This window comes from Bos javanicus, chromosome 5 (genome assembly GCF_032452875.1).
Source record: "Bos javanicus breed banteng chromosome 5, ARS-OSU_banteng_1.0, whole genome shotgun sequence".
In the NCBI taxonomy this organism is placed as follows: domain Eukaryota; kingdom Metazoa; phylum Chordata; class Mammalia; order Artiodactyla; family Bovidae; genus Bos; species Bos javanicus.
Window position 1 is genome coordinate 78,882,394 of NC_083872.1, and position 57,325 is coordinate 78,939,718.

Sequence of the window (57,325 nt, forward strand, 5' to 3'; positions counted from 1 at the left end):
GCCTCTTGATGAAAGTGAAAGTGGAGAGTGAAAAAGTTGGCTTAAACCTCAACATTCAGAAAATGATCATGGCGTCTGGTCCCATCACTTCATGGGAAATAGATGGGGAAACAATGGAAACAGTGTCAGACTTTATCTTTTTGGGGCTCCCAAATCACTGCAGATGGTGACTGCAGCCATGAAATGAAAAGACGCTTACTCCTTGGAAGAAAAGTTATGACCAACCTAGATAGCATATTCAAAAGCAGAGACATTACTTTGCCAACAAAGGTTCGTCTAGTCAAGGCTATGGTTTTTCCAGTGGTCATGTATGGATGTGAGAGTTGGACTGTGAAGAAAGCTGAGCACCAAAGAATTGATGCTTTTGAACTATGGTGTTGGAGAAGATTCTTGAGAGTTCCTTGGACTGCAAGGAGATCCAACCAGTCCATTCTAAAGGAGATCAGTCCTGGGTGTTCTCTGGAAGGAATGATGCTGAAGCTGAAACTGCAGTACTTTGGCCACCTCATGCGAAGAGTTGACTCATTGGAAAAGACTCTGATGCTGGGAGGGATTGGGGGCAGGAGGAAAAGGGGATGACAGAGGATGAAATGGCTGGATGGCATCACTGACTCGATGGACGTGAGTTTGAGTGAACTCCAGGAGCTGGTGATAGACAGGGAGGCCTGGCGTGCTGTGATTCATGGGGTCACAAACAGTCAGACACAACTGAGCGACTGAACTGAACTGAACTGATGCATATTTTGGTTTCCTTTTTTATTTCTTCTGTGATCTGTCGGTTATTTAGAAACGTGTGGCTTAGCCTCCATATGTTTGAGTTTTTAATAGTTTTTTTTTTCCTGTAGTTGACATCTAATCTTACTTCATTGTGATCAGAAAAGATGCTTGAAATGATTCAGTTTATTTAAATTTGCCAAGGCTAGATTTATGGCCCAGATTGTAATCTATCCTGGAGAATGTTTCACGTGCACTTGAGAAAAAGGTGAAATCCATTGTTTTGGAGTGAAATACCTATCAATAATGTGCTGATATCTATCAATTAGATATCAACTAGATCTAACTGGTCCATTGCATCATTTAAAGCTTGTGTCCTTGCTAACTTTCTGTTTGGTTGCTCTAACCATAGGTGTGAGGGGGGTATTAAAGTCCCCCACTATTATTGTGTTACTGTTAATTTCCCCTTTCATACTTGTTAGCATTTGCCTTATGTGTTGAAGTGCTCCTGTGTTGGGTGCATATATATTTACAATTGTTATATCTTCTTGGATTGGTCCTTTGATCATTATGTAATGTCCTTCTTTGTCTCTTAGCATGGTCTTTATTTCAAAGTCTATTTTATCTGATATGAGTATTGCTATTCCTGCTTTCTTTTGGTCTCCATTTGCATGAAATATCTTTTTCCAGCCCTTCACTTTCAGTCTGTATGTATTCCTAGGTTTGAGGTGGGTTTCTTGTAGACAGCATAAATAGGGCTCTTGTTTTTGTATCCATTTGGCCAGTCTTTGTCTTTTGGTTGGAGTACTTAGTCTATTTACATTTAAGGTAATCATTAATAAGTATGATCCCATTACCATTTATTTTGTTGTTTTGGGTTCATTTTTATAAACCTTGTCTGTGTTTCCTTTCTAGAGAAGATCCTTTAGCATTTGTTGAAGAGCTGATTTGGTGGTGATGAATTCTCTCAGCTTTTGCTTGTCTGTAGAGCTTTTGATTTCTCCTTCATATCTGAATGAGATCCTTGCTGGTTAGAGTAATCTTGGTTATAGGTTTTTCTCTTTCATCACTTTAAATATATCTTGCCATTCCCTTCTGGCCTGAAGAGTTGCTATTGAAAGACCAGCTGTTATCCTTATGGGGATCTTCTTGTGTGTTATTTGTTGCTTTTCCCTTCCTGCTTTTAATATTTGTTCTTTGTGTTTGATTTTTGTTAGTTTGATTAATATGTGTCTTGGGGTGTTTTGCCTTGGGTTTACCCTGTTTGGGACTCTCTGGGTGTCTTGGACTTGGGTGGCTATTTTCTTCCCATTTTAGGGAAGTTTTTGACTATTATCTCCTTAAGTATTTTCTCATACCCCTTCTTTTTGTCTTCTTCTTGTGGAACACCTATGATTCGAATGTTGGGGCATGTAACATTGTCCCAGAGGTCTCTAAGGCTGTCCTCATTTCTTTAATTCTTTTTCTTTTTTCTTGTCTGCTTCATTTATTTCCACCATTCTATCTTCCATCTCATTTATCGTTTCTTCTGCCTCAGTTATTCTATTGTTGATTCCTTCCAGAGTGCTTTTGATCTCAGTTATTGCATTGTTCAATATTGATTGACTCTTCTTTATTTCTTCTAGGTCCTTGTTAAACATTTCTTGAATCATCTTAATCCTTGTCTCTAGTCTGTAACTCCATTTTGTTTTCAAGATTTTGGGATGATCTATACTATCATTATTCTGAATTCATTTTCAGGTAGAATCCTTAACTCCTCCTTTTTTGTTGGGTTTGGTGGGTTTTTATCATGTTCCTTTACCAGCTGACTATTTCTCTGCCTTTTCATTTTGTTTATACTTCTGTGTTTGGGATGCCCTTTCTGTAGGCTGGAGTTCGTGGTTCCTCTTTATTGTGGAGTCCCTGTGGGTGGAGTTGGACTAGTGGCTTGTCAAGATTTCCTGGCTGGGGGAGCTTGCATCTGTGTTCTGCTGAGTTTAGCTGGATCTATTCTCTCTGGAGTGCAATGAAGTGTCCAGTAGTGAGTTTTGAAGTGTCTATGGGTTTGGCATGACTTTGGGCAGCCCATCTTTTAATGTTCAGGATTGTGTTCCTGTTTTACTGGAGAATTAGCATGGCACGTCTTTCACTAGAACTTGTTGGCTCTTGGGTGGAGCTTGATTTCAGTGTAGGTATGGAGACTTTGGGGTGAGACCACAATAAACTGTGGAAAATTCTGTAAGAGATGGGAATACCAGACCACCTGACCTACCTCTTAAGAAACCTGTATGCAGGTCAGGAAGCAACAATTAGAACTGGACATGGAACAACAGACTGGTTCCAAATAGGAAAAGGAGTGTGTCAAGGCTGTATATTGTCACCCTGCTTATTTAACTTATATGCAGAGTACATCATGAGAAACGCTGGGCTGGAGGAAGCACAGGCTGAAATCAAGATTGCCAGAAGAAATATCAATAACCTCAGATGTGCAGATGACACTACCCTTATGGCAGAAAGTGAAGAAGAACTAAACAGCCTCTGGATGAAAGTGAAAGAGGAGAGTGAAAAAGTTGGCTTAAAGCTCAACATTCAGAAAACGATCATAGCATCCGGTCCCATCCTTTCATGGCAAATAGATGGGTAAACTGTGGAAACGGTGGCTGACTTTATTTTTCTGGGTTCCAAAATCACTGCAGATGGTGATTGCAGCCATGAAATTAAAATACACTTACTCCTTGGATGGAAAGTTATGACCAACCTAGATAGCATATTCAAAAGCAGAGACATTACTTTGCCAACAAAGGTCCGTCTAGTCAAGGCTATGGTTTTTCCAGTGGTCATGTATGGATGTGAGAGTTGGACTGTGAAGAAGGCTGAATGCCAAAGAATTGATGCTTTTGAACTGTGGTGTTGGAGAAGACTCTTGAGAGTCCCTTGGACTGCACAGAGATCCAACCAGTCCATCCTAAAGAAAATCAGGCCTGAATATTCATTGGAAGGACTGATGCTGAAGCTGAAACTCCAATACTTTGGCCACTTGATGCAAAGAGCTGACTCATTTGAAAGGACCCTGATGCTGGGAAAGATTGAGGGCAGGAGGAGAAGGGGACGACAGAGGATGAGATGGTTGGATGGCATCACCAACTCAATGGACATGGGTTTGGGTGAACTCTGGGAGTTGATGATGGACAGGGAGACCTGGCATGCCGCGGTTCATGGGGTCATGGGGAGTCAGACACTACTGAGTGACTGAAATGAACTGAACTGAACTTGTCTATTAAAGTTCCCTGGAGTCAGGAGTTCTCTGACGTTCTAAAGTTTTGGAGTTAAGCCTCCTGACTCTGGCTTTTGGTCCTTCTCTTACAGTAGCCTCTAGATTTCTCCATCCATACAGCATAGAAGATAAAACCCCTAGGTCAATGGTGAAACAATTCTCCACAGCCAGGAACAAAGGTTTATATAGAGAAGAGCAAGGAGGGAGAGAGAGGTGACCAGGAGGAGAAAAGGGTGAGTAAAAAGGGGAGAGAGAAATCTAGCCAGTAATCAAACCCCTAAGTGCTCTCCACAGCCCAGAGGCAGAGAGATTCTCAAAGTTATGCAGAGAAGAGAAGAGGGAGGAAGGAGATAGAGGTGACCTGGTAGAGAAAAGGGAGAGTTAAAAGGGGATAGAGCAATCAAGCCAGTAATTAAATGCTTAAGTGAAAATGGATACTGATTAGTTTCTTAAAGGTAAAAAATTGATAACAAATATCAAAAAGCAAAGATTAAAAAGCTAGAGGAGAGGTTCAGTTCAGTTCAGTCGCTCAGTCGTGTCCGACTCTTTGTGACCCCATGAAGTGCAGAACGCCAGGCCTCCCTGTCCATCACCAACTCCCGGAGTCCACCCAAACCCATGTCCATTGAGTCTGTGATGCCATCCAACCATCTCATCCTCTGTCATCCCCTTCTCCTGCCCTCAATCTTTCCCAGCAGAGAATAGAGGTTAGACTCTCAAAAATACATTATAAAAAATACAAAACAAAATCAATCACCAAAATTAAATATATATATATATATAAGGAATTTGTTTTTTAGAAAATAAGGGGGTTTTTTGGAAAGATAATGGTAGGCTATAAAAAAATGAAAGTTAAAGGGGTAATAAAGAATTAATTTTTTTAGTTAAGAAGTGATAATAGTAAAAATGTATCTAGGAATTTCTCTGGCGCTGTTGTGGGCAATGTGGGGTCAGTTCAGTGTCAGATAGTCCCTTGTTCTGGCTTGTACTTGTTCTTAAGTTCTATAGGTGTCCCTCAAATGCACAGTCTCAGTATTAATTGCTGGATTTTAATCTGTTGCACCTGTCACTTCCAGAGTGGTTCCCCTTTCTTTATTTATTTTGGCTTCCTCTGTTTGCAAGTCTCTTCAGTATGTAATCTCTGCCCTGACACAAGGATGAAGGTGGCCACTTATTTAGGCTCACTTGTTAGTTGTATTGTGGGGAGAGAGACACTGCAAACAAATACTGTGTGCTGTCATGTGTGGGGAGTGCTCTCAGTGGATGGACCACACTGGGTTTGCCACAACCCAAGCCAGCGTGTACTTCCCAGGTCTCCACTGCTCAGGCTCCAGGGCACTGTCCCAAATGGGCCCTGCATTTTGTGCACTTCCCAGGTCTAAGCTGCTTAGGTTCTTGGGTGCTCAGCAGGGGCACAGACACAGATGGGCTGTGTGTTTTGTGCGCATCCCAGATCCAAGCAGCTCAGTCCACTGGGTGCTTGATGAGTGCACTGTCCCAGGTGGGCTGTGCATCTTATTCACCTCCCTGGTCCCGGCTGCTTGGTTTCCCAGGGGTGCCACGAGAGCACAGTCCCAGGTGTGCCATGTGTCTCTTCTGGGGGCTGATCTTAGGCTGTGACACTCCTGGCAGATGTCAACCATCCAGGATCCCAGGAAGACATGGTTAGCAACTGGGAACCTGCTCACAGTTTGATGGAAGATGCGGTCTCTGGGGCCGAAATTGAAACATCCCCTGGCCTTCCAGCTCTGACTGTCACATGTCTGCCTCTGCCTCTGAGGAAGGAGGGCCCTATATGGCAGCCAGTTTGCTCTCCCTCGGAGAAGGCAATGGCACCCCACTCCAGTACTCTTGCCTGGAAAATCCCATGGACAGAGGAGCCTGGTGGGCTGCAGTCCATGGGGTTGCTAAGAGTCACACACGACTGAGCGACTTCACTTTCACTTTTCACTTTCATGCATTGGAGAAGGAAATGGCAACCCACTCCAGTGTTCTTGCCTGGAGAATCCCAGGGACGGGGGAGCCTGGTGGGCTTCCGTCTATGGGGTCACACAGAGTCGGACACGACTGAAGCGACTTAGCAGCAGCAGCAGCAGCAGTTGCTCTCCCTTGGTATTCGCTCAATTCTTTTTTCTGTGAATGTGCCAGGCGTCACTGTGCAGCATTAGAGCCTATGTGGGAAAGGTCTTTTTTTTCCTTCTCTCTCTGGTAATTCCACAGTTTGGGTTGCAATCTCCTATAAGCTCCCTCAGATTGTCCTCAGGGCATTTAGACCCAGTCTTTATCCTAAGGACTTATCCTACGATGCAGCCCGCACCTCCCTGCCCAGCCCACACTCGCTGGTGGCAGATGCGAACATCTGTGCCACTTCTTGGTCTTTGCTTGTAGTTGCAGTTAGGCACATATTCTGTGGTGAGTTTTTTTTTTTTTTTTCTTCTTCCCTCCTGGTTATGTTGCCCTCTGAGATTCCAAAATTCCCCACGGACACGCCTTGAGAGGGTTTCCTACTGTGTGGAAACTTCTCCTCTTTCATGACTCCCTCCCCCAGATGGGTCTCTGTCCCTAAATCTTTTGTCTGTTTTTGTCTTTTATATTTTGTCCTACCTCCTTTTGAAGAGATTGGGCTGCCTTTCAGGGATTTCCTGATGTCCTCCACCTGTGTTTAGAAGTTGTTTTGTGGAAATTGCTCAACATTGAAATGATCCTTTGATGAATTTGTCAGGGAGAAAGTGATCTCCCTGTCCTATTCCTCTGCCATCTTGGGACCACCCCCCCAAAGAGCAACCATCTTAATTTCATGGCTGCAGTGGCTGTCCTCCCTGATTTTGGAGCCCAAGAAAATAAAATCTGTTACTGTTTCAATTTTTTCCCATTTGCCATAAAGTGATGGGACAGGATCCCATGATCTTCGTTTTTTGAATGTTGAGTTTTAAGCCAGCTTTTTCATTCTTCTCTTTCACCTTTTATCAAGAGGCTCTTTAGTTCCTCTCCACTTTCTGCCATTTAAGTGGTATCATCTGCATATCTGAGGTAGTTGATATTTCTCCTAGCAATCTTGATTCCCACTTGTGATTCATCTAGCCTGGCATTTTGCATGATGTACTCTGCATATAAGTTAAATAAGTACGGTGACAATATACAGCCTTGATGTACTCCTTTCCCAGGTTCCAACAGGAACCAGGCTGTTGTTCCATGTCTGATTCTAACTGTTGCTTCTTGTCCTGCATACAGATTTCTCAGGAGATAGGTAAGGTAGTCTGGTATTCCTATCTCTTTAAGAATTTTCCATATTTTGTTGTGATGCACACAGTCAAAGGCTCTAGCTTAGTCAATGAAGCAGAAGTAGATGTTTTTCTCAAATTCCTTTACTTTTTCTATGATCCAATGGATGTTGACAATTTGATCTCTGGTTCCTCTGCCTTTAGTAAATCTAACTTGTACATTTGGAAGTTCTTGGTTCAGATACTCCTGAAATCTAGCTTGAAGGATTTTGAGCATGTGAAATGAGTGAAATTGTACAGTAATTTGAACATCCTTTGGCATTGCCTTTCTTTGGGATTGGAATGAAAACTGACCTTTTCCAGTCCTGTGGCCACTGCTGAGTTTTCCAAATTTGCTGACTCGTTAAGTGCAGCACTTTATAACAACATCATCTTTTAGGATTTGAAATAGCTCAGTTGGAATTCCATCACCTCTACTAGTTTTGTTCATAGTAATGCTTCCTAAGGCCCACTTGACTTCACACTCTAGATGTCTGGCTCTAGGTGATGGACCACTCCATTGTGGTTATCCAGGTCATTAAGATATTTTTTGTATAGTTCTTCTGTGTATTCTTGCCACCTCTTCTTAATCTCTTCTGCTTCTGTTAGATCCAAACCATTTCTATTCTTTATTTTGCCCATCTTAGATGAAATATTCCCTTGGCATCTCTAATTTTCTTGAAGAGATCTCTAGTATTTCCCACTCTATTGTTTTCCTCTGTTTATTTGTATTGTCCACTAATGACTTTCTTAGCTCTCCTTGCTATTCTCTGGAACTCTGCATTCAGTTGGGTATATCTTCCCATTTCTCCTTTGCCTTTCATTTCTCTTCTTTTCTCAGCTATTTGTAAGGCCTCCTCAAACAACCGCTTTGCCTTCTTGCATTCTTTTTCTTGGGGATGGTTTTGGTAACCACCTCCTATACAGTGTTACAGACTTCCATCTACCAGATCCAATCCCTTGAACACATTCATCACCTCCACTGTATAATAAAGGATATGATGCAGGTCATGTCTGAATGGCCTAGTGGTTTTCCCTCCTTTCTTCAATTTGAGCCTGAATTTATAGATGCCTATTAGGTCTAGTTGGTTTGTAATGTAGTTTGTCTTCTATTTCTTTGTTGATCTTCTGTCTATTTGGTCTGGTTATTGTTGAAAGAGAGTTATCCACACTTATTACTAAATTTTCTATTTCTTTCAATTCTGTCAGTTTTTGCTTCATCTATTTTAGGGCTCAATTATTAGATGTGTATATGTTTGTAATATTAACATATTTTTGATGGGTTGGCTATTTATCATCATATCCTGTCCTTCTTTGTTTTTTGTAACTATTTTGTCTTAATTGTCTAATACTGTTACAGCCACTCTTTGCTTACTCTTTTCATGGAATATCTTTTTCCATTCTTTTACTTTCTTTTATGTCTAAATGTAAAGCAAATCTCTTCTGGACAGCATATAGTTAAATCATGATCTTTAAAAAATTCCTTATGTCAATTTCTGCCTTTTAATTGGCATTTTAATCCATTTAAGTGTATACTGCTAAAGCCAGACTTCTGCCATTTTGCTACTTGTTTTCCCTGTCTCATGTCTTTTTTTTTTTTTTCCTGTCTTTGTTCTTCCATTACTGCCTTCCTTTCTGTTAAGCAGATCTTTTCTGGTGTACTATTTTAATTCCCTTGTTGTTTGTTCTGGTATTCATTTTTGAGTTATTTTCTTAGTGGTTGCTCTGGGATTATAATTAATATATTAACTTATAAAACCAGTTCAGATTATGACCAACTTAATTCCAATAGTATCCAAAATTTTTGCTCTTACATAGCTTCATTTCTTCCCCTCTCTTTTGTGCCATTAATGCCATACATATTACATATTCATACATGGTCTGTGCTCATTCTGTCCATGAAGTTCTCCAGGCAAGAATACTGGAGTGGGTTGCCATTTCCTTCTCCAGGGAATCTTCCCAACCCAGGAATCAAACCCAGGTCTCCTACATTGCAGGTGGATTCTTTAATTCTTTACTGTCTGAGCCACCAAGAAGCCTTTCTATGCCCATTAGCATAAATTTATATTTATTGCTTTCTGTAGTTGCCTTTTAAATCATATAGGATGCTGGGAGCGAGCTCCGCCTGTGGCAAAGGTCATGAGGAAGGAGGCTTGGCATACGCAAAGGCGGGATCGAGCCTCAGGAGTTCCCCTGGAAATTCTCGAGCATCTATCCCCCAAACCAGAGTCTGCCTACTTTCTGCTTTATGCTTTCACCTACACCTCTGACTTTACGGGGGGCTGTCCCCCACTACCTCTCTCTGAAAAAAGAGTTAGCTTACAGCTCCAGTTAATAATTCCTGGGTGTGACACTGTTTCAACCTACAAACTCCTTTGGAAGTCCTCTAGCCTGCCTGAATAGGTTTTTCCAGCCACATGTGATTGCTCAGAGCCTCCCAACTGTGAGAGGCATGAGATGTTCTAAACTGTCTCAATACAGATTCCTTTGAGCAGTTAAAAGATTGATTAGAAATTGTATTGGTGAAGGGATTTTCACTTGTTGGGCCAATGTTTGCTGCTAAGTTTCCATATCCCTTACCTGCTGTGTCCCTGGCAGTGTATTGATTAATATAATTGGTGTAAGTAGTAGCTTTAATGTTTGTAACCTGGGACCTTGAGTTAATTCTTTTTCTTGTTATAGCCCACCACACCTTTGCTCTGTAGGAATGCAACTTTATCTAATGCTTTTGGAGGGTGGCTCCTGACCTTTAGAGAAAAATAAGTTTTCTGAAGAAAGGGTCTTAAAATGTTAACAGGCCTCCGGGCCAGAAGATGATGCAAATCACCTAAGCTTTTGCATATGATAAGTTTGCAGGAAGAAAGCCTGGCTTGCTGCATGACTCTACCCCTTCCCCCATTATCCTCTATGCATAACTTAAGGTATAAAAACTACTTTGGAAAATAAAGTAGTTCACCGGGCCTTGTTCACCAAAACTTGGTCTCCCCAAGTCGTTCTTTCTCTCACCTTCTGGCTGAATTATTCAGCCTCTTTTCTCCACTGAATTTCCTCACTGAGCTATCCTTATTTCAGCCTCTTTTCTTCACTGAATTTTCCTACTGAGCTATCCTTATTCTATTATTCTTTATATCCTTAATTAACATTTAATTAAGCAGTTGTTTCCCGATCCTCGCCGATGCCGTCCCCGCTTCGAATTCCCTGGATCCACCGGGGCTGGGCCCCGGCAATAGGACAAGAAAAAAAGTCTTACAACAAAAAACACATTTCTAGTGTCCTTTTATTTCAACCTTGAAAGATTTATTTTACTATTCATTTGCTGTAAACAAATTCTCTTGGTTTTTGTTTATCTGGAAATAGCTTAATTTCTCTGACATTGACAAATTTGAACTTCCCTCTGTGATCCAGTGGTTAACAGTCCACCTGACGATGTGGAGTACATGGGTTCCATCCCTGGTTCAGGAAGATTCCACATGCTCCAGGGCAACTAAGTCCGTGTGCCACAAGTACTGAGCCTCAGTTCTAGACTCCACGAGCCACAGCTACTGAACCCACATGTTGCAACTACTGAAGCCCATGGGCCCTAGAGCCCATGCTCCCCAACAAGAGAAGACACCCGACAATGAGACGCTCTGCAACTAGAGAAGAGCCCCCACTCCCTGCAACTAGAGAAAGCCGTGAGCAGCAACAAAGACCTAGCACAGTCATTAATAAATAAATACATAAATAAAATCTTTTCTGAAATAAATACAATAAAATAGATAAGTTCCCTCAGCTCACAACCCACCTTCTTGGTAACCACCTTTCCTTCAGGCCATAGAAGGGCCCATGCTCTGTTCTAGAGGGTTGTCTCCTCCAGCTTGTCTGCACTGTGACCCTGCCTCCTTCAGATGGCATGGCCTAAGAGAGGAAATGACTGAATTTGGACTTGGAACCAAGAAGACTCCTTGGAACCACCCTCCTCCTAGGAGCTGTCAGAATATATTTCCCACCAAGCGAAATGAACAGTAGATGTATTGAGTAGATAAAGTCATGCATGGAGAGATACAGTGTAACCAGGGCCTATGGAAGATACAAAGAACTATTAAACACTGTTCTTATCCTCAAGGAAGGGACAGGAAAGATAAATTGAACAAAAGGGAGTTCATATTGTGCCCAGGTCATAAGGTAGTCCCTAAGTCAATGATAAATTAGTCAAAGTCCTCAGGGAACTTATCATCTTATGGAGAAAATTATCAGAAAGACAATCACAGTTTGATCAATTCTAGCACTAAGTATAGGGTGTTGAAAGCACTCAGAAGCTATCTTCCTAATTCAAATTCAGGGCCAGGGAAGAAGCTTCTTTAAGAGAAGCCTAAGCTAATTCTTGGTATAATGGTAGTTAGCATTATTAACAGATCATTGTCTCATTTAATCTTCTCTATAACACTATGCGGCTTCCCAGGTGACCAAGGGGTAAAGAGTCTTCCTGCCAATGCAGGAGATGCAGGAGACACAGATTCATTCCCTGGGATGGGAAGATCTCCAGGAGGAGGAAATGGCAACCCCCTCCCTTATTCATGCCTGGGAAATCCCATGGACAGAGGAGCCTGACAGGCTACTGTCGATGGGGTGGAAAAGAATTGGACATGACTTAGCGACTGAGCACATGCACAACACTATGTGGTAAGTACAAATATTATGTCCAATTTACAGATGAGGAAACTGAGCTTTGGTGAAGTTCAGGGACTTGTTAAAGTTCACACAGCTCTGAAGTGGTAATGCTGAGCAGCTCTAACCAGGCATATTGAGTTTAACCACCCACACTCATAACCACTGTGCTGCTGCAGCTCTCTAGCAGTTCATGAGGCTGGATTGGGAAAGGGGAACGTCAAGTCAAGGGGGTCAGGAGGAGAAAGGCGGATGGGTGAGAGTGCAGAATGTGTTCTGGAACTGAAGTAGTTCAGAGTGGCTAGATTGAGAAAGTGAAGGGGGAAAGAGCAGGAACAGTAGGTTGGACGAGGGACTCATAAAAGAGAACCACTGATGATTTTAAACATCAAGAACTAAGATTTTGAAAGTATGTAGAATGGATCATGGAAAGTGTACGACTACAGTCAAGGAAATCAGACAAGAAATGGTTGCTTAATTCCAGCAAAAATGATGACCTTAATGAAGATTGCAGCAGGAATGGAGAGAAAGAACAGATTCAAGAGACACAGAAACATACTCAGAAATGTGGCAGTCAGCTGTTTTTCTACCTGAGCAACACACTGTAAGAGGCTTTTTCAGGTTCTTGGTAGAATATAGAAATTTTGTGGAGAACTAAGGCAAATGCACTGTAGACTTTTTTCCTTTGATGATAACACCCATCATTCTGACTTGAAGAATTGTATGTGTGCTTAGCTGTGCTTATTCGGTCAGTCATGTCCAACTCTTTGTGACCCCATGGACTGTTGCCCGCCAGGCTCCTCTGTCCATGGGGATTCTCCAGACAAGAATATTGGAGTGAGTTGCCATGCCCTCCTCCAGGGGATCTTCCCAACCCAGGAATTGAACTGAGGTCTCCTGCACAAACCCAGGTCTCCTGCATTACAGGCAGATTCTTTACCATCAACAATGGGAAGTGGCAATACCTCCCTAAGTAGAGAAGTCCAAGAAAAAATTTTGTATGGAATATATAAATTCAGTTTGAGTTCATCTTGAGTTTGAGGTAACTGAGGGAATCTGGGATTAAGGGATATTCTAGAGGCAACTGGATATATTTCTGGAGTTCAAGAGAGTTCTGGTTTGGATGTGGTGTAGACAGTCTGCAAGATGACCAGATGCCCAGACCCAAGAGGTTTCCTGGAACATGAGATTTTCAGTGCTAAAACCAGGACAGTTGTAGGCAGAGCAGGACAGCTAGTCACCCCAGGACAAGTCTGGAACCCCAGAGAGAAAGCTGAGTTAGAAACATATATGTAGGCAGCACCAGTCTATAAGTGACAGCCAGGAAGGGATGGAATCACCCAAGAAACATATTTGTGGTATAAAGAAAAAACTGCCAAGGAACGAACCTTGAGGATTGCTAACACTAAATGAAAAGGTAGAGAAATAAAAAACTGGTTCTCTGTTGGTTGTTTACCCAATAGCCATTCTCCTTTCTTTAATTTTGGGCCACAATGTACTCAGCTGAGGGTGAGCGGTGGACAGTCCAAGCCAGTTAACAGCAATCGTCTCCCCCTTTCCAGAGCTGGGTTTAAAGATGGGCATGTGACCCAGTTCTGATAAATGAGAGTCATTGGTCCCTTCAGCAAGCAAGGACTGATTGCCTACCAGGCACCAAAGCTGTGGGGATACAGGTGAGATGAAAATCCTTAACTTCACGGAGTCTACTTTTTCATGGATAAGAAAGAAAGAAAGGTGTATGTCAGCTATTGACAATCCCTAAGAAGAAAAAGCAGAATAAGGGGAATAGGTTAAAGTGGGTTGAAGTAAACCAAAATTTTATTTGGAGGAATGGAAAGGCCTCAGTGGTAAAATGATATGAAATACATGGGACACTGTCCTGGTAGCAGATACCTACCAGAGATTTCAGCGCCACCTGGTGACCACAGAGGGAGATACCACTGAATCAAGTCCAAGGGAAAGAGCCTGGATTCTTGATGACATCACTCACTGAGCAGCCAAACAGGGGTGGGAAACGAAAGAAGGAAAGGAGGGAAGAAAGTCATAAAGCTTTGTGTCCTAGAAACTAAGGAGAAGGAAAGTTAACAGTTTCAAATGCTACAGGGAGGCTAAAGAAGATAAATGTTTGAAAAGTATCTAATGGTGACCTTGATCAGGGCCATGTTCAGCAGAGCTATGATCACATGATCACACATGTTTTGGGATCCTGGTGTGGAAATGGAAGGTGAGGAGAGGACACAACCGCCAGATGAGGGATATAAACCAGAGGATGAAACTCATAAATCCATAACTACATCTAAGCTTGTTTTACATTGAGGAAAAGTAAAAAACAATAGACCAGGAAAGCTAAAGACATGGGAGTTAATTGATAAAGAGTATTCATGGGCAGGGAAACCACAAATGTACAAACTGCTTTTCTTCTCATAGAAAGCCAAGTCTTTTGGGCTTTCAAGGCCCCCATACAGCTCTGCTCCCGTCCCCAGCCCCCTCCCCGCACCACTCTGAGGCTTCAGTCCCGGCCTTCTTGCTGCTCCTCCCTCCAGCTGCTCATCGTTCTTCCCCCAGATATCTAAGTTCTCCCTTCCTTCCTTCTATGCTCTGCTCACAGATCACCTTTTCAAGGAGTCTCCTTGACCAACTGATATAAAATAACACCGCATGGGCACTGCACACTCCCAATCCCTTGCCTAATTTATTTTCGTTGCACTTTTTACCACCTGATCTACCATTTGTCTCACTCTCTCAATCATCCACTGCCTGTGTCCCCACAACTAGACTACAAGCTCCACGAAAACAAGGCCTTTGCTGTTTTCAGCACTGAGTACACTGTGTGCACATAACAGGCACCCAACCAATATTTGTGGAATGAATGAATATGTGGCAAACAAGCAGCGGAGACAACATATGAACTTAGAACATATGAACTGCTGTGACACGGTGGTCAGAAAAGGCTCAGGTCCAAGAAGGCAGCATGAACAATAGGAGCTCACATCCTGCCCGCTAGATTTTGTTCTAAGTACTTTACATAAATTTTCTTTAAGTTTCAAAATGGATCTAGAATGTAGGTATTCTTGTGACCTCTGGAGGCACAGAGAGGGTAAGTCATGTACTTGAAATCTCATACACAATTCACAGCAGAGCTGAGGCGACAGACATAGGCAGCCTGGTTCCAGAACTACGCACATAAAGACCAGGTTCTAGTCCCTTATCCTTTAAGGATTTAGAGGATCTCCTCTCTCACTTGGGGGTTAGAGAGGAGAAAGATACTTCGGGCACAGAGTGAAAGGCCAGAATTTACAAGTATATTATGGAAAGAATAAAGAGCCCAGTCTAACTGTAGAGGAGCATTCATGGGCTCCAGGAAATGGGAGACAAAATTAGAAAGACAGGGTGGGGCCAGCTGGTGGACAGCTCAATTGTCAGACTTAGAAGCTTACATTCCATTAGGAATTTCAACTGGTAGACATGTGATCAGAGGAGTAACAATATGTCAACAGCAGTGCAGTGGGCATGTCAACGGCCTCTGAAAATAAAGCAGACACAGCTAGGAGTATTGGGAGGGTGAAAGAAAAGCTTTCTTGTCACCAAACTCAAACTACTCTGTGTTTTAATTATGTGTTTTAAACAGATAAAAGGGTAGACTGACAATCCTCACCAACTTTCCTGTCTCCAGCAGAGTCGGGCACGACTGAGCGGCTTCACTTTCACTTTTCACTTTCATGCATTGGAGAAGGAAATGGCAACCCACTCCAGTGTTCTTGCCTGGAGAATCCCAGGGACGGGGGAGCCTGGTGGACTGCCGTCTATGGGGTCGCACAGAGTCAGACACGACTGAAGTGACTTAGCAGCAGCAGCAGCAGCAGTCCATAACTGGGATTCCCAGGTGGTGCTGTGGTAAAGAATCTGCCTTCTCATGCAGGACACAGGTGATGCAGGTTCAGTCCCTGGGTGGGAAAGATCCCCTGGAGGAGGGCATGGCAACCCACTCCAGTATTCTCGCCTGAGAAATCCCATGGACAGAGGGTCTGGCAGGCTGCAGTCCATGGGGTTGCCATGTGAATAGTGATGACGCAGTCATAACTGGTAGCACCCGAGTACTGCATTTAACATCATTTACATAAAGTACTTCATTTAATCTGCACAGCAACCTGTTCATGAGAGGAAACGGATGCTCAGTTCTAGAATCACAGACTGTTAAAATGTAAAGGAACTTTACTATCATCCATGCTATTATTTCGTTTTCTCTACAACATCTGAAACTCACCAGAGTCTGGCCTGTCCAGTTCTGGCTGCTACTGAGAAGAGGGACGGGCAGTATTTCATAAAGTCAGTCTCTCACTCTCAGCCCAAAGTAGTCCTTAGAAGCTTAAAGAACACTGAAGAAGAGACATCCCTGGCAGCTCAGTGGCCAAGACATAGAGTTCCCAATATGAGCAAGGGGCCCTGGTCCGATCCCTGGTTAGTGAACTAGATCCCGCAAGCGGTAACTAAAGATCCCGAGTGTCACAACTAAGAGCCAGCACAGCCAAATAAATAAGTACATTTTTAAAAAATCAAATAAAAATATCACAAATAGCTCAAGCATAGTAAGTGTTGTTACTTCAGAAATTAAAATATATATATCTTTACACAGAAACATTGTAATAGATAATATTTAGTTCCTAGGCCCTCAAACAAAAGACTGTTTAAGCCATGCAGTCACTTAAGACTTTCATGTTTGCAGTTTAAAAACAAATTTAAAACCATTCTTTGGGGAGGGAAAGGGGAGAGAGGTTCAGAAGGGAGGGGATATATGTATACCTATGGCTGATTCATGTTTAGGTTTGACAGAAAACAACAAAATTCTGTAAAGCAATTATCCTTCAACAAAAGAAATAAACCATTCTGTTGTAATAGTAGAAAATAACAAAAAATTATTCTAAATATAATCAGTAGCTTTTTATTTATCTTGAAAGTTGACACTTTAAGAAAAAGAAAGTAGACTTTTACATGAATGAAAAGGACTATGGAAATTCCTGACAAGGTGAAAAGAAACATCTGGGTACTTGAAAGGCTTTAGAAGTTGACACTGTATGTTTTTAGAAAGTCTTATTTCATTCAGGACTTATATGGCTTTTGTCCCCAGTCACTATTAGCAATGGTTTTGCACCTGTGCATGGAATTACAAGAAACAGAAGAAGACATTTTCCTTAAAACAATATGTATACATGTGGAAGAAAAACCTGGAAGGCAAGTAAATCCATTTTAAGGAAAAAAAAAAAAAGATAGACTCTCCAAAAAGAAAAAGGAAATATTATAACAGTTATTGATTTTCAAGCATTGTACATTCAAACCTACACTTTTACATGGTAAACAATAGTACTCAGCAAATAATGGAGTTGGGCTCTTGTCCAAAGGTTCCTGCCAGCCAGAAGTACAGGGTGCCATCTGTGGCACTGTTTGCCCATGTGATTTAATACTTTACTGTTTCCTCTTATTTTATTTTTTATTTGTTGCCTTTTTAAATTTATTTTTAACTGGAAGATAATTGCTTTACAATATTGTGTTGGTTTCTCACAATATTGTGTTGATTCCTCAACATGAATCAGTCATAGGTATACATATGTCCCCTCCTTCTTGAAACTCTCTGCCACCTCCCACCCATCCCACCCCTCTAGGTTGTCACAGAGCACTGGTTTTGAGCACTCTGAGCCATGGTTTTCCTTTATTTCAATGAAAAAAATCAAAGAAAATTTTAAAATGAAAACAACATGTAGACCACATTCAGTTCAGTTCAGTTCAGTCGCTCAGTTGTGTCCAACTCTTTGTGACCCCATGAATTGCAGCACGCCAGGCCTCCCTGTCCATCACCAACTCCCGGAGTTCACTCAGACTCACATCCATTGAGTCAGTGATGCCATCCAGCCATCTCATCCTCTGTCATCCCCTTCTCCTCCTGCCCCCAATCCCTCCCAGCATCAGAGTCTTTTCCAATGAGTCAACTCTTCGCATGAGATGGCCAAAGTACTGGAGTTTCAGCTTTAGCATCAGTCCTTCCAAAGAACAGCCAGGACTAATTTCCTTTAGAATGGACTGGTTGGATCTCCTTGCCGTCCAAGAGACTCTCAAGAGTCTTCCCCACCACAGTTCAAAAGCATCAATTCTTCGACCTTCAGCTTTCTTCACAGTCCAACTTTCACATCCATACATGACTACTGGAAAAACCATAGCCTTGACTAGATGGACCTTTGTTGGCAAAGTAATATCTCTGCTTTTGAGTATGCTGTCTAGGTTGGTCATAACTTTCCTTCCAAGGAGTAAGCGTCTTAATTTCATGGCTGCAATCACCATCTGCAGTGATTTTGGAGCCCCCCCCAAATAAAGTCAGCCACTGTTCCCACTGTTTCCCCATCTATTTCCCATGAATTGATGGGACCAGATGCCATGATCTTCGTTTTCTGAATGTTGAGCTTTAAGCCAACTTTTTCACTCTCCTCTTTCACTTTCATCAAGAGGCTTTTTAGTTCCTCTTCACTTTCTGCCATAAGGGTGGTAGACCACATTAATAGAATACAATTGAGACAGAGAGGGTTCTCAAAAGAGCACCTCCTGAGTTTCAGTTGAATCCTCACTAGTCGAACTATGAAGGAAAAGAAAAAAAATTAAAGAATATGAGCCAAGTATTAGAAGTAAATATTTGAAGAGTGTGAAATAAAATTAAAGATTTGTTAGTTCTCTTTAGTTTTAACAACTAAAACTCCCATAACACATAAGTTCATATAGAATACCTAAATCCCACTTTCAAACTTTTGATCCTCAGAAATGCTGCACTGTAAGTACAAGAGTAAAGAGATGGCCAGTACAAAGCAAGGAAGCACCTGTGCCAGGTGATTCCGCAGGGTGGCCACCAAGGGGCACCATCAGCTCATTCATAAATAACTTGCTCAGGGAGCTGCAAGTGAGGAACGGCTGTTTCCAGTGTGGTTTAATAAGGAGCTGTTTCACGCTTTCATTCAGTTGGGATTTGTACAACTTAGTATTTGTAGCTGAGAGACTGCCAGAGATTCAGAATGTAACTTGATTTTTGCTATGTCACTGAATACATCTCCTGTGTAAATGTAGTCTTGATTCTCACTTCTCCATTCTCTGAAGGGCTTATAGAATTATTCCATTTCTGACAAGGCCCCAGTGGCTTCATCTGCTAGAGTGGATTCTCTTATCTTTTTGAACTCTGAAACACTGAATCTAAGTAAGAATCTGACCTTAGATTTTTTATTTAAATTAGATAAACTGTTGCACTTACATTTATCTGCGTAAGTGCTATTTGTGTCAAGACAGGAGGCAGATTCTAGACCAAACTAAACTCTCAGTCAAGAAAATGGCAGCCACGCAGCCCTCTTGATTCCCATGGCTCTGGTCCCAGGAAGACTCCCAGTGTTGCTGAGTGATCTTGCAGTAATTGCTGTCCAGCATGCTTTCCCTTTTCAGGTATTTCCTGTTGCTGACAATCTGCTATTTTAAGGCCTAAGTTACTATAAACCGTTTAAGACAACTTGGTGTGAGAAGCTTTGGCTGGTAAGACTTGCTGCCTGCTAAAGAGGGTCTTCCTGGGAAGCAGAGAGCTGGTGGGAACCTCACATTCAGGATCTAGCCCCAAAGTCAGCTTTGACAAGACACAAAGATAGAGACTTACACCGCCACATTCCCAAGAGTCTACTGTACAAAGAACAATACACTGTGATTTATTACAGCATAATGAACAAACAGGGCAGAGGAACACTGATGGAGGCTCCTCCATGGTTTGATGAAAAGAGCTCTTCTTGAGTTGTTTCAACTGATGGTAGCCTGATACATTAGAAGCAAGTTTTGTTTGTTCATTTCTCAAGGGGCATGTCATTTCCACATATGGGGAATGCATTTTCCTGTAATGTCCCTCACATACTAGAGTGTGTGTGTGTGTGTGCATACACACACTTAGTCGCTCAGTTGAGTCCACTCTGTGATGCCATGGACTGTAGCCCACCAGGCTCCTCTGTCCATGGAATTCTCGAGGAAAGAATACTGGAGGGGGTAGCCATTCCCTTCTCCAGGGTATTTTCTCAACCCAGGGATAGAACCCAGCTCTCTTGCACTGCAGGAAGATTCTTTACCACCTGAGCCACCAGAGAAGCCCTTTAAGGTTAAAAGTAAAAGTGTTAGTCACTCAGTCATGTCCAACTCTTTTGTGATCCCATGAACTGTAGCCCTACCAGGCTCCTCTGTCCATGGTATTTCCCAGGCAAGAATACTGGAGTGGATTGCCATTTCTTCAGTGGATCTCCCCAACCCAGGAATCAAATCCACGTCTCCTGCAGGAGATCCTGCATTAGCAGGCAGGTTCTTTACCACTGAGCCACTTAGGAAGCCCAGGGAAGCCCTTAAAACAGTATGAATATGCCTTATTGTGCAGTCACTCCCCACACTGTACACCCCACATGCTGTTCCTCCTCATGTTGAGGTGGCCCCTCTTTCCAATGAAGAGTAAGGATGATCGTAGCATGGTGTTAAGATAGTTAGGCTCTGCCAGGTAACAAATAAACCCTGAACTCTCAAGGGCTGAATAGTATAGAAATTTGTTTCTCAATTGTGCTGATGTTCCTGGTCAGAGGGTTTTCTGGGACAACTGTTCTCTAAGCAGCAACTTCCAGGATTGGCGCTGCTCCTATCACACACCTCTGCCATCTCAGAGTCTTCACTTTCAGCCTCACAGATGGAGAGACAGCCCAACTAAAACAGCATGAGGAAGTTTATATATGGGGTCCTGGGAAATGTAGCGGAGAAGGCAATGGCACCCCACTCCAGTACTCTTGCCTGGAAAATCCCATGGATGGAGGAGCCTGGTAGGCTGCAGTCCATGGGGTAGCTAAGAGTTGGGCACGACTGAGCGACTTCACTTTCACTTTTCACTTTCTTGCATTGGAGAAGGAAATGGCAACCCACTCCAGTATTCTTGCCTGGAGAATCCTAGGGACGGAGGAGCCTAGTGGGCTGCCCTCTATGGGGTCGCCCAGAGTCGGACATGACTGAGGTGACTTAGCAGCAGCAGCAGCAGCAGCAGCAGGGAAATGTAGACTTGCTGTGAGCTCAAAAGGAAATGAAATGATTTGGTCAACACACAGAATCAGCTCTGCCATGATCATGAATCATTATTTTAAAAAGGAACTTTCTGTAAACATCAAGTTCATCTTCCATTTTAATCTCACCTTTTTGGATTCTATAACGTTTCTAATAACAGGGAGAAATTAAGTCAAAATTTTTCATCCTTGTGATTTTATTGCTTGTATAACCTACATAAGTATCTTAATCTACATAATATTTCACTTAACCTGGAAGAATATTTTAATTACAAGCCACCCTTCATAGATGAAGAACACTGACCACACTGTCGCTCACCCTGACATTCCACCTTGAGACTTCACACCATGTTACAGTTGGAACCCACAACCATTTGCAAGGCCTTGCTTCTCCACATTTGCAAAGCCTTAACCCTCCCAAACACAACAGAGAACATTAAACTAAAGTTTTCAAATTCCTGACGCATATTAATCTTCGGGATTTAGGAATGAGATACCAGGATTCCCAAGAAGCCCAAAAACCATTCTCCTTAAAATACTGCCAATATTCTTTTTTATTCTCTTTTATTCATGATTATAAATATTGGAAATAAATATAATAATTAATAAATATTAAGTGTAGTGGTATTGCAGAGAACTACAGCCTATGGCAAATATTAAAACACTGAATAAAAGTGGGTGAATGTTAGTAGATAGTATTTTTAACATTCACATCTCCCAGCAAGGTTAACAGCACTATCAGAATCACGTGTGAAAATTGCCAACTTAAGCATTTGTTGTGCTTCCCAAACGTGTTATTTTTGTAATAGCATTCATAGGATTTGTGTGAAGTATATGATGCACATAACTGAACTGATACTTTCTTTGCAAGAATGACTCAGTTAGCAGCAGATGGGACCATGAATACACACGTATAACATGGCAACAGCTGCAAGCAACATGGCCTGATTAGACGGTGACCACTTCTAAGTGTTGACTCCAGCCTCAGCTCCATGTGTCAGCAAAACCTTACCGAGCAAAGCTCAACAGAATTCTGGCACAGACACAGTGAATCAGGACAAGTTCAGCTAACTCCTGCACTAGACCTGTCTGCTCCCACTGATTGCCAGTCTCTTGCCTTGTGTCTGACTTTTGGTGAGTCCTTTGCCTTCTACCCTCTTCCCAATGCTGACTAATTCCCACCCACTTGGTGAGACTGCCCTGAGCTCTAAATGCTTCTTTCCCCTAGGTGTCCCTTCTCAGGCTCCCCGCCCTCCCCAAGTCCCTGCTTTATCTACTGCTTAACCAGCCATGGTCCCCCTGCTTAATCCCAGACCTGAGCACTGCCAGCTTCCATTACCACTGATGCCGCCCATTGAGCCTGACAACTAACCTTCCTATGTGGGCCTTAATGGAAGATACAAGTATAAACAATATCTTAGAAAAGGGAACCCTCCTACACTGTTATGGGAATGTAACTGGTACAACCACTATGGAAAATAATATGAAGGTTGCTCAGAAAACTAAAAATAGAGTTGCTATATGATCCAGAAATCCCACTCCTGGGCATATCCAGAGAAAACTCTAATTTGAAGATATGTGCACCCCAATGTTCATATCATTATTTACAATAGCCAAAACATGGAAGCAAACTAAATGTCCAAATACATTCAGTGAAATACTGAAATGAAGTGAAGTCGCTCAGTTGTGTCCAACTCTTTGCAACCCCATTGACTGTAGCCCACCAGGCTCCTCCATCCATGGGATTTTCCAGGCATGAATACTGGAATGGGTTGCCATTTCCTTCTCCAGGGGATCTTCCCGGCCCCAGGATCGAACCCGGGTCTCCCGCATTGTAGGCAGACGCTTTTACCATCTGAGCCACCAGGGAAGTCCCACTCAACCATAAAAAAGAATGAATGCCATTTGGAGCAATATGGATGGACCTAAAGATTATTATACTAAGTGAAGGAATTCAGACAGAGGAGACAAATATCATACGATATCACTTATATGTAGAGTGTAAAATATGATACAAATGAAATTATTCACAAAGCAGAAACAGACTCACACAAAACAAACTTACAGTTACCACAGGGAAAGGGGGAAAGGGATAATCGGAAGTTTGGGATTAGCAGATACAAACCACTATATATAAAACAGACAAACAACAAGATCCCACTGTACATAGCACAGGAAACTATGTTCAGTATCTTGTAATAAACTTGTAATAATGGAAAAGAAAAAGCCAATATATTAAATCTACAGACTGAAATAAAATGCTCCATATATGATCTCAATCTCATAACACATCTGAGAGATGAAAACAATGACAGCATTATTTCCTTAATCTTCAGATGAGAAAACATGATGACTATGAAAGTTGTGATAAATTTAAACAGGTCAACTTTTAATACAGCTGAACCAGAATCAGTGTTTCTTTTTTATTCTTTGAATAGATAAGTGAATGCCTAATAGTGCCAGGCACTTAATGCAGTTTTCATTTTATTTCTTTATATTCTCTAGAAGGGAGTGTGCTTATATCAATGGTGAAGAATAGTGCTCTATCACTATGATATTTTAACCAGATATTTGTAGCAAGAGGTTACAGAGGTAGAGTCTCTGTTGGTTGAATGTTATTTAGAAGCATTAATCATATCTGAGCACTTTCATTAACTGTTTCTTAATGATTGATGCTAAGAGCTAATTCATCCATCTTTGCAGCCAAGAGAGGAAGGCTTGAGGAACTGTCAGAGAAAGGAACTTTCAGCATGTTCCAACTTATAAAGTGTCACTAACATATCCTTTAATATAATCCTCAATTTTCTGAAGGAATATGGCTAGGATTATCTTTATTACATAAATGAAACAAAGACAGGGGCATAAAATGAAATCCAAGGACAAACCTACTTTTTCACTCTTGATAAATTTTGGAACAGTCTTTGTGGAAATCCCCCTGCAGGTCAAGAATGTGGCAAGGAAGTGATGGTGATGAAATATTCCCAAATTTAGTTTTACCCAACTGACAAAGACAGGTAAGTAAATCTTTCAGTTTGGAGAAACCCATCCCAGTTTTTGACAATACATAAAGGCTTAGACCGACTGTACTGACCGCATTTGTTTGTTTTTGGCTGTGCTGGGTTTTGGCTGCATTCAACATGCCAGCAAATTTAGAAAACTCAGCAGTGGTCACAGGACTGAAAAAGGTCAGTTTTCATTCCAATCCCAAAGAAAGGCAATGCCAAAGAATGTTCAAACTACCGCACAGTTGCACTCATCTCACAAGCTAGCAAAGTAATGCTCAAAATTCTCCAAGTCAGGCTTCAACAGTACGTGAACCATGAACTTCCAGATGTTCAAGCTGGATTTAGAAAAGGCAGAGGAACCAGAGATCAAACTGCCAACATCCATTGGACCATCAAAAAAGCAAGAGAATTCCAGAAAAACATCTACTTCTTCTTTATTGACTACACCAAAGCCTTTACTGTGTGGATCAAAACAAACTGTGGAAAATTCTGAAAGAGATGGGAATACCAGACCACCTGACCTGCCTCCTGAGAAATCTGTATGCAGGTCAAGAAGCAACCGTTAGAACTGGATGTGGAACAACAGACTGGTTCCAAATTGGGTAAGGAGTATGTCAAGGCTATATATTGTCACCCTGCTTATTTAACTTAAATGCAGAGTACATCATGCAAAATGCCAGGCTGGATGAAGCACAAGCTGGAATCAAGATTTCCAGGGGAAACATTAATAACCTCAGATACGCAGACGACACCACCCTTATGGCAGAAAGCAAAGAACTAAAGAGCCTCTTGATGAAAATAAAAGAAGAGAGTGAAAAAGCTGGCTTAAAACTCAACATTCAGAAAACTAAGATCATGGCATCTGGTCCCATCACTTCATGGCAAATAGATGGGGAAACAGTGGAAACAGACTATTATTCTGGGCTCCAAAATCACTGCAGATGGTGACTACAGCCATGAAATTAAAGGACACTTGCTCCTTGGAAGAAAAGCCATGACCAACCTAGACAGCATATTAAAAAGCAGAGATATTACTTTGCCAACAAAGGTTCGTCTAGTTCCAGTGGTCATGTATGAATGTGAGAGTTGGACTATAAAGAAAGCTGAGCACTGAAGAAATGATGCTTTTGAACTGTGGTGTTGGAGAAGACTCTTGAGATTCCTTTGGACTGCAAGGAGATCAAACCAGTCCATCCTAAAGGAAATCAATCTGGAATATTCATTGGAAGGACTGATGTTGAAGCTGACGTTTCAGTATTTTGGTCACCTGATGTGAAGCACTGACTCATTGGGAAAGACCCTGATGCTGGGAAAGATTGAAGGCAGGAGGAGAAGGGGGCGACAGAGGATGAGATGGTTGGATGGCATCACTAATTTGATGGACATGAGTTTGAGGAAGCTCTGGGAGTTGGTGATGGACAGGGAAGCCTGGTGTGCTGCAGTCGATGGGGCTGCAGAGTTGGACACAACTGAGCAACTGAACTGAACTGACTGGTTTTTGTCACCGCCCTCTGGCTTCTCCTGTTTTGGCATGGCTCAGTAGTTTCACCCACTGCATTTGTTGCTTCAAGTTAGCAGCACTTTGTACTGTGTTCCTACTGTGTTTATACCACAGTGAAGCTTTGCAACAGCCTGGATTCTGCTGCACAAAGTTCCCGGGTGACCACCATTGCAGTCTCATCAGTAACCACTGAAAATCCACATAGCAGCAAGCATGTAGCCCACTCAACTCCTGTGGTTAAAACCAAAAAGCAGCTGCGGTAATATTGAACTTGCCACTGGAAGATGATACAGAGTTGAGATTGAGAGTTTGGGACACTGAGCCCAGACAGCTCAAAATCTGGCTTCACTATTCACCAGTGGTGCAACTTGAACTGCGACCTCCTCTGTGATTCTGGTCCTTATCTGTACATGGGTAACTAATAGCACAGCCTCAGAGGTGGTGGTGAAGATGAAGGGCGGCAGAGTATGCCTGCTCAAAACAGGCCACTTTGGCCTGAGGATTATTTTGAGCTGGTGGCTTCCCTGATAGCTCAGTTGGTAAAGAATCCGCCTGTTATACAGGAGATGTGGGTTCGATCCCTGGGTTGGGAAGATCCCCCGGAGAAGGGAAAGCTTACCCCCTCCAGTATTCTGGCCTGGAGAATTCCATGGACTGTGTATTCTCTGTACTTGGGTAACTAATGGCACAGCCTCAAAGGCGGTTGTGAGGATGAAGGGTGCCAGAGAATGCCAACTCAAAACAGGCCACTTTGGCCTGAGGATTATTTTGAGCTAAAGGTACACAGCAAGTGAGCTGACCAGCTCTCTTTTCTTCCTAAAAGCGGGAGATAAACTGCCCTATGGCTTTCCCGATGGCTCAAGCAGTAAACAATCCACCCTGAATACAGGAGACACAGGGGACTCGCGTTCGATCCCTGAGTAGGGAAGATCCCCTGGAGGAGAAAGCAACAACCCACTCCAGCATTCTTGCCTGGAAAATCCCATGGACAGAGGAGCCTGGCGGGCTACAGTCCAGGGGGTTGGCCACAACTGAGCACACACACACTGTTGGAATTGGAAACCAGCCTATGAGAGATGTCTTCCTACTGAAAGGAAACAACCTTATCATCAAGGGTGGGAAGGTGAAGGCAAGAGACTTCTGTGCAAAAAGACCTTGTTAAAATAACTCTTATGTTTCTTTAGCCTCCCTGTTTATTTTAGTTAGTTTTCCACAATTACCTGTCTTTGTTCATTAGGTCTTTGTTTCCTTATGAGGGCTTTCCTGTCACATTAAAATTATACTAAATAAATATGTATGCTTTTCTCTGGTTAATCTCCTCATGCAAATTTAAATCTAATGCCCAGATGAAAACTCTAAGTTGTTCAGTCACTAAGTCCTGCCGTACTCTTTGCGATCCCATGGACTGTAGCACACCAGGCTCTTCTGTCCTCCACTGTCTCCCAGAATTTGCTCAAATTCATGTCGATTAAGCTGGTGATGCTATCTAACCATCTTATCCTCCACCGCCCCCCTCCTCCTTTTGCCGTCAATCTTTCCCAGCTTCAGGGTCTTTTCCAACAAGGCTCTTCATCTCAAGTGGCCAAAGTACTGGAGCTTCAGCTTCAGCAACAGCCCTTCCAATGAATATTCAGGGTTGATTTCCTCTAAGATTGACTGGTTTGAGCTCCTTGCAGTCCAAGGAACTCTCAAGAGTCTTCACTAGTACCACAATTCGAAAACATCAATTCTTCACCCAAAGGTTAGGTAAAATTTTGCCTCCTCTACAGGGATTAAATAGGATAACTATGTATCTGAAACACCTTAATATGAAAGAAATACTATTACTACATGTGCATATATGTGAATGTAAATGCCAAAAAAAAAAAAAGTGCTCTGGAAGGGAGCACACAAAAACGGTAGTAGTTGTCATTCTAAGGAAGGGGAGTGAGATTCAGGGGAAGGGTTGGGATTGATGGGTGACTTTTACCATTAACCTGTATTTTTCTGAATTTTGATTTTTTTCAATGAGGATTTCTTTATCAATGAATTATTTGTGGAACTTTAAAAGTGATATATAGGGAATTCCCCAGCAGTCCAGTGGTTAGGACCTCGAGCTTCCACTGCAAGGGGCATGTTTGATCCCTGGTAGGGAAACTAAGGCAATGGCACCCCACTCCAGTACTCTTGCCTGGAAAATCCATGGATGGAGGAGCCTGGAGGGCTGCAGTCCATGGGGTCGCTGAGAGTCGGACACGATTGAGCGACTTCACTTTCACTTTTCACTTTCATGCATTGGAGAAGGACATGGCAACCCACTCCAGTGTTCTTGCCTGGAGAATCCCAGGGATGGGGAAGCCTGGTGGGCTGCCATCTATGGGGTTGCACAGACTCGGACACAACTGAAGTGACAGCAGCAGGGAAACTAAGATCCCACAAGCCTCATGACCCAAAAGCCATGTGACACAGCCAAATTAAAAAAAAATTTTAATTAAAAAAACTGACATATAAAAGTCAGCCTTTGCAGTAGTGTTAGAAAAACCACATCATGTACTAAAAGTACCTATCATTTAATCAAGTAAAACTGGTTTTGTATTTTCTAAAATAACCTGAAAATATCTTTTAAAAAATACAAATCTGATTTTTTTAAAAAATCATATCGGTTTTACCATAGGAGAGGATTGCCTTAGGAAGTAGCTAAAGCAGTGTCATAGGAAAGTCTATTAATGTGCTCCAATCACAACATCTTAGAAACCTCTTGTGGTGTAATTATAATGGAAGTTCTTACATGACGATGCCAACCTTTTTCATTACTGTGTCACTGTCTAGAGTGGTCATTGCTTTTAGTCTTCTGCAGTCATATCATCATGATTATTTGAGTTTCCACACCATAAACATATTTATATGACAAAAAAAAAAGAAACATGCTGCTGTCGTTACTTCACCTAGGCCACAGCCATGCATTATTATATAGGACACGTTTTATTATAGGTAATAAAAGTCACAACAAAAATAAACTTTTAAATGTAAAGCCAATATTCTGCACTAGCCCAGAATATTTCTGGTGACTTTTGTGCCTCTTATTTGGGAATATTAAAACAATAATTTACCTGAGCAGTTTATCCCTTATTTCAAGGGTGTAAACTCTGGGAAGAGAAGCTGTGGTAGAGATGATGCTTCTGGAGCTCCTATTCCCCCAGACGGAGCCTAACTGTACCCACGGAGGCCTCTGCTGACCCTTCCTCCGTTTCAGGTATATAGAGAAAGCGCAGGGATGGTAAAGGCTGAAGCTTGAGATTCCCCAGCTGGTGAAATTAAGTCAAAGATAAGTAAGTTAGAGGAACTTGTTCAGTATGGTCAACCATTCACACTATCCCAAAGGAAATAAAGCCTTTTCCAGCGGGGGCGGGGGTTGGGGACAGATGTGTATGGGGTGGGGGGTGGTAAAGAATCGCCTTGCCAATGTAGGAGACGGGGTTCAATCCCTGATCAGAGAAGGCCCACATGCCGAAGAGCAACTAAGCCCAAGGGCCACAACTACCGAGCCTGTGCTCTAGAACCTGGGACCTGCAACGACTGAGCCCATGTGCTGCAACTATTAAAGCCAGTACGCCCTAGAGCCCAGGCTGCAGAACAAGAGAGGCTACCACAATTAGCAGCCACCACAATGAGAAGCCCTCCCACCGCAACTAGAGAGTAGCCCTACTCACCACAACTAGAGAAAAGCCCGAGCAGCAATGAAGACTCAATACAGGCAAAAAAAGAAAACAATCAAAAACGTCTGCCTTAAAAAAGAGAGCGAGGGGGAAGAAAGGGAAGGAGGAGGAATGGTAAACTGAAAAGGGGCAAAGGCGTGGCCTTTGAGGAAGCAGCCCAGATGAAAGTTCCTGCAATTGCATAAGGTAACCACCAGGTGGCGCATGGGAAAGCATCAAACTTGGGCCCTCGGCGGACTACAGTTCAGTTCACTCAGCCCGGTCCGCCTCTTAGTGACCCCATGGACTGCAGCACTCCAGGCTTCCTTTCCGTACCAAATCCCAGAGCTTACGCATGTCCATCGAGTCGGACTACAGTCCTGCGTTAAAGCCACCAGCCCCTTAGGTTCCCACCAATAGTCAAACAAAGCAAGGGTGGTCTCGCTTTGGCAGCACAGACTCGATGGACGTGAGTCTGAGTGAACTCCGGGAGTTGGTGATGGACAGGGAGGCCTGGCGTGCTGCGATTCATGGGGTCGCAAAGAGTCGGACACGACTGAGCGACTGATCTGATCTGATCTGATTCTAAAATTGGAACGATACAGAGATTGGTATGGCCCCTGCGCAAGGATGACACGCGAATTCCTGAAGCGTTCCATATTTTGTGCCCTTCCCCACCGTCCAGACACCGTTTGCGTCTTAGCCCCCAAGGAAACGCTCTTTGTCAAAACCACAACGCCTGGCACTTAATTCTGAACTTGTGATTTTTCACTATAAAAAATAAAGCGAGGGTGACTGTAAATGCCATGGAATTGTGCCGCATAGATAGGAGGGAATTGGGAGGGGCTCATAAAAGGGTTTGGGTTTCTGTTAGATGATTTAGGGAAGAGTTCAAAATGGCAACCCACTCCAGTACTCTTGCCTGGAAAATCCCATGGACAGAGGAGCCTGGTAGGCTACAGTCCACGGGGTCTCAAAGAGTCGGACACGACCGAGCAACTTCACTTAGCTTCACTTCGGTTCATCAGCGTGAGGCTTGCTCTGGACCAGGTGTGGTCAGAAAGGAGGGGTAATTTGGTGATTGAGTATCTTAATGATTTTCATCAAAGATACGACAGGAACAGGATCAAGCTAACGCCCTCATTCAAAAAGAACCATAAGGAAGCGGTAGTTACTCGTGTTAGCTAGGAAATGGTGGGGGGGTGAGGGCGCGGGGCAGGAGGCGCGGAGTTTGGTTGTTTCTGTGGTTCTAAGAGAAGGAAATGGCAAGAACACTGGAGAATCCCAGAGACGGGAGAGCCTGGTGGGCTACCGTCTATGGGGTCGCACAGAGTCGGACACAACTGAAGCGATTTAGCAGCAGCAGCAGCAGTGGTTCTAAGAGCTGCTTTGGTTTGTGCTGAAGGCATGGTTGCAGAATGGTCTCTGTCTCACTCCACAGAGGGCTCTCAGGAGACAGTGCCTTTCTGAGAAAAGGTTTGTGATTGGTAGGTACTAAACCAGTTCCCAGCTGTGGGGGCCAGGCCAGTTGCCAGCTGACAGCGGTAGAAACTTTTGTTTTCTTCCACATGCTTCTTATCCTCAGGTTCCCTGCTGTCAGAAGGAGCATCCTAGGAGGTCATCCCGAGGGAAGCCTGTGGCATGGTATCTAAATGGCTGAACCATGGCTTCAGACTGACCTGACTGTGCTGCTCAAGTCTACCATTCACACTGGCATGGGACCTTGGAGAAGTTATTTAACTTCTCTGTGCCTGTTTCCTCTTTTGTAAAAGAAAATAAAAATAGTACATGGAAACTGGGAAACTGGGAAAATGAAATGAGATAGCATATGTTAACCACTTACAACAGTGCCTAACACATGATAGGCATTTACTACTACTGCTAAGTCACTTCGGTCGTGTCTGACTCTTCGAGACCCCATAGACGGCAGCCCACCAGGTTCCCCCATCCCTGGGATTCTCCAGGCAAGAACACTGGAGTGGGTTGCCATTTCCTTCTCCAATGCATGAAAGTGAAAAGTGAAAGTGAAGTCGCTCAGTTGTGTCCGACTCTTAGCGACCCCATGGACTGCAGCCTACCAGGCTCCTCCATCCATGGGATTTTCCAGGCAAGAGTACTGGAGTGGGGGGCCATTGCCTTCTCCATGATAGACATTTAACTTAGACTAATCTACCCTGTTTTGGAGGAGGAAATGGCAACCCACTCCAGTATTATTGTGTGGGAAATCCCATAGAGGATCCTGACGGGACCACAGTACATGGGTCGCAAAAGAATCCGACACAACTTAGTGACTAAACAACAACAACCCAGTTCATTATTTGTCAGAGGTCACAATGCTCAATGCACTCTGGAAACCCATCAGGGGACTGAAGAATCAAATAATATTCAGTTTATAAAAACACTTCTACTATCAGAAGATGCTCATGCATATACTACTACTATATGTAAAGTAGATAACTACTGATAATAAGAACCTACTGTATAGCACAGGGAACTCCATCAATACTCTATAATAGTTTATATGGGAAAAGCCTATATGGGAAAAAAGAAGGGATATATGTATTCACTTTGCTGTTCACCTGAAACTAACACGACATTGTAAATCAACTATATGCCAGTAAATTTTTTTAAATGTATTCATTACATAATATTTTTATTTTTTCTGACAACTTGAAAATAAAATCAGAATATTAAGAAGAAGAAAAAAAGATTACTCATAAATGAAGTTAAAGGGTTCTCTTTTATTTCTGGTTTGTCCAAAGCATATCTATTACAGACTTAGTAAGAGACTTGTACTCAAAAAGATTATGCAAGGGGGGAAGGAAAATACTGCAGTGAGAGAAGGCTGTGACATAGGTTTGCTGCAAGCATCTTAGAGTTGGGCAAAAAGATTTTCCCTCTGTTATAGAGAGGAGTCAGAGGAGTCAATGGCACCCCACTCCAGTACTCTTGCCTGGAAAAATCCCATGGATGGAGGAGCCTGGAAGGCTTCAGTCCATGGGGTTGCTGAGGGTTGGATACGACTGAGTGACTTCACTTTCACTTTTCACTTTCATGCTTTGGAGAAGGAAATGGCAACCCACTCCAGTGTTCTTGCCTGGAGAATCCCAGGGACGGGGGAACCTGGTGGGCTGCCGTCTATGGGGTCGCACAGAGTCAGACACGACTGAAGAGACTTAGCAGCAGCATAGAGAGGAGTAAACAAGGCTGGGAAGAGCCAGACTCAGGGAAGTGGGATGAAACAGTGGTGTGAGGACTTCCCTGGTGGTCCAGTGGTTAAAAATGTGCTTGTCAATGCAGGGTACACGGGTTCAATCCCTGGTCCAGGAAAGTCTCACATGCCACAGAGCAACTAAGCCTGTATGACACAACTCTAGAGCCCAAGCCCCACAACAAGAGAAGCCACAGCAATGAGAAGCCTGTGCACCACGACTAGAGAGTAGCCCCTGCTTGCCGTCACTAGAGAAAGCCCATGAGCAGCAATACAGACCCAGTGCAGTCAAAAATAAATTGGGAGAAAAAAAAAAAGAACTTAAAAAAGAGTGGCGTGAATGGATGGTAGATTAGAGAATGTTTGACCCTATTCTCAGAAGCTGTGTGTTGTGCTGTGTGTTCAGTCACGTCTGACTCTTTGTGACTTCATGGATTGTAGCTCCCAGGCTCCTCTATCCATGGGATTTTTCAGGCAAGAATACAGGACTGGATTGCCATTTCCTTCTCCCGAAGGATCTCTCTGACCCAGGGATCAAATCTGCATCTCCTGTGTCTCCTGCACTGCAAGCAGATTCTTTTCAGGCAAGAGTACTGGAGTGGGTTGCCATTTCCTTCTCCAGGCGATCTTCTCGACCCAGGGATCGAACCCAGGTCTCCTGCATTCCAGGCAGACGCTTTAACCTCTGAGCCACCAGGGAAGCCAATTTTTTTACCAAAGTATTGTCATAATTAGCTTGAGAAGAAGGTTTTCCCTACTTTTAGAAAACACAAGATTCAAATCCATAATTTTTCTTCCCAACCCAGGGATTGAAACCAGGTCTCCCACAGACGCTTTACCATCTGAGCCACCAGGGAAGTCACTGAGGGTGGGCCAAAGTTCAAGGACCTAGAGGAAGGAGAGAGCTTAACCAAAGTTTGGTTAACATTACTGTGTTGCATTTATTGGTGGGGACAAGCAGTTCAGCTAATCATTTATGAGGCAAAGAAAGGAAATTATGAGGGTCTATGTCCGGCCTTGTCACAGTGAACAAGGGACATCTTGTCTACATTGGCCAGGAAAGGACGGGTCTTAGTATTAAGCAAAGGCTGCTGGGGGATTTCTTAATCCTCACCAATGTTTTCCAGGATAACAGGGCTCAGGTAAGATTCAGTATTTATTCAGGTTGCAAATTATAATACATGTTTCCTATTTCTTAAATTGCTGTGTTTCACATAAAGGATGAAATATCCTGAGAGATCATGGATCCTTACATAGTGGCACAGGTCTGTAAGGCACAAGGGCCAGGGAAGGGCTGGTTTATTTGCAAAGCTTTTGGCAAACTGACTGTATAGAGCTTCTCCATCTTTGGCTGCAAAGAATATAATCAATCTGATTTTGGTTGACCATCTGGTGATGTTCATGTGTAGAGTCTTCTCCTGTGTGGTTGGAAGAGGGTGTTTGCTATGACCAGTGCATTTTCTTGGCAAAACTCTGTTAGTCTTTGCCCTGCTTCATTCCATATTCCAAGGCCAAATTTGCCTGTTACTCCAGGTGTTTCTTGACTTCCTACTTTTGCATTCCAGTCCCCTAGAATGAAAAGGACATCTTTTTGGGGTGTTAGTTCTAAAAGGTCTTGTAGGTCTTCACAGAACTGTTCAACTTCAGCTTCTTCAGCGTTACTGGTTGGGGCATAGACTTGGATTACTGTGATATTGAATGGTTTGCCTTGGAAACAAACAGAAATCATTCTGTTGTTTTTGAGATTGCATCCAAGTACTGCATTTCGGACTCTTTTGTTGACCATGATGGCTACTCCATTTCTTCTGAGGGATTCCTGCCCACAGTAGTAGATATAATGGTCATGTGAGTTAAATTCACCCATTCCAGTCCATTTGAGTTCGCTGATTCCTAGAATGTCGACATTCACTCTTGCCATCTCTTGTTTGACCACTTCCAATTTGCCTTGATTCACGGACCCGACATTCCAGGTTCCTATGCAATATTGTTCTTTACAGCATCGGACCTTGCTTCTATCACCAGTCACATCCACAGCTGGGAATTGTTTTTGCTTTGGCTCCATCCCTTCATTCTTTCTGGAGTTATTTCTCCACTGATCTCCAGTGGCACCTACTGACCTGGGGAGTTCCTCTTTCAGTATCCTATCATTTTGCCTTTTCATACTGTTTATGGGGTTCTCAAGGCAAGAATACTGAAGTGGTTTGCCATTCCCTTCTCCAGTGGACCACATTCTGTCAGCTCTCTCCACCATGACCCGCCTGTCTTGGGTTGCCCCATGGGCATGACTTAGTTTCATTGAGTTAGACAAGGCTGTGGTCCTAGTGTGATTAAATTGACTAGTTTTCTGTGAGTATGGTTTCAGTGTGTCTGCCCTCTGATGCCTTCTTGCAACACCTACTGTCTTACTTGGGTTTCTCTTACCTTGGGTGTGGGGTATTTCTTCACGGCTTCTCCAGCAAAGTGCAGCCGCTGCTCCTTACCTTGGACTAGGGGTATCTCCTCACCACTGCCCTTCCTGACCTTCAGTGTGGGATAGCTCCTCTAGGCCCTCCTGCGCCCACACAGCCACCGGTCCTTGGATGTGGGGTTGGTCCTCCCGGCTGCCGCCCCTGACCTCGGACTCGGGGTAGCTTCTTATTGCCAAATTCAGACTGAAATTGAAGAAAGTAGGGAAAACCACTAGACCATTCAGGTATGACCTAAATCAAATCCCTTATGATTATACAGTGGAAGTGAGAAATAGATTTAAGGGCCTAGATCTGATAGATAGAGTGCCTGATGAACTATGGAATGAGGTTTGTGACATTGTACAGGAGACAGGGATCAAGACCATCCCCATGGAAAAGAAATGGAAAAAAGCAAAATAGCTGTCTGGGGAGGCCTTACAAATAGCTGTGAAAAGAAGAGAAGAGAAAAGCAAACGAGAAAAGGAAAGATATTCCCATTTGAATGCAGAGTTCAAAAGAATAGCAAGAAGTAAGAAAGCCTTCCTCAGCTATCAATGCAAAGAAATAGAGGAAAACAACAGAATGGGAAAGACTAGAGAGCTCTTCAAGAAAATTAGAGATATCAAGGGAACATTTCATGCAAAGATGGGCTTGATAAAGGACAGAAATGGTATGCACCTAATAGAAGCAGAAGATATTAAGAAGAGGTGGCAAGAATACACAGAAGAACTGTACAAAAAAGATCCTCATGACCCAGATAATCACGATGGTGTGATCCCTGACCTAGAGCCAGACATCCTGGAATGTGAAGTCAAGTGGGCCTTAGAAAGCATCACTACGAACAAAGCTAGTGGAGGTGATGGAATTCCAGTGGAGCTATTCCAAATCCTGAGAGATGATGCTGTGAAAGTGCTGCACTCAATATGCCAGCAAATTTGGAAAACTCAGCAGTGGCCACAGGACTGGAAAAGGTCAGTTTTCATTCCAATCCCAAAGAAAGGCAATGCCAAAGAATGCTCAAACTACCCCACAATTACACTCATCTCACATGCTAGTAAAGTAATGCTCAAAATTCTCCAAGCCAGGCTTCAGCAATATGTGAACTGTGAACTTCCTGATGTTCAAGCTGGTTTTAGAAAAGGCAGAGGAATCAGAGATCAAATTGCCAACATCCGCTGGATCGTGGAAAAGGCAAGAGAGTTCCAGAAAAACATCTATTTCTTCTTTATTGACTATGCCAAAGCCTTTGACTGTGTGGATCACAATAAACTGTGGGAAATTCTGAAAGAGATGGGAATACCAGACCACCTGACCTGCCTCTTGAGAAATCTGTATGCAGGTCAGGAAGCAACAGTTAGAACTGGACATGGAACAACAGACTGGTTCCAAATAGGAAAAGGAGTATGTCAAGGCTGTATATTGTCACCCTGTTTATTTAACTTATATGCAGAGTACATCATGAGAAACGCTGGACTGGAAGAAACACAAGCTGGAATCAAGATTGCCGGAAGAAATACCAATAACCTCAGATATGCAGATGATACCACCCTTATGGCAGAAAGTGAAGAGGAACAAAAAAGCCTCTTGATGAAAGTGAAAGTGGAGAGTGAAAAAGTTGGCTTAAAGCTCAACATTCAGAAAACGAAGATCACGGCATCCGGTCCCATCACTTCATGGGAAACAGATGGGGAAACAGTGGAAACAGTATCAGACTTTATTTTGGGGGGCTCCAAAATCACTGCAGATGGTGACTGCAGCCATGAAATTAAAAGATGCTTTTTCTTTGGAAGGAAAGTTATGACCAACCTAGATAGCATATTCAAAAGCAGAGACATTACTTTGCCAGCAAAGGTCTGTCTAGTCAAGGCTATGGTTTTTCCAGTGGTCATGTATGGATGTGAGAGTTGGACTGTGAAGAAGGCTGAGTGCTGAAGAATTGATGCTTTTGAACTGTGGTGTTGGAGAAGACTCTTGAGAGTCTCTTGGACTGCAAGGAGATCCAACTAGTCCATTCTGAAGGAGATCAGCCCTGGGATTTCTTTGGAAGGAATGATGCTAAAGCTGAAACTCCAGTACTTTGGCCACCTCATGCGAAGAGTTGACTCATTGGAAACGACTCTGATGCTGGGAGGGATTGGGGGCAAGAGGAGAAGGGGACGACAGAGGATGAGATGGCTGGATGCAACACTGACTTGATGGACGTGAGTCTGAGTGAACTCCAGGAGTTGGTGATGGACAGGGAGGCCTGGCGTGCTTCGATTCATGGGGTTGCAAAGAGTTGGACACGACTGAGCGACTAAACTGAACTGGCAAACTGAACTGTTTAGAATGTATAACTTGTGTGGCTCTTGCATTTCTTCCGGCCTACAACTGAATCCTGGTGACTCAGTGGTGAAGAATCCACCTGCTAATGCAAGGAGACACAGGAGACACTGGTTTGATCCCTGGGTCGGGAAGAGCCCCTGGAGAAGGAAATGGCAACCCATTCAAGTATTCTGCTGAGATAATCCCATAGACAGAGGAGCCTGACAGGCTTCAATACATAGGGTCACACAAATGAGTGACTAAGCATGCACACACGAACAAGTGGATCAATAAAAACTAAAACTTGAAATGAGGCAACATCAGCACATATGTTGAAACCGCATTTTAGTTCAAACTCTGTTGAGGGCCCAGCTCTCTTCCAGGGCTTTGGGGAGTCTCAGTGTTACAATGCTGCACAGCCCACAACAGCTGCAGGGTGATTGCTGTGCTGCTTACTTCCCTTTGCCTGTAAGGAGTCCAGCCTGCATGTAGACCATCTCCCTCTCATTCTGTCCTCTCCTTTCAGAGCCTTTCCATCTGCAGTGACACAGCTTGAAGCTGCTCACATGTTCCACTGTGGGGCTGGGCAATCTTGTAACTCCTGCATTTTGCAATGTGTCCTGGAGCAGCCTGAATCTGCGGTAGACCTGAGAGGCTCCCCACGCCTGCCCTCCACCTCAGGGAACGTCTTTATTACACGCTCTTGTCAGGTTCTGAGAAGTCAAGCTTCGATTTACTTTCCCTTCCTAGAGCCAAGGGAATAAAACTGTCAAGTACAAGCTGATGATTTGAACTAGTTCTGAGGATTTATGAAAATGCTCAAAATCCATGCAGGGCATGAGGAGAAACAGCCTGACGTCCTCAGCCAGGAAGTGCGTGCAGTGGGTCTCACCACCCTCCCCACTCGACCACTCCTTCCTCTTTCCTGAAGAGATTCCTCTCCCCCTCCTCCCCACCATGTCAGGAGACAATGCTCTCCCCGTCTTGAAAACAAAACCAAACCCTGCCTGTTCTTATAAAGAGGATGTGAATCAGAGGATCCCGTAACTGGAAGGAGCTTGACCAACTTGTCTGGTCCCCTTCCCTCCTTTGGGAAACTACGTGTGGCGCCACATTTGGAAAGTTAGCTCCCGCCCTTTTTCTTTACAGCTGCTACTGCTGCTGCTGCTAAGTCGCTTCAGTCATGTCCGACTCTGTGCGACCCCAAAGACGGCAGCCCACCAGGCTCCCCGTCCCTGGGATTCTCAAGGCAAGAACACTGGATTGGGTTACCATTTCCTTCTCCAATGCATGAAAGTGAAAAGTGAAAGTGAAGTCGCTCAGTCGTGTCCAACTCTTAGCGACCCCATGGACTGTAGCCCACCAGGCTCCTCCATCCATGGGATTTTCCAGGCAAGAGTACTGGAGTGGGGTGTTCTTTACATCTAAGAAGGTTCTAATTATGAATCTTTCTAGGGGCTTCCCTGGCAGATCAGACAGTAAAGAATCCACCTGCAATACGGGAGACCTGGGTTCGATTCCTGGGTTGGGAAAATCCCCTGGAGGAGGGCATGGCAACCTACTCCAGTACTCTTACCTGGAGAATCCCCATGGACAGAGGAGACTGGTGAGCTAACAGTCCATAGGGTCGCGAAGAGTCAGACACAACTGAGCTACTTAAGCACAACTGCAGGTGTCCACACACACTCAGTCCTCTCTGGTTCCTTTCTTCACGTAAGCTCAGACAGCGTTGTGTGTTTAAATTCAAAATAGATGAATGGTTAAGTATTAGTTTTGCTTGAAGATGAGCAGAGCTTACAGTGGGGGATTGACAGGAAGCAAACTAGAGAATGAGCCAAGAAAGCAGAGGAGGACTTCCTCAATGAATGGCCACCTATTCAGATGAAAGGCAAAGTAAAATTCCTCCCAAAGAGAGACAGGAACAGTTGGAGAACAAAATCCTTCTAAGGCTTGCACCTTGACAAACATATAGACTTTCCGAGGCACTGCAAACTGTATAAACTGTTTCAGTCCTTTTAGGAATGCATTTGTTAGCATTTAGAGAAAATAAAATTTTACCTTTGGACCCACATTTTAAATACCTGTTAATAGCTAACTATCACAAGTTGTAGAGCTTAATATAACCGTTTTTTTTTAAGGATTTATTTATTTATTTGGCTGTGGTGGGTGAGTAGGGGCTATTCTGTTGCAACATGCAGGCTTCTCATTGTGGTGGCTTTTGTTGTGGAGGCTCGAGGCACATGGGCTTCAATAATAGCAGCTCATGGGCTCAGTAGTTGTGGCTCTCGGGCTCTAGAGAGCTGGCTCAGTAGTTGTGGTACATAGGCTTAGTTGCTCTGCAGTATAGGGGATCTCCCTGGACCGGGGATCAAACCAGTGTCCCTTGCATTGGCAGGTGGATTCTAAACCACTGGACCACCAGGGAAGCCCTTTTCAACCATTTATTTTGCAAGTGTTTTTACAGGTAAGCAATTTGAGGACTCCACAGGGCAGTCTGTCTGCCTGGCTTCATGTGGGGGCAGCAAGGTCTAGTGATAGCCTTCTAGGTGGCGTCTTTGCTCATGTGTCTGACGTCTCAGTGATCCTCGGGCTCTTCTTGATGCCCACCTGGGGCTTCAGACCCCAGGGCTTCTTCATGTGGCTTGAGCTTCTCATAGCACGGTGGTTTCGAGAAAGCTGCACTTTCTAGAAGTAGGAAATAGATGTTACTAAGGCCAATTAAGGGCTATACCTGAAACAGGAACAGTGTTACCACTGCCGTATTCTAACAGTCAAAGTAGTCACAGAGCCCATTGAGGTTCAAGGGGAGTGTCAGGTCCTTGTTGCAGAAGCGCAATGGGGTTGGGAGATATTATGTGGCCATCTTTAGAACATACAACCAATCACAACTCATAATCTTTTTAGGAATATATCGCATGGAAATTATGCCAGAGAAGTACAAAACAGAAGTTCATCACAGCTTTTGTAGGAAAAAACCTCCAAACAGTGGAAACAATCTACAAGTCTACCAATAGGTAAATGACTAAATTAGTTGTCACACACCAACTCACAGGAATAAAAAGCCATAATAATTGAAAAGATTATGAAATAACATGAATAAGTATTACTCGTAGCTCAGTTGGTAAAGAATCTGCCTGCAGTGCAGAAGACCCGGGTTCAATTCCTGGGTTGGGAAGATTCCCTGGAGAAGGAAATGGCAGTCCACTCCAGTATTCTTGCCTGAAGAATCCCGTGGACAGAGGAGACTGGCAGGCCAGTCCAAGGGGTCACAAGAGTCGGACATGACTTAGCGACTAAACTACTACTACTATAAAAGGAGAAAATGTAAAATTGAAAAGCATATGTACTATGATGGTAATTATGTAAAACCCTGCACACATCTGGGTAAAGTCTGGAAGGAAATATGCAGAAATGAAAAGTATTGCCTTGAGGTGGTAAGATTCTACATACCTTCCATCTTCCTCCCTATTGTTACAGCTTCATGAAAAATGGAATTGAAAAGAAGTAAAGCTTTAATTGTCAGTGCTCAGTGCTTGGCAGGTGCATGTAGATGTGCAAGGAAGATACAGGGAACACACAGCTCTCCCTGTAATTCACTCATTCAGATAAACTGCCAGGTCACAGGATCCACAGATATTCTCATTTATAATTAACTTTCTGCTTTGACCTCTCATTTTCAGAATGCTAATTGTCATGGAGGCAATAATTGTCATATTAGCCCTGCTATGTTCTTAAGGCTGTTCATGATATGAGATTGTAAATACTTTAAAAAGCTACTATAACATAAAACATAAGGTGATATATTTTTCATAATAACTCCATCTACCCCTACCCCTACTTCTAACCCTGTCTCCCATGAAACACTCCCAGTAGTGAAGCCTCTGTGCAGTCTCTTGAATCTGGGCTGACATTGTTGACCCTATTAACCAATAATATATGCCAGAAGTGATGCTGTGCTAGGTCCAGGCTTCAGTCTTGAAACGATAGTAGCTTCCACTTTTTGCTCTTGGGAGCCCTGAGCTGCCATGTATGAAATCCAATTACCTGGTTGTAGGGACCACATAAAGCTGGGAGGTCAGCTGACCAGGGAGCTGGGAGGCCTCACTCAGTATGCCAGCTGATTGCAGATACACAAGTGACCACTGGTAAGATCAATAGAAAAATCACTCAGCTAAGCCTAGCCCAAGTGAACAGTTGTTTTACAACATTAAGTTTGGGGATAGTTTGTTATGCAGCAACAGAAACACCAGATACCTGTGCCTTTTATTGATGTACTCATTCCAAAATATTTATTGAATCTCTTGTTGTTGTTGTTCAGCAGCTAAGCCATGTCCAACTCTTTACAACACCATGAACTATAGCATTCCTGGCTTCCCTGTCCTTCACTATCTCCCTGAGTTTGCTCAAACTCAAGTCCGTTGAGTCAGAGATGCTATCCAACCATCTCATCCTCTGTCGCCCCCTTCTCCTCTTGCCCTCAATCTTTCCTAGCATTTGGGTCTTTACAAATGAGTCGGCTCTTCACATCAGGTGGCCAAAGTATTGGAGCTTCAGCTTCAGCATCAGTCCTTCCGATGAGTATTCAAGGTTGATTTCCTTTAGGATTGACTGGTTTGATCTCCTTGCTGTCCAAGGACTTTCAAGAGTTTTTTCCAGCACCACAGTTCAAAAGCATCAATTCTTCAGCACTCAGCCTTCTTCATGGTCCATCTCTCACATTGGTACATAACTACTGGAAAAACCATAGCTTTGATTATATGGACCTTTGTTGGCAAAGTGGTATCTCTGCTTTTTAATACACTGTCTAGGTTTGTCATAGCTTTTCTTCCAAGGAGCAAGCATCTTTTAATTTCATACCTGCAGTCACCATCTGCAGTGATTTTGGAGCCCAAGAAAATGAAATCTGACACTGTTTCCACTTTTTCCCCATTTATTTGCCATGGAATGATAGGACCAGATGCCATTATCTTCATTTTTTGAATGTTGAGTTTTAAGCCAGCTTTTTCACTCTTTTCTTTCATCTTCATCAAGAAACTCTTTAGTTTTTCACTTTCTGCCATTAAAGTGGTATCATCTGTATATCTGAGGCTGTTGATATTTCTCCCAGCAATCTTGATTCTAGCTTGTGTTCATCCAGCCCAGCATTTTGTATGAGGTACTCTGCATATAAGTTAAATAAGCAGGGTGACAATATACAGCCTTGACATACTCCTTTCCCAATTTTGAACCAGTCCATTGTTCCATGTCCAGTTCTAACTGTTTCTTCTTGACCTGCATACAGGTTTCTCAGGAGGCAGGTTAGTGGTCTGGCATTCCCATCTCTTTAAGAATCTTCCACAGTTTGTTGTGATCCACACATTCAAAGGCTTTAATCTCTACCAGTGCCAGTTCTAGGAACTGGATACAGTGGTGAAAATTAACAATTAAACAAATAGATAAACACTTCCTAAGGAAGTTGGTTTTGAGTAGAGATCTAAATGATTAGATGGAGCCAACTATACAAAGATTAGAAGGAAGCATGTTGCAGAGATGGTGAAGAGATGCAGTCAAACAGGTAGGCAGGGACTAGATCATGTTTTGGCCCTGAAGGAGTTCGGATTTTATTCTATGTGTAATGGGGAGTTTACTGGAGAGTTTAACAAAATGGGATAATATTGTCTAATGTGGTCTCTTAAAAAGATGATTCTGGCAGTCATGTGGAATAAAAACTGTAGGGCCACCAGAGAATTAGCCAACTCTTGTCATAGTCCAGGTAGTATTTAAGGATGGTTCAGACCAGGGAAATAGAGCTCAAAGTATGGTCTTGGTAGTTTCGTGTTTCCTTAAAAAACTAAACATTGATTTGCTATATGACCTAGCAGTTCTACTTCTTGGTGTATACCCAAGAAAAGGGAAAACACATGTCCACACAAAAGCTTGCACACTGATGTTCATAGCAACATTATTGATAATAGCTAAAAAGTGGAAAGAACTCAAATGTCTATCAACTAATGAATAAATAAAATGTAGTATATATCCATGTAATGGAATATTATTAAGCCATATGAGTAAATGAAGTACTGATAGATGCTACACATGAACTCTGAAAATACTATACTAAGTAAAAGAAGACCACTGAATTGAAAGTCCAATTCAGTTTTTATAAAGCACCCAGAATTGGCAAATCCTTAGAAAAAGAAAGTAGATCAGTGGTTATCAGGGGTTGGTATGAGAGGCAATGGGTAAAGATTGCTAATGCAGAGATAATTGCACGACTTTGTAAACATGCTGAAAACTACTGAACCATCGGTCTTTCCTTTTTTTTTTATTTTGGCCTCACTACACATCTCATGTGCTCTTAGTCCTTCCACCAGGGATTGAACCCAGACCCCCAGCATTGGAACCTTGAGTCCCAACTACTGGACCACCAGGGAATCCCCTGTTGATCTTGAAAGGGTGAAGTTTATGGTATACAAAGTATAGCTCCATTTTTTTTTTTTTAATGTTAAAAAGTGCTTTCTGAGGAGCCCTGAAGATCCCTCTGAGACATTCTTGTGGGTTTGTAAGGTCAAAAGTACTTTCATAATAGCAGTAAGACATTACTTGCCTTTTTTATTCTCATTCTTTCATGAGTATACAGCAGAATTTTCCAGAGGCTATGTGACATGTGATATTGCAGCAAATTGAATGCAGAAGTAGCTATGAAAGAAAATCCAGCCTTTTTGAAAAAAATCAGACATTAAAGAGATTGGCAAAAAAAGTAAAGCAATGCTACTATTATCATTAATTTGGGGGGATATGGAGAAGGCAATGGCACCCCATTCCAGTACTATTGCCTGGAAAATCCCATGGATGGAGGAGCCTGGTAGGCTGCAGTCCATAGGGTCACTAAGAGTCGGACACGACTGAGCGACTTCCCTTTCATTTTTCACTTTTCACTTTCATGCATTGGAGAAGGAAATAGCAACCCACTCCAGTGTTCTTGCCTGGAGAATCCCAGGGATGGGGGAGCCTGGCGGGCTGCCGTCTATGGGGTTGCACAGAGTCAGACACAACTGAAGCGACTTAGCAGCAGCATGTCTATTTGAAAAGTGTATTATTTATATTAACATGATACAGACTTATTTTTTAAAGGGTAAATAAATATTTTAAATTGTTTCAGCTCTAATTTCTAATGATAAATATTAATACAACTCACATAAACATAACAGGTCTTTGGAGTCCAAAACAGGAATTTCCAAGAGTGTGAAGGAACCCTGAAACCAAAACATTTGAGGATTGCTGAAGTAGAATGCTAGCAATGGAAATATTAAAAAGTGGTTTGAAATAAGCTCCATTGCTGGGGATTTAGATGTTAGTAGTAAGAGGAAGAAAGAATCAACGATAGGTTCTGGTTGGGGGCCTAAGCAAGTATGTATGGTGGGGCCATGAGCTGAAATCAGGAGAACTTCAATATGTCAGCAAATTTGGAAAACTCAGCAGTGGGCACAATACTGGAAAAGGTCAGTTTTCACTCCAGTCACAAAGAAGGGCAATGCCAAAGACAGTTCAAACTACCATACAGTTGCATTCATCTCACATGCTAGCAAGGGTATGCTCAAAATTCCTCAAGTTAGGCTTCAGCAGTACATGAGAACTTCCAGATGTAGAAGTTGGGTTTAGAGAAGGCAGAGGAACCAGAGATCAAATTGCCAACATTCGTGGGATCATCAAGAAAGCAAGAGAATTCCAGAAAAAATGCCTACTTCTGCTTCATTGACTACGCTAAAGCCTTTGACTATGTAGATCACAAGAAACTCTGGAAAATTCTTAAAGAGAGCAATGCCAGACCACTTACCTGTCTCTTGAAAACCCTGTATGCTGGTCAAGAAGCAACCATTAGAACTGGACATGGAACAACAGACTGGTTCAAAACTGGGAAAGGAGTATGTCAAGGCTGTATATTGTCACCCTGCTTCTTTATAATTTATGTGCAGAGTGAAGTGAAGTCGCTCAGTCGTGTCCGACTCTTTTCGACCCGTAGGCTCCTCTGTCCCTGGGATTTTCCAGGCAATAGTCCTGGAGTGGATTGCCATTTCCCTCTCTAGGGGATCTTCCCAACCCAGGGATCGAACCCGGGTCTCCCACATTGTAGACAGACGCTTTACTGTCTGAGCCACCAGGGAAGTCAGTATGTGCACAGTATATCATGCTAAATGTCGGGCTGGATGAATCGCAAGCTGAAGTCAAGATTCCTGGGAAAAATATCCACAAACTCAGATATTCAATACCACTCTAAAGGCAGAAAGTGAAGAGGAACTAAAGAGTCTCTTGATGAGGGTGAAAGAGGAGAGTAAAAAGGTGGCTTGAAGCTCAACATTTAAAAAAAAACCAAGATCATGGCATCCAGTGTCATCATGCGTGTGTGCTAAATTGTTTCAGTCGTGTCCGACTCTGTGCGACCCCATGGACTGTAGCCCACCAGGCTCCTTTGTCCATGGGATTCTCCAGCCAACAATACTGTAGTGGGTTGCCATGCCCTCCTCCAGGGGATCTTCCCAACCCAGGGGTTGTACCTGCATCTCTTATGTTTCCTATATTGGCAGGCGAGTTCTTTGCCACTAGTGCCACCTGGGAAACCCTCTGGTGCCATCAGTTTGGTTTAGTTCAATTACTCAGTCATGTCCAACTCCATGGACTGCATCATGCCAGGCTATAACCAACTCCTGGAGCTTGCTCAAACTCATGTCCATCAAGTCGCTGATGTCATCCAACCATCTCATCCTCTGTCACCCCCTTCTTTTCCTGCCTTCATTCTTGCCCAGAATCAGGGTCTTTTCCAATGAGACAGTTCTTCACATTAGATGGCCAAAGTATTGGCACGTCAGCTTTAGCAATAGCCTTTTCAGTGAATATTCAGGTCTGATTTCCTTTAGGATTGACTGGTTTGATCTCCTTGCAGTCCAAGGGACTCTCAAGAGTCTTCCACAACACCATAGTTCAAAAGCATCATTTCTTCAGCCCTCAGCTTCCTTTATAGTCCAACTCGCATACACATACACGACTACTGGATAAAGCATAGCTTTGACTAGATGGAGCCTTTGTTGGCAAAGTAATGTCTCTGCTTTTCAATATGTTGTCTAGGCTGGTCATAGCTTTTCTTCCAAGGAACAAGTGTCTTTTAATTTCATGGCTGCAGTTACCATCCACAGTGATTTTGGAGCCCAAGAAAATGAAATCTGACACTGTCTCCACTTTTTCCCCATTTATTTGCCATGAAATGATAGAACCATATGCCACGATCCTAATTTTTTGAATGTTGAGTTTTAAGCTTTTTTCACTCTCTTTCACTTTCATCAAGAAGTTCTTTAGTTCCTCTTCACTTTCTGCGTTAAGGATGGTGTCATCTGCATATTTGAGGTTATTGATTTTTCTCCTGACAGTCTTGATTCCAGCTTGTGCTCATCCAGCCTGGCATTTTGCAAGATGTTTGCCCATCTTTGGATGAAATGTTCCCTTGGTATCTCTAATTTTCTTGAAGAGATCTCTAGTCTTTCCCATTCTATTGTTTTCCTCTATTTCTTTGCATTGATCACTTAAGAAGGCTTTCTTATCTCTCCTTGCTATTCTTTGGAACTCTGCATTCAGATGGATATCTCTTTCCTTTTCTCCTTTGCCTTTCGCTTCTCTTCTTCTCTCAGCTATTTGTAAGGCCTCCTCAGACAACCTCAGACAGCCTTTTTGCATTTCTTTTTCTTGGGGATGGTCTTGATCACTGTCTCTTGTACAATGTCATGAACCTTGGTCCATAGTTCTTCAGGCAGTCTATCAAATCTAATCCCTTGATTCTATTTGTCACTTCCACTGTAAAATCATAAGGGATTTGATTTAGGTCATATCTGAATGGTCTAGCGGTTTTCTCTACTTCCTTCAATTTAAGCCTGAATTTTGCAATAAGGTGCTCATTATCTGCAGAGAAAGCAATGGCACCCTACTGCAGTGCTCTTGCCTGGAAAATCCCATGGATGGAGGAGCCTGGTGGGCTACAGTCCATGGGGTCGCTAAGAGTCGGACACGACTGAGCGACTTCCCTTTCACTTTTCACTTTCATGCATTGGAGAAGGAAATAGCAACCCACTCCAGTGTTCTTGCCTTGAGAATCCCAGGGACAGGGGAGCTTGGTGGGCTGCCGTCTATGGGGTTGCACAGAGTCGGACATGACTGAAGCAACTTAGCAGCAGCAGCTCGTTATCTGAGCCACAGTCACCTCCTGATCTTGTTTTTGCTGACTGTATAGAGCTTTTCCATCTTCAGCTGCAAAGAATATAATCAATCTGATTCCAGTATTGACCATCTGGTGATGTCCATGTGTAGATCTTTTCTTGTGTTGTTGGAAGAGGGTGTTTGCTATGACCGGTGTAGTCTCTTGACAAAGCTCTGTTAGCCTTTGCCCTGCTTCATTTTGTACTCCAAGGCCAATCTTGCCCGTTACTCCAGTTACCTCTTGACTTCCTACTTTTGCACTCCAGTTCCCTATGATGAAAAGGGCATCTCTTTTTGGTATTAATTCTAGAAGGTCTTGTAGGTTTTAATAGAATTGTTCAGCTTCAGCTTCTTCAGCACTAGTGATTGGCACATAGACTTGTATTACTGTGATATTGAATGGTTTGCCTTGAAAACCAACAGAAATCATTCTGTTGTTTTTGAGATTGCACCCGAGAACTGCATTTCAGACTCTGGTTGACTATGATGGCTCCTCCATTTCTTCTAAGGAATTATTGCTCACAGAAGTAGATATAATGATCATCTGAATTAAATTCACCCATTCCAGTCCATTCGAGTTCACTGATTCCTAAAATGTCGATGTTCACTCTTGACTCTTGCCATCTCCTGCTTGACCACTTCCAATTTACTTTGATTCATGGACCAAACCTTTCCTATGCAATATTGTTCTTACAGCATCTGACTTTACTTCCATTACCAGTCATATCCACACCTGGGCATTGTTTTTGCTTTGGCTCTGTCTCTTCATTCTTTCTAGAGTTATTTCTCCACTCTTCTCCAGTAGGATATCAGGCATCTACTGACCTGGGGGAGTTCATCTTTCAATATCATATCTTTCTGTGTTTTTACACTGTTCATGGGGTTCTGAAGGCAAGAATACTGAAGTGGTTTGCCATTCCCTTCTCCAGTGGACCCCATTTTGTCAGAACTCTCCACTATGACCCATCCATCTTGGGTGGCCCTACATGGCATGGCTCATTGTTTCACTGAGTTACACAATGCTGTGGTCCATTTGATCAGTTTGGTTAGTTTTCTGTGATCATGGCTTTCATTCTGTCTGCCCTCTGATGGATAAGGATAAGAGGTTTATGGAAGCTTCCTGATGGGAGAGACTGACTTTGGAGGTCACTGGTGCCTCACTTCATGGCAAATAGAAGGAGGTAAAGTGGAAGTAGTGACATTTTATTTTCTTGCGCTCCAAAGTCACTGTGAACAGTGACTGCATCCATGAAGTTAAAAGACCTTTGCTCCTTGGAAACCAAGCTATGATGAACCTAGACAGTATATTAAAAAGCAGAGACATTACTTTGCTGACAAAAGTCTTTATAGTCAAATGTATGGTCTTTCCTGTAGTCATGTACGGATGTGAAAGTTGGACCATAAAGAAGGCTGAGCCCAAAGAATTGATGCTTTCAAACTGTGGTGCTGAAGAAGACTCTTAGTCCTTTGGACTGCAAAGAGATCAAGCAGTCAATTCTAAAGGAAATCAACTAAATACTCATTGGAAGGGCCGATGCTGAAGCTGAAGCTCCAATACTTTGGCCACCTGATAGGACGTGCCAACTCACTGGAAAAGACCTTGAGGCTGGGAAAGGTTGAGGGCAAGAGGACTTGACAGAGGATGAGATGTTTGGATAGCATCTCATCAATGGACATGAGTTTGAGGAAATTCCAGGAAATGGTAAAGGACAGTGAAGCCTGGTGTGCTGTAATCCATGGGGTCACAAAGTACTGGACATGACTTAGCAACTGAACAACAGCAACATGTGAGGAAGAAGTTGGGCAGAGTAAAATTAACTTCTACATCAGAAATTTAGATACTTAGACATTGAAGGATGACCTTATTTAATGCTTTCTCTAATCTGATGAATTATTTTATCTTCATTTTACATATGAAGATGTTATAACTCAGAATTTGCCTAGAAAGCAAGAGATGAATCCTGCTCTGCACCAGGTCAGACTGAAATCCATGCTGATCTCAGTTTCCCTAAACTAAATTCACCTAAACTCCCAAATGAGCTTCCTCGGTGGCACAGTGGTAAGAATCTGCCTGCTAATGCAGGAGGTGCAAGAGAAACGCGTTTGATTTCTGGCTCGGAGGATCCTCTGGAGTAGGAAATGGCAATTCATTCCAGTATTCTTCCCTGGAAAATTCCATGGACAGAGAAGGTTGGAGGGCTACAGTCCATGGGGTCGCAGAGTCAGACATGATTGAGTGCATACACACACACACACACACAAACTCCCAAATAGGAGGAAATAATAAAGGGATTTAGGTAAAAGTGATATTTAAAGTGTGTAGCCACCATTTTGGTATCCTATGAAGGCTTCAGTTCCCACAAGCAGCCATGGCAGGTTTCCTGTGAGATGGTACAAGATGAGGGACCAATTGGGCATCAAGCATGTCTACTAGGTGTGGGCCCATCAGAGACCAATCCTGCCCCAGAGAGGGCCAGAGAAGCCAGGGGCTAGGTAAGGGGGAGGAGGAGGAGGAAGTGCTAGGGGGAGTTTTCACCTTTTAGGAAGAATTTTAATATTTTAACAGAGTGCAACAACTGCAGTGTAAAGCCAGCTGAAAGTCAGCCGTGATGTTAGTAAGGTTGGTGTTAAAATATTTCCCCTTTCATTCTGGATTCAGAGAAATTGTTTTCAAAATCAGAGATTGGGTTTCAGTTTTGCTCTTTTTGTTGTCTTACAAATAATCAACTTGCTCTATTTCTAATCCTTGGATAAAATTAACCACCTACGCAACAAATCTATCAAATATGGGAATGTGATTTATAAGATATATTCATTTTAACATAATTTCAGCATAACAAAATAATACATGGAGACAAACTTAAAGTTCAAATTCCTGAAAGTTCAATCTGAAAAAATGTTTGTATTACTATTGTTATCTAAGCTAGGTAACTATCAGTAAGACCTTAATATTGCTTACTGTATATTATTTGGTATTAAAGTTTTCTTTTTTTCACATTTGTAAATGGGCATTATGATTGTGCTTTTTAAAAAAGAGTCAATATTTTAGATGTACATACTATAGTATTTCTGATGAGATATTTTATATCTGACAGTTAATTTCCAATAATCTAGTGTAGTGGAGTGTGGGGTTATAAATGAAACAAGATTGGCCATATAGTGATAAATATTGAATCCAGGTAATCAGTACATAGCAGCAGTTTAGTCGCTAAGTTGTGTCCGACTCTTGTGACCCCAAGGACTATAGCCTGCCAGGCTCCTCTGTCCATGGGATTCTCCAGGCAAGAATACTGGAGTGGATTGCCATTTCCCTCTGCAGGGAATCTTCCCAACCCAGGAATTGAACCTGGGTCTCCTGCACTGCAGACAGATTCTTTTCCAACTGAGCTACGAGGGAAGCCCAGTACATAGCTATGAGGGAATCAGTACACAGGGGCTCATTATTCCATTCTTTCTACTTTGTCTATGTTTGGAAATTTCCAAAACAAAAAATTTAAGAAAAAAGTTCAATATTTGTGTAGTCTTTGGAGAGTGCTGCTGTTCAAAAAAAAAGGACACAGGATACCAGACAGTAAATTATTTTCTGTATTTCACCTGCTTTAGGTTCTCTTTTTTTTTTTTTTCTTGAAAGGGTTCTGTGAAATTGTACATTTCAAGATGAATAAAACGTAGTATGTATTTATCCATAATTTCCTTTTAGTAGTTTCTGGGTGTCTCCTATATACTTCCAATTATAGCAATGAGAGTAAATAATTCCCCCTAATTTGGTCTTAATGCTCAACTGCTGTCACATTAATTGCTACCTTTGTGTAGCTGCTGCCTAGCAATACATTACTAGACAAGACAGATATTTTAGAATCTAAATTCGGATATTAACTTAGCAAGTTTTTCATTTCTCATTAATTTACTTTTTTAAGGTGAAAAAATTTTAATTCTGTTATTGGCTTAGTTCTTTATTATAATCTGGTCACATTTCATTTTAGAGGAGTCTCCAGAACTTTTACCCAACAATGTTCGAAAGATGGTTCCGCAATATTTTAACATTTCTAGCTATCAATTATTTTCTATATCCCTAAATAAGACACTCTTGCCACCCTTACCACCAACACCCTTCACCACCATGTGAAGAGATAACTTGAAGATGGCTGTCTGCACACCAGAAAGACCACTCTTTCCAAACCACTAAGCTGGCCCTTTGCTTTTGGATTTCTCAGCCTTCAAAACTGTGAGAAATAAATTTCTATGCTTAAACCTCCCAGTCTATGATAATTTGTTACTTGCAGTCTTAACTAAGACATGGAGTTTGGTGTTTTATAAGCCTAGATAGCAATTCTGTAAAATGATAAAAGTTAAGCAAACAATTAAATTTAAGGACAGAACAGCTAAATACAGAGAGTTGAAACTATATTATCTAGCTGAAACCTTGAAGAAATGGGAGTGTAAAATTTAAAATTGTTATTTCCTGCCCTTGGTTCTTCAGTACTAGACAGTGTTCTTTCCTACTCTTAGTTAATAACATGCATATCTAAAATTAAGCCTCTTGTGTTGCCTTGGATTCTGTTACTTTAAATAGGCACCCACCAGATTATAATTTTTACTTGTTTGAAGATTGTTGGCGTCTGATATTAATTTCTTTCCTGCCAAAAAATCACAATGGGCAAGCTGGAAGTCAGAGACAATTATTCAGTACAGTACAATTAAATTGGCTTTTCTCCCAGCATCTTTCTTGTTACCTTTAATTATCGTTGGAGTCTGAAGTTCAAGGAAATAGTTATAGGAGAAGAACTCTTTTACAAAAAGAGGGGGAGAGGGAGAGAGGTTGTGAGAGGAAGAGTCCGTAGTTTCCCTAAAGCAGAAGCGGTGCTTTCCACAATGTATTCTAAAAACTGTTATGTAATCTAAAATTGCTCCCTAGAAATGACCGAGGGAGTTCTAAGCTTGGAGGATAACAGTTGCTTAGAAGCAACTAAGGTTAATAAACATCCTACGATTTCTTTCTAAGATTTCAAGGCTAATTCAATGATGTGGTTATGTCTAAATTGCTAAGCTTAAAATAATTGCCTCATGAATAGTCTTATTGATTATGACTGAAAAACACAGAGGATCTGTGTTCTATTTTTAGTTTAAGCATATGCTCTTTGTCGAGGAAGCCGAGGGATGCATTTAGTCAACTTTCTGAAAGAGTAAACTGTGATGTGTGGATGTGAGGAGAGAGAAAACAGTTCCTAACCTCCATAAGCTCTCAGCTACACAAGTTAGAAGAAGAAGATTTATATATATGAATTAATTAATATTGCGAGAATAAATTATGTAGGACTAATTACAAATGCTTCTGAATTCAGAGTGGGAGAAAGTAGATGAGTGAGAGTTTTGTGATTTAGAGAAGGTATTCGAAATTGTATACGAAGTCTGAAACTGAGAACCTGGGTTTAAATTCCGGCATGTGGTAAGAGTCTAAAAATGGTGGATCCAAAATACACCCAAATCAAGATTGGTAGTTTTATTTAGTTGGCTCTTCAATTTGGTGGTTTCAACCATGAAATTTATAGTTGAAACTGAGGAAGATTACACATTTATAACATGAAATCGAGTTCATTACTGAATAGCCAAATTAGTTTTGATTGAAAATTATGCATACATAAACATTACACCCTGCTACATTTCAACATTTATAGTTACTTGTATTCTTAAGACTATTTTGGATCTCCTTATGTGCAACACTGTAAATCTATAGGACTCTTTGACATATCACTAGAACACTGCCTGACATACAGTAGGCATTCAGTAAGAATTCTTGAGGACTTCCCTGGTAGTCTAGGGATTGGGAATCTGCCTGCTAATGCAAGGGACATGGGTTTGCTCCCTGCTCCGGGAAGATTTCACATGCCTTGGAACAACTGAGCCCGTGTGCCACAACTACTGAGCCCACATGCCCTAGAGCCCGGCCTCTGAAACAAGAGAAGCTATCACAGTGAGAAGCCTGTGCATTCGACTAGAGAAAACCCGCATGCAGCAATGCAGCAATGAAGACCCAGAGCAACCAAAAGTAAATAAATAAAATTATTAAAAAAAGAATTGTCAATTCATTCTCCATTATGCATGCATGTGTGTATATGCATATATTCAATATTACTTTATCTATAGTCATTTGAATTACCCTTAAGAATAAGTCAGTAAAATAGTTACAAGTGTGAGTTATGTATATGAGAATGACTATGATTCACAATGTTGATAATCTTTTCTCACAGAAAAATACACATACACACTTAAAAAGAAAGATTTTGAATTACAAAAAAAGCAACAGATGCCTGTTGTGCAATTTTTAATAATTATAAATTTAATATTCAGAGATATGAAAAATAAAAAGTTACGCTTTTCATATTTTTTAAGCACAAGCATTTGTATAGTTTATTTTTAACACAGAATCATACTACATATTTTCTTTCTTGATTTTCCATTCAACCATATAGTGGATAATTTTTTTTTCCATCAGTGCAACTTCTTTCTTAGCATTACCCCACATAAATATACTATAATTTATATAACCATTTCCTCTTGGTAGAAATAAGATTGTCTCCATTTTTTTTTAATATCATAAGCAATGTTTCAGGTAATATCATTGCACACAGTATCCTTTACTTGTGTGTTTTTGTAGCAGAGGTTCTGAGAAGCAGAACTGTTGAAACAAAAGGTAGGAGTGTTCTAAACTTTGATGGAAGATCTGTATTTTAATCACTACTCTTATATTCTCAATCTTGGCTTTGTGACAAGGAATCCATCCAACCAAAGAAACTATCAATTTCTTCCTCATTCTATGGGCCCTGATTCTCAGTGGGGAGCCTGCCCTAGCTGCCCGAGATTCTAGTGGCTTATTGTTACCTCCTTGAGAAGAGATAAGGCTGGGTTGTTTTTTCCTCCAAAATATGGACTTACATATTCTTTCCTTTTAGGTTTAGAATATACAGATCAATCCCCTTATTTGAGGGGGCATACTTTTAGTTGCAAGTAAAAGAAAAATAATTCAAACTGGCTGAAACACTAAAAGGAATGTATTGGCTCACATTAACTGATAAATTTCAGATACTGAGCTGGCTTCTTGTGTGATTTGACCCAGAGTTCACGATACAATCTGCTTTTCAGAGTTTCTCTACTCTCTGCACTGATCTGTATGTTGGCTTCATCCTTGGTCTGGCTTTCCCCCATAGGGCCAGCAATTCTGTATTTTTCCTTACTAACATCCAAGATGAGAAGATGGTGCTCCTTTCTCCAACTGTCAAACAAAGGTTCTGAACCTGACACTAAGTAGACCAGCTTAGGACAATTGTACATCTCTAAATCATTAACCCTTGAAAAGGTCATAGGTTCACAAAGCCTTACCCTAGAGTTAGTGGTAAGGCCAATCCCACCCAAACAACATCCAGGCTACACAATGAAGGGAGGGGAATGGATTCTGATTAAACAAACACTCCTTAGGGAGGAACTTCCTTTCCTCTTGCCTCATGTTTCCATAAGGAGGGACTTCTTCTACTGTAACACTCGTGGCCTCTCCCTTACCCATTGCTTACTGTTCTCATGGGTGAGGGATAGCAAAATCTAATGTTCATGGTCCTCATTTCTCTGATGGAAGAAGCTAATCTAATTAAATGTTGCAAGCATTGAAGATTTGGCTGTTTTCTTTCCTCCTGGAACTTACATGGGATGGCAATACTAGGTTAAACGTAGCTGCTCTGCAGTCTCAAATGTTCCCTTCTGTGTGCTGTGTCAGGGTACGGCCTGGGGAAAGATTTCTGAACACAAAATGCAATCTATCAACAATTGAGGAAATAAATTTATGATATTTTAAATATAGTTTGCTATTGTTTCAAGAAGTAGACAGATAAGGTACACTTAGTTTCTATAGGTTTGTGTCTTTATGGTTATATAGAGATCTTGAGGGCTTCCTAGGTAGTGCTAGCAGTAAAGAATCTGCTTGCCAATGTGGGGAGATGTTAAGAGACTCGGGTTCGATCCCTGGGTTGGGAAGATCCCCTGGAGGAGGGCATGGCAACCCATTCCAGTATTCTTGCCTGGAGAATCCCATGGACAGAGGAGCCTTGCAGGCTGCGGTCCACAGGATCACACACAGTTGGACACGACTGAAATGACTTAGCGCGCACGCACGCAGAGATCTTTAAAACATACAGAAATACAGCTTCTCTTCATATCTTCTGAATCAGGGGCTGAGTGGATATATAGACAAGTCCTTATACTTTTTAGCCTGGGGTAGCCTGAGGGTTTTGCCCATTTCTTCCTATCAACATTCTCCAGGCCAAATCACACTTAAATATGTGCTCTTTTGGCTGCAAGTGGCAGAATCCCAACTTAAATTACCTTAGGCAAAACAAAAGTCAAATATACCATAACGGTAGAGGATGTTTGCTCCATTTGTCCTCTCTGTCCTGGGTGTCAGTCTCATTCTTCTCTCTCGCTGCAGATTATTTTTCTTCACATAACAGAAATATGACCACTGGTCTCTCCTGAGGTTTTCAGCTTATAACACTGGCCATCTGCAGAGAGACCACCTCAACTCTCTGGGCCCTAAGTCCAAGACCAATGGGGAATCGCTTATAGGCCCAACTTGAGCCATAAGCCTTCTTCTAGACCAATCAATTCTTCTGAGAGGAGTGTGTGTGTGTGTGTGCGCGCGCGCGCATGTGCGCATGTGTGTGATGTTGTATCATATCATTGTAGCTCCTGAGAGAGCAATTTGGTTGGAATGAAAGGAAGGAGGTTCTCAGAAGGAGGCAGTCCTGAGAAAACAATTACACGTAAATCTACTAAAGTATTATTGGAAAAAAGAGAAAGAACAGGACTAGATGATGAAAAGGAACTAATGTTGGGTATTTTATGTGAGGTAAAGGCAGAAAAGAAGGTCTAGATATTTCACTGAGAAAGTAAGGAAACATTTATGTGAAACTTTAGATAGGACAGACATACTCAAAATGTTGACTCATCTTGTGCTTTATTTACTTTCAAATACTTCAGTAAAACGGAGGAGGAAATGGCAACCCGCTCCAGTGTTCTTGCCTGAAGAATCCCATGGACAGGGAAGCTTGGTGGGCTATAATCCACAGGGTCACAAAGAGCTGGACATGACTGAGCAACTAAGCACCCATGCACTTCAGTAAAAAAACAATTAAATGGCAAAATGTTAATATTCAAACTGGGTGATGGGAGAATAGTCAAATTCATAGAATCATAAAGTACCCTGGTAGATGGTAGGGGCAGGAGGTTGGGACAGGGGAGGGAGAATGGGTAGTTGGTGTTCAATGGGGACAGAGTTTCAATTTAGGAAGATGAAAAATTCAGGAGGATGATGGTACAACAATGTGAACGTATTTAGTGCCCCTCAACTATACTGTTAAATATGGTTAAAATAGTATATTTTATATAATGTGACTTTACCATAACAAAAATTTTTTAAAAACTAAGTGGTGGGTATACAGGTGTCCATTATTCTAGTCTTTATGTATGCTTGAAAAATGTTCCATCACAAAAGAAAAAATAATCAAATTCTGAAGTGGACCTATGACAAGAAGTCATAAGCAGCACAGAGGGAAAAGATTAGTCAACTCAGGTAGAGAGATTTCATGGACTAACAGACATCGAGGGCTTCCCAGGTGGCTCAGTGGTAAAGAATTGGCCTGCCAATGCAAGAGACTCAGGAGACACAGATTCGACCCCTGGGTCTGGAAGATCCCCTGGAGAAGGGAATGGCAACCCACTCCAGTTTTCTTGCTTGGACAGTTCCATGGACAGAGGAGCCTGGCGGACTACAGTCCATGGGGTTGCAAAGAGTCAGACATGACTGAGTGTGTATGCACACATACACACAGACATCAGAGCTGAGAAGGCCTTAGATAGTCTACAGTCCAGTCTTTGGTTTTGTTCCCGGTCCTACCACCGACAGTGTGTGTTTGGGTAAGTCACAAAAATTCCGTGGAACTTAAGACATTT

General features: G+C 42.4%; 1 pseudogene; it reads left to right on the forward strand.

Annotated features, from left to right (window-relative positions):
- The first annotated feature begins 29,712 nt into the window (after window positions 1-29,712).
- On the forward strand, window positions 29,713-29,811 carry LOC133248966 (U6 spliceosomal RNA; annotated as a pseudogene).
- The last annotated feature ends 27,514 nt before the right edge of the window (window positions 29,812-57,325 follow it).